Source organism: Talpa occidentalis, unplaced genomic scaffold, assembly GCF_014898055.3.
Source record: "Talpa occidentalis isolate TD23 unplaced genomic scaffold, MPIMG_talOcc4v2.1 talOcc4.10, whole genome shotgun sequence".
NCBI classification, from domain to species: Eukaryota; Metazoa; Chordata; class Mammalia; order Eulipotyphla; family Talpidae; genus Talpa; species Talpa occidentalis.
Genome location: NW_023600993.1, coordinates 95,800,873 through 95,863,029, shown reverse-complemented (window position 1 = coordinate 95,863,029; position 62,157 = coordinate 95,800,873). Strand labels below are relative to the sequence as shown.

At 47.0% G+C, this 62,157-nt stretch overlaps 3 protein-coding genes and 1 long non-coding RNA gene across 8 annotated transcripts in view; 2 read left to right on the top strand and 2 right to left on the bottom strand.

Annotated features, from left to right (window-relative positions):
- The window catches only part of SERINC3 (serine incorporator 3), a 17,065-nt gene extending 6,804 nt beyond the window's left edge, over positions 1-10,261 (top strand). Inside the window, exons 4-10 of the mRNA XM_037499185.2 lie at positions 305-384; positions 940-1,077; positions 4,083-4,252; positions 5,027-5,117; positions 5,847-6,027; positions 9,129-9,356; positions 10,013-10,261. Of these exons, the coding sequence (XP_037355082.1) occupies positions 305-384; positions 940-1,077; positions 4,083-4,252; positions 5,027-5,117; positions 5,847-6,027; positions 9,129-9,356; positions 10,013-10,151 (1,027 nt within the window). The 3' untranslated portion in view covers positions 10,152-10,261. The remainder of the gene's footprint in view (positions 1-304; positions 385-939; positions 1,078-4,082; positions 4,253-5,026; positions 5,118-5,846; positions 6,028-9,128; positions 9,357-10,012) is intronic.
- Positions 10,262-14,947: 4,686 nt separating this feature from the next.
- Positions 14,948-30,597, bottom strand: TTPAL (alpha tocopherol transfer protein like). Its single transcript, XM_037499198.2, has 5 exons — positions 30,533-30,597; positions 26,165-26,624; positions 23,194-23,387; positions 21,584-21,694; positions 14,948-19,936 (listed from the first exon to the last, which is right to left on the bottom strand). The coding sequence occupies exons 2-5, from the start codon at positions 26,607-26,609 to the stop codon at positions 19,658-19,660; spliced, it is 1,029 nt and encodes a 342-aa protein (XP_037355095.1). The 5' UTR covers positions 26,610-26,624; positions 30,533-30,597; the 3' UTR covers positions 14,948-19,657.
- Positions 30,598-34,721: 4,124 nt separating this feature from the next.
- Positions 34,722-37,299, top strand: LOC119235691 (uncharacterized). 2 transcript variants are annotated; one of them, XR_008552765.1, is made up of 4 exons: positions 34,722-34,980; positions 35,064-35,178; positions 36,017-36,102; positions 36,424-37,299. It is a non-coding gene; the product is annotated as an uncharacterized LOC119235691 (long non-coding RNA). The 2 variants fall into 2 exon arrangements; XR_008552764.1 differs by having other exon boundaries at positions 34,722-35,178.
- A 22,226-nt stretch (positions 37,300-59,525) lies between these two features.
- The window catches only part of HNF4A (hepatocyte nuclear factor 4 alpha), a 26,338-nt gene continuing 23,706 nt past the window's right edge, over positions 59,526-62,157 (bottom strand). For all 4 annotated transcript variants that reach the window (XM_037499134.2, XM_037499154.1, XM_037499144.1 and 1 more), the window contains exon 10: positions 59,526-62,157. This exon is cut by the window's right edge and continues 503 nt beyond it. The gene's annotated coding sequence lies outside the window, so the exon portion shown is untranslated.

Here is a 62,157-nt window from a genome sequence, read left to right as displayed (position 1 = left end):
TCTATTTAGCTAGTATTGCTAGTTTAGAACTCTAAATTGTAGAATTTTAGAAAAAGTCCTCTTTAATGCTAAAAGGAGAACTCTAAAGTATTTCTCTTATTATGAATGTGAATGATTTATTCTGTGTTAATGTTTGTCCTTAAATCTTATGAAATATTAAATGAAGTAGTTTTGTATCAAACGAATAATCCCAGACAGTCATTGGAAATACTGCTAGTACTTTGGTTTTGCATTTCAGAAATCATTTTTCTCAGTGTAAGAACAAAAATTAGCATTTCATAAATGTACCTTTGTTTTTCAATAGATTTTGGTTCTTCAAAATTGCTGCCATTGTTGGTATCATGGTTGGAGCTTTCTACATCCCTGGGGGCCATTTCACCACAGGTATGGCTCACTATTTGGGGGGGGTATATATAATAATATATATAAACTCTACAAACATTTGCGTAAAAGCTACATTTTCATCACTGATTTTGCATAAATGGCAACTAAGGGAAGTGGTATCCAGTTAATGACTTGCTACAATATGCTAATTGTTTGCCAATATTTTAATAGTTTACCATTTCACTTTGCAATACTCATACCTCATGTGTTCTGCTCTCTTTGTCTTAACCTGCTTCCTTAACATGCCATTGTTCCACTGTGATTTTTTTTTCTCCATGTAAAGGAAAAGGTTATGGTACCATTAGGAATGTCAGACCTAAGCTTCCCTTGGCGTAAGCTAGAACTAGTTTTAAAAGGTCTGAAACCCAACACAACTTCTCAGAGAATGCCTTTAAGTTTAGAATTGGAATACTCTTGCTGTCCTACTGGAGACAGACTGTGTCTTTACCACCTCTCTTTTGCTTGAATTGAAAGCATTTTAGAATATTTGACAGTAGTAGCATTTTGAAATATTACTTGTATGGTAAAGAATAATTTTGTTCTTTTTATTTGTAGCCTGGTTTATAATTGGTATGGTAGGGGCCTTCTTCTTCATCCTCATTCAGCTGGTGCTGTTGGTAGACTGTGCTCACTCTTGGAATGAATCATGGGTAAATCGAATGGAAGAAGGAAATCCAAGGTGCTGGTATGCTGGTAGGTATCTAAATTCACCTTCGAGAGCCATACTGCTGTATGTGAACAGAGTAAACCTGAAGATCTCCATTTCTTCAAACGTATGCGTTTTCAATGTAGAGCTGACTTTTTTTGTTGTTGTTTTTTTTTTTTTTTTAAAGATTTATTTATTTATTTATTTATACAAGCACTGGGTACAGTCAGAAGTGCGGGCGGATGAGAGAATTCACCAGAGCCAGAGAGCAGAGCAGGCAGATTGACAAAGTGACGAAGTACACTGCTGAGGGGAGCAGCGGGCGGCAGGAGAGGTCTGCGCGCCATGTGGGACCCTTGCCCCGTGGCCGGGGATCGAACCGGCGCTGCAGAGGCTGCGGGCAGCTTCGCAACCCTGCGCTCAACTGCTGTGCCACCGGGGAGGCCCTAGAGCTGACTTTTTGAAGACTGTAATTTCCCGGTTGAGTCAGTTCTGAAGTATATGCATTACTGAAACAGGCAGATGCAGGTCATATAAATCACTGGATTCTTCCAGTTCATTTATTTTTAGATTTGTAGTGTACCTATATATGTTTAGATAAAGGAAAATAGTTGTATTTCCAGATGTGGTTCTGGTTCTGATTACCTTTTTTCTATGGGCAGGAGACTCATGGTTCTACATACGGGATGTCTGCCCACATACTTCAGGCAGGTTGGGAAGTCCTCACTGCTTTATTCAGTGTGTGACTGCAAACCCCTTGTAAAGAGCACTTAATATTTCCCTGTTGGGAGTAGAATTTACAGTCTGTAATAATTTATAGTCTGTATGCCTCAGGCATACCTCATTTTTAAACATAATAGTTGTTGAGGTTCCTTGTCCCTGTTACCCCCCATTACAAAAATAATAGGTGTCGTGTGTCAAGAACTTGAAAAACCAGAAATCACAAGCACATTCTCCCATAATCCAACTCTAATTATTACTCACTGTTAACATATTAGTCTATATTTTTCCAGTCATGTATATATGTATACATGTATTTATTTTTATATAGAAAAAACAAATTATTGAAAAATACTTGTAGTATGTTTGTGTTCTATATCTTTTATAAATGTGTTATACAAGCAGTTTGTATTTTGGTTTTTTTTTAAACTTAGAAATAGCTTGTGAATATCGTTTAGTTATGCTTAATAATTTATCTTTGAGCATATTTCTGATTATTTCCTTAGAATAAATAGAAGAGTCAGAGGGTATGAATATTTTAAATACTTTCAAATTGTTCAGGTTTTTAAATCTTATTTAGCCTAAACTTTATAAATTATTTAAAAGATTAAAAATAATATGTATGGGCCTCCCCGGTGGCGCAGGGGTTGAGCGCTGGGTTGCGAAGCTGCCCGCGGCCTCTGCGGCGCCGGTTCGATCCCCGGCTGCTCCCCGGCCACCAGAGGAGGGTCCCACATGGCGCGCAGACCTCTCCTGCCGCCTGCTGCTCCCCTCAGCAGTGTACTTCGGTCCTTCTGCCTGCTCTGCTCCCCGCTCTGGCTCTGGTGAATTCTCTCACCCTCCCGCGCTTCTGACTGTACCCAGTGCATGTATTAACAAAAACAAACAAATAAATAAATAAAACATGCCTCTATTTAAAAAAAAAAAAAAAATGTACACCACAAACACTATAGTGATAGAGCTTTATAAGAAATAAAACATGCAAATCTCTACCCTCCTGCAACCCACTCTCCAGGTGTGACAGCCATTATTGGACCTGTATGTATTTATGCACATACATGTTTTTGTATTTAAACACAAACAGATTCATACTATATATTGTTTTATGAGTTGCTCTTTTCACTTAGCTGTATGTTGATATCCTTCCCTACCAATGTATATTGCTATGTCTTATTTTAAGGACGTGATGTTCCATTCTGTACAATTCCATGGTATTCTGTGACAAGGTGTACCATAATGGATTTAACCATTGCCCTATTTTTGCTCACTTAAATTGTCTGTAATAGCCCGTTATTTCAGAAAAAGATTTTTAAAATTATCCTTATTATTTACCGTTATGGGTTAGGAATACTGAAACTCTTGTTTCCTTCTGACTAATAAAAATTTGTTATTTTTTTTTTGTTTTACTGATTCACTTTTGTGATTCATTTTGGATCATTCAGCTCTAGAATAATTTAATAATGAGTTCAGATTGACCATTCTTTTGGAGTACTAAAAGTAGAGAAACTGTATATTTAGATGGAAAAAAAATTAGGATTTCTATAGTAATGTAGTAGACATTGTTTACTTTTAAACATGCAAAATCCATTGAGATTGAGATAAATAGGAACTAATTTTCTCTAAAGAGCCAGGGCTTTGAATTAAACGCAAGTTAATTGAGCTCAACATAACTACAATTGATTGAGTATATTGTATGCTGTATTTCATGTCCCTAATTTTCAGAGTTACACAACTAATTGTTGATTGTTCTTGTGAATAGAAAGGAATATTACTTTAGATATTTAAAAATATCAAATGAGGCACTTTCCCAATCATGTGGCCTTATTGTTTGTGATAGGAAATGGGCTTATGTAGCTAGCAGCTGCAAAGGAAAAGCTTTCATTAAAAAGATGCCGGTCATGTTTTCTACTAACACCATCCCTGGTGTTTAACTTGCTGTGAACTGGGCCATTTTGAGGGCCCAGGAATCTCCTAGGTCCTAAGAAAAGCATATAATACACATTATTTAGCATGTAGTTAAGAGTTTACGCTAGCTAGAATGGCCAAAAGCCTGGTTTTCCAAACCATGACAAGCTAAAGCTAACACTAGTGCTAGAGCAAATATCAAAGCTAGGAGTGAATTCAGTTGCTTGGTGAATTTTGGAAATTAATATTGACCTAACTGTTAATACAGTTGAAACATCAATCTTAGGACTTCTGTAACTTCACTGTAGATTATTGACCACCATAAAAGTCAAGTAATGCCTCTGAAATGATATATTACATGGAAATAATATATGGAGTAGACGTTTGTTGTAATTGTGGACATTCATATTGGTTTCCTTTTTTCTAGTTTTACTCTCTGTCACGAGCTTGTTTTATATCCTGTCAATCATCTTTGTTGTGCTGCTCTACACATTTTTCACCAAATCAGATGGCTGCACAGAAAACAAGTTCTTCATCAGCATTAATCTGATCCTTTGTGTTGTGGTTTCTATTATATCAATCCATCCCAAAATTCAGGTATAGTTTTCTGCTTTTTCTTGTGAAAAATTTTTGATACTAAGTTTGAAACCTAGATAATCTTTTATATGACTATATGCCCAAGTTTATCTGGTTAAAATTTTTTCCATATTATGGTAAAGTTTTCATTTTTATAACTTCATAACTATAAAATGTGCCATTGGGTGTGTCTATCATAATTAAATGAACATTTTCCCTATCTAAAAAACTAACTTGAGAATTTATAGTTCTCACAAAATTGTTTACATTGTGAGAATGAGTCTTAAAAATCACTAGCCAAGATATTTTCAGGAAATTAAACTAGAAAAAATAATTGATTTTAGTATTTAAAAACAAAACTCATACTCTTAAGTTTTATCATTTAAAATACTGCACTTTTAAAAGTTCATGGAGTTTTTTAGAGATGAAGTGAACATCTTGATACCATCTCTGTTTTTAAAAGTGAGAAAACAAGTTCCAGAGAGATGGTAGGTCGTGGGAAAGCTAGGCTTAGACTCCATTGTATCAAAGGACTAAGAAATCAGAGCCTTTGTGTGAGAGACAGGAATTTCCAGATTGTGAAATGCCTTGATAACCAATAATACATATTTCTTCTTTATTGGCTCTTTTGCATACTAACTTAAAATGAAAGGCAACTTGTTACCTTTCAGCTGTCAAAGTGGAATAGACAGTTCTCTGTTAATAACAGCTCAGTGGGTGCTAGGGACCTACAGTGAACTTTAGAAACTCAGCCCTTTCAATTCCCGTGGCATTGTTTTCTTTTTAATTCCATAGGAACACCAGCCCCGTTCTGGCCTTCTGCAGTCCTCTATCATCACCCTCTACACCATATACCTCACGTGGTCGGCCATGTCCAATGAACCTGGTAAGGGAATGTCAGTATCATATTCACTTGATGGAAAGAAAGTGGGAAATGACTCCTTTGGTGGAGCAAAAACTAGAGCTAGAGCAAATGTCCAACAAAAATTTCACTTCAGTGTTCATTGTATGTTTGCAGATGTTTTACCTTTCAAGTTCTAGTCCCCATAGCTTTTTATAAAATCCTTTTGATAATCTAAGCTTTCCCTGGACTGAATCAAACTAGATAAGGACTGAACAAGATACCATCATTTTGACCCTTTGTGTTTTAATTTACTTTGTTCTATTAGGCTATACAGAAAATAGCTATAGGAAATTTCCTTTTGTAGTTACAGATTTTTATCTCAATAGGATATTCCATGGACTCCTTTTAAATGAAAACAATCAGTGCAGACTCTCCTATGACTCAACTCGTGTTTATTGTATGCCTGTGTAATGTAAAACTTCTTGTGCTTAAAGCCTTTGCACAACTATAGAACCAAAGAGATTTGCCATTTGAACTTCAAAACCAGTAAAATCAAGATTGACATTTATGAAATAAGACAAACCTTTGTTGTTATTGTTTCTTTGTTTCTAAACCTTAGTCACTAAACTTAGTCACAACACAAATGTGTTACTGACTGCTAATTTCAAGTTCTTTTAAGTATAGAATTTCCATGTTTCACATTATCTCGAATAATCCTTTCTTGGTATAAGATGAGATATAACTGGATAATAAAACACTTCCCATTTTCAGATCGTTCCTGCAACCCTGGCCTGATAGCCATCTTTACACAAATTACTGCACCAACCTTGGCTCCTGGAAATACCACTGCTGTCGTCCCTACCGTTATTCCATCATTAAAAAATGGGCCTTCCCTGGATATAGAGAATGTTACTGGGCTGGTAGTCTTTGTTTTCTGTCTTTTGTATTCTAGGTAAGTTAAAAAGTACTTATGACAAAATTCTCATGAAGGGTAATCATAGAGTGAAGAAGCTATTTTTCTTTCAAAAAGGAGTGTGAGGAATTTAAAAAACAACTCAATTCTCTTTTTTAGTCAAAGTTTTTCACTTGCCTTAGTTACCAAGTGGTACATTTCACTTGCCTAGTTACCTAGCCATGTATATTTCTTCAAGTTCAATAAATCCTCTTCATCAAATGACTCCTTCTATCTTAACAAAAAAGATACCTTCTCTGTTGTTTAGGAAGATAAAGTGCTCCCTGACCTCTCGATCAACTGGAATAATGATTAAAAATTAGTTAGCTTACATTTTTTTCAAAAGGTCTTTATTTCCTAGTTATTATAAATATTTAAACTACTACAGAATATATATGTTGTTAAATTTTTTTGTTAATCCAAGTCTCTATAACCTGCGTTAGCAAATTACTCTCATCCTCTCACTCATTTTTATTGATATTTTCAATATAATAGTGTGTTTTACCTCCACAACTTAAAATTGAAATAATTAGTAAAAATGGGCAGGGATATATTTATAAACATACAAAATAAGTGAGGAAAGTAGAAAGTAGAAAATGTTAATCTTTTACTACTTTAGTGATTAACATTTTGATACATATTATTTAAGGCTTTTTACCTTTGCTTATACTTACTGTCAGTCTGTCTATGTAAATAGATGTAAATAATTATACATGGTTACATACATTTATACATTTATTTTGTTGTACAACTATCACCACAGTCAATTTTGTATTTCATTTCCCAAAACGTAGCCCCAAATTTATTAGCCCATAGTCCCCCCACCCTCTGCCCCACATTTTATACATAATTATACATTTGCTACATAATTTTAATAAATTGAGAACATACTATATAAGTACTGTCCTCAAATACAAATTTGTCATTATAACTTGGACATCTTTCCATAACATCGTGTGTTTTTCTTTTTAGTGACTGCTTAATGTAAGGATTGGCAAACTTTGGCTCTTGGGCTGGCTGCCAGTTTTTTAAATAAAATTTTGTTGGAACACATACTCATTTGTTTTCAGATTGTCTGTGACTATTTTGTTTGTTTTACTATTGACCCTTTTTTTTTGCAGTATGGTTTACAAACCATAAAATAGATCCTTTTAAGGGTATACAATTCAGTAGGTGTTTAGTATATTCAGAGTTGTACAACTATCACCAATTTTATATTTCATTTCCCCAAAACAAAACTCCAAATTTATTAGCCCATACTCCCTACCCACCCCACTAATCTCTTTTTTGTCTCTACATTTCCTTATTCAGACATGACATACACATGGAACCATATAATGTGTGGTCTCTGTTGATGGCCTTCTTTCACTTAGCATGTTTTCAGGGTTCATCCAGGTTGTAGCCTCAATCAGTACCTCATTCTTTTTTGTTATTAGAATATGTACATAAATCTCCACATTTTGTTCATCCATTTATCAATTGATGGACAATTGGGTTGTTTCTACTGTGAAGCTATCATGAGTAATGCTACTGTGAATATCTTGTGTGTAAGATTTTTTTGTGTGTGTGTGAATGTACATTTTCTGTTTTGTTGGATATATATGCCTAGGAATGGAATTGTTGGGTTATAGAATGGTACCTCTGTGTTGAGCTTTTTGAGGACGTGCCAGAGTATTTCCAAAATGCCTACATTACCTTACAATCTCACCAGCAATGTATGAGGGTTGCAATTTCACCACATCCTATTCATTCCAATTAAGTTGTCTGTTTGATTGCAACCATTCTAGAGAATGTAAAGAGGATTTTCATTGTGGTTTTGATGTCACTGATGATGTGTATTTTCTCGTGTGCTTATTGGCCATTTGTATATATCTTCATTGGAGAAATATACATTTAAATCTTTTGTCTTTTTGTCATTGGGATATTTGTCTTTTTTTTTTTTTTTAAGATTTATTTATTTATGCATACAAGAGCTGGGGTGTAGACCAGAGGTGCAGGGAGTGAAGGGATTCACCAGACACAGAGTGGGGAGCAGAACAGGCGGATTGACTGAAATACACTGCTGAGGGGAGCAGCAGGCGAGATAGGAGAGGTCTGCTGTGCCATGTGGGTCAACAACCTCGCCAGGGATCGAACGCCTACAAGATTGTTTATTGATTCTAATTATGTGTGCGTGTATGTGTGTGCATGCCTTACGATTTTCTATATACAAGGTCAAGTCATCTACAAATTGAGATCATTTTACTTCTTTTCCAGTCCAGATGTCTTTTCTCTTTTGCTTGCCTAGTTACTCCTATACAGTATTGACTAGAAATGGTGAGTGTGGAATATTCCCCTTGTTCCTGATCTTAGAGGTTTTGAAAGCTTTCAGTCTTTCGTGATTAGTTATGATGTTAGCTAAAGAGGGTTAATCATACATGGCGTCTATCAGTTTGAAGAAGTTCTCCTTTATTCCTAGTTTGAGTGTTTTTATCATGAGACGATATTAGATTGCGTCAACTGCTTTTTCTGTATCTGTTGAGATGATCATGTGGTTATTGTCCTTTATTTGTATGTGCTTTTTTAATCAGTCACTTAGCAAATTTTTAGTACATCTCTGCTGTGTGCTAGAAATGCATAAATGACTAAGGTTCTTGTTGCTAAGGAGTTCTTTGAGTAGTCAGAAAGATGGAAATAATTAGTACAATGGCAGGGAAGCATAAGCAGCTCTGGCTTACTGGTAGGGCGATGTCAGAGAAAGGCTCTCTAGAGGACATGACATGTAGACAGTTGAAGGATGAGTAAGTTAGCTGAGTGAAGATTGGTGGGTGGTACATTCTAAGCACAGAAGAGGCAGTTGTGAAGTCTTGGAAGCAGACCTTGACAGCTTAGTGTGTTTAGGGAAACTCCTACGTAGTTAAACCATCAAGTAGTAACTGATGAGAGTACTGTCTGTCTTGTGATGACAGGCAAGCATTAAGAACTCTAAGCAGGGACCTTCAGAAGGTTTTCAGTCCCCCACAACTAGAGCATTTCAGAAATAACCTTCATGTGTGTAGGTCCATGGCAGCTATTCAACTTCATGGCTCCTTTCTGATTTGTTTTTTGGGATTTCTTTCCAGCATCCGCACTTCCAGCAATAGTCAAGCAAATAAGCTAACCCTGTCAGGAAGTGACAGCGTCATCCTCAATGATACAGCTACCAGTGGTGCTGGTGACGAGGAAGATGGGCATCCTCGGCGGGCTCTGGACAACGAGAAAGAGGGAGTGCAGTACAGCTACTCCTTATTTCACTTCATGCTCTGTTTGGCTTCCTTGTACATCATGATGACGCTGACCAACTGGTACAGGTAGGATGCACAATCAGAACAGATGGAAGGCCACTTAGTCCCCTGGCACTGCCTGCAGAATCTCCAGGCATCGTCCTGACCTCAGAATATCCCCTTCTCTTAACCAGTATAATGAAGTCATGTTCAGTGCTGACTATTCTGAAGTACTTTTAATGTTTTCTTTTCTTGGGTTTAATCCTGAAATTCTTGCAGTGCAGATCATGGAGAAGTCTTTCAGGCCTAAGTCAGGCCCAGGTTACTTGAGAGAAGAAATCATGACATAAATAAAACCATCTGACCTGTCTTTGTTCACTAATTTTTCTGTGTATAGAGAGAGATGACCATCCGAAGTCTAAAGTATTGTCCAAAGTAAAAATGTGGTGAGGAAAGAAAGTTTCAGGCCTTTTCAGTCAAGACTTTTACCAATATCTGGAACAGCCAGATATTCCTAAAGAACTTTGCTCAAGAAATGGTCAGAGTTCTTTGTAGGCAATAAGATAAAAACCATTTGAGCTGCAAAGTCCCTTGCTATAAAAACTACAATTAACTTTCTCAAGTTCTTCTAGAACCTTGCTAGGGAGTAATGTCACCCAGTTTCACTAGAGAATTTCTTGGCTTTGGCTGGGTTGTTGCCGAATTCTGATAACAGACTCTTTCATTGACTCCTGTTCTCTTAGTCCTGATGCAAAGTTCCAGAGCATGACCAGCAAGTGGCCAGCGGTGTGGGTCAAGATCAGCTCCAGCTGGGTTTGCCTCCTCCTCTACGTCTGGACTCTTGTGGCTCCACTCGTCCTCACCAATCGAGACTTCAACTGAACCTCTAAGTGCCAAGGATACCTGTATCATTTATAAATGTTTCCTTTGCTGAAAGCCCATATCCCTTTTACTTTTGCTTTGACTAAAATAGTAAGTGAATGCTTTGCAAATTTGACTATATCCAAATTTGTGTAATAGGGCAGAATTGAATAATGCTTGGTGCAGGATCTGAACTTTTCATTTATATGATTACTATGTTTATTTGCAAGAATATAGCACAAAGGGAACATTTTTATGTTTTAAAGTGAACTACAGCTGTGCTGAAGAAAGTTCTTTATTAAGACTTGTAGGTTCCTACAACTTTAAAATGTAAGATAGAAAACTGTTGGATATTTGAGACCATTGTTAATATATTTCTATTGCAGTACCCTCTAAAAAAAGAAAGCTTTTCTGTGGCGATTTCCTCTGTGACAGTCTTGTGTGATGTAAACACTCTGTTCAGTCCTTAAACTCCTAAGAGGTGTAGCATCCTAGTACTTGGAGGAAGGAGTCTGTGTGAGGGGTCCTTCCTGAAAAGAGGGGTTGATGATATGGCTGCTGCTCTGACATCTTGAGATTTTTCATTTACTTTTTTTTAATACTACAGCATTGATGCTGCTTGATCCAAGCTTGTGCTTTACCAGAAATGTTAATTTTAGTTGCTTTATAGGTTTGGTTAAAATGAAGACTCACAAGATTCACTGGGGAAAACAGTGCAACTTTAGTCTGTGTAATTGTCTCGCTGTGAGTATGTAAATGTAAAATGCATGTGAACTTATATTTGCACTATAAAGGTATTTGATTAAAATAGAAAGACTTAAGCTTTTAAGGCCCTTTCTTTTAACAGCTTTTATGAGTTAACAGCCTTTCTATATTTTTCAGTCTTATATGGGCAGTTAGGTTTATCAAGCATGAAGCAGAATGCATCTGTTCCTTTTAAAACTTAAGGTCTGACTGGTGAAGTCTTGTATTCTTTCAAAAATTACACTCTCTCGTCTGGGTAAGACACTTGGGTAGATAGAAAAAGGAAACTTTCAGGAAGGGTAACACCAAGTACATTTAATAGAACAGTTCTTTCAGCAGAGTCACAGTGAGTATCTGATCTGTACCCTGCACTGTTCAGGTCCTGGGATACACTGAAATGTGGCAGACACTGGCTCTTGGACTTAGAGTTCAGAGGAGGATGAAAATGAGCTGACAGGTGGTACAGTGTGCTATATAATTAGTGCTGTGATTTAGGAATTGTAGAGAACTCAGAGAAAAGGGGTACTTGGGATGTGGGGCTTGAGGGTGGGGGTTTGTCATAGTAGACTTTCTAGAAAAGTAAGCCAAGAAATGTTAGGAATTAGTTAGGAAATGGGAAAGTGAGATAGCACTGTTGAAAGGTAGAAAGCACTATGTTAAAGACAGAGAGTTTTAAGAAAATGGGGGTGCTCAGTAAAACTGAAATAGAAAGATGTGGTCAGGGACTATCATGAAGGGCTTTGTAAACCACACTAAAGAGTTTGGACCTTAGGCTGAGGGCAGCACTTAGCATATGGTGACGTGAACAAATGGTGTCTGCAGCCACTGTGGTTGATATATAAAGACTGGATTTAGAGAGAAGAAACCAGGGGCAGTTCACCCAAGATTTTAAACTAGTGAAAGTGAGGTGGGGGAGGAACTGACAGCTATTTAGTAATTAAATTGATGATTGATTAGTTATGAGGGAGAGTTTGAATTGGCAATTGATTAGTTGTGGGGGATACGTGAACAAAGCTGGCGTACTTGCCTGGGTAGATGGTGGTTCCCTTTAAATGGTAAGAAACAGGAAAAGGGACAAAGTTGTGCCAGAGGAAGAATGAAGGTGGTTCCTTGAGAATGGCTAAGAGCACAGACTTGGAACTCAAACTGGACTTGCACCCAGCTGAGCCATTTTCTATCTGTAAAACTAGCTAGCTGATAGATGCTGTGCCTCATGACCTTGGGTCAGTGACAATCTGTTCTAACCTCAGTGTTTTATTTGAACAATGAGAGGTACCTGGTACTTAATGTTGTTGAAAGAGTAAGTTACTTTGTAAAGTGCTTGGCCCATTTTAAGTACTCTAGTTGTAACTGCTGATCTCTGTGTGGGCTAAAATGAGAGAGACTAGGTAGTATTCATAAGGTTCAGACAAAGTTTAAAGGCTAGATTGGAGATACCTTTACAGAATTGAACAGAACCATTTGGGACCATCTGCGGGGAGGGGTAGGGAAGTGGGACTTGATATGTATTGTTGGAACCACCACCTTTTAAACCAGTAGTTTATGTCAGGGTATAGAGATAAAGTTGCAAGGGATTTGGGCGCAGATGGGGGAGGTTTAACGCCTTCCTTTGCTAGTGTAAAGCCAGGCACTCCAATTTCCTTTACAGTAAGACCAGCCTTTTAAATGTCTTAAGCTTCAAAAATGTTATGATGTACCATCCCTTGAACCCCCGTGTAGTTTAAAATAAATACTAAATACTAAATTGTATTTGCAATGCTAATGTAAAATAAGTGTAACAAAGTCCAATAAAGTTTATATTTTTTCTCACGATAACTGATATTAATTTGAAGTAACAAATTCTTAAAATTCGGGGGCTTTGTATAGCTGTACCCTAAGAAGTTAAATTGACCTGTTGCTGGTAGACCAAGTAGTTTACTCAAGGCTCAAGTGACTTAGATACCTGAGTGCTGAGTTGCACATATGTATGAATAACGTCAGCACTATTTATTAAGCCCAGGATCTTACTGTAATGTGATTTTGAATCATCAGACCTCATGGTGTCCTATCATTCCAGATGAGTCAGCTGGTGTGAACAGGCCTGTCTGTCCCCCAGGATTGCAGATTGAGGGTCCTGGCTTTGAGGTCAGTATGCTCTAGACAGTCATCAAATGAATGGCAGCAGTGGCTGCTTCTGTTAACTGGCACAGCGGGGGAAAGCTTTTACCCCAGGCTGGATGGATGTTGACAGTTAGGGTTGATCTTGCAAGGTACTTGGTGGATTGGGATGTAAAATTTCCCCTCGACAAGCAAAGATACTTCCAAAGAGGGACCATGGCCCTAAGTTTTCAGTGTTTTGTTATTTTTGACAAAACCGTAACTCAGGTCAAATTTAAACAAGGACTGACTGGTTTTTGTCTATTACAGGCTTTGCTTGATTGTATTTTTATTTACACATTCAGGCTTAAGTGAGTATTCAGTAATAGGAGCCATGCATTTGCTCTTTGCAGGTTGATGGCAGATACCAGGCTTATGCTTATTCATGGGAGCTGCAGTCAGCTCTTTGTGTTGGTCAATCCATCCTGTTACCTCGGAGCCCAAGTCAAGCAGCCTCCTCAGTGATGTCCTAATTACCTTTGCGTGACTCAAGCCACCACGCCTATGTCCTCAGGTGAAGAGTAGTAATCACATAAATAGCTACAAATACCAAGCAGTAAACAGTGTCTGTAACCCCTTAAGGTGGTGCTTCCCATCCCCACCCACACCCCTTTAGAAATCAACTAAGAAACACCCACGACCTGACTTTCAGTTAGAGCCCACGATCTCCTGGCCCATCAGTGTGCAGGAGACAGTGTCAATTAGAGACTGCTTAGGGTGGCTCCCAACTATACTGCTAAGGAATGCTAGTAATCCCCTAAAGGCATTCACTGCTTATTCCAGTGTTACAGTATCCCCAGCCACTGGCACCTTGTCAGGTAAAAGGGTGAACATTGAGTTAAATTTTTTTTTTCCCAGAAAAGTGATATCCTAAAGGATTTCATTACCACCTTTAACTGCAGTACCATGAAACATTTGCTGCAGATCGAGGGCAGGTATTGTTTCTGCTTGTTGAGCGGAGCAGCTTTTTTGTTTGTTTGTTTGTTTTTTTGGTGGGACCCTTGCCAGCGGCTGGGGAACGAACGAAGGAACCGGCACTGCAAGAGGCTGCAGGCAGCCTCGCAGCCCAGCGCTCAACCGCTGTGCCACCAGGGGAGGCCCCTGAGCGGCTCTTAATCTATGCTCCTTTGTGTTAGTCTAGTCCTTCTGCTCTCTAGGACCCCAAATCAGGCAGCCTTACATTTACTGATGATGAGTGTCATACCAGTCCTGCATGAGCAAAAAGCATGGAGAAAAATCAAGGCATTTTAGAAAAGAAACTTGATAAAGTGCTGACCCTTAACATGGAAAATAACTCCTGTGTCTTAGAAAGCATCGCATGAATTGATCCTCGTGATACTACTATGAGTTAAAAAGGATTGGAGCCAGTAGCTCCAGTTTTTCAGATGTGAGAAACAGACTGAGCTTCAGTTCACAGCTTCCTCAGAGAAGGTTGACCTAAGGCGCTGGTGTGTTGCAGGGTAAGCAGGGTAACCTGCTGCATCATCAAGAACCAACGGTGAGTGCATGGACCTCGTGCGTGGAAGTGCTGCTCAACTGACCCGTCACCAACACACCAGACCCACCCTAGGGACCTAGCTTTTGTCTTTTCTGGGTCAGAGGGCATGCTTTATGGAAGTCAATGAACAGGAGGCAGGCGGAGAAGCAGCTAAGCACACATGGGCCAAAGCTGATTATGCCATACCCTAGTTACCTCTCAAGGAACCTGGTTTTACTTATGGGTGCTTCCAGAACAAAATGTTCATTTACAACTGGGTCTCAGAAGATAAGAACTATCCTATTTTCCAAGAAGCTAGAAAAGAAGCCAGCCTTTCAACTGACACTTTCTTAGTCTAAAAAATGTCTTCCTTTCTTTACCACTATGATCTTGTCTGGGGGCTGACAATAAGACATGCACAGCCTAGCTCCAACCATTGGAAGGAAAGAGTGGGCTCCTATCAGACTGTCTGCCTTTGCATCTTGAACCCAGCTCTGCCACTTGACCAGCTGTGTCCTTGGGCAACTCCTTTTCTGTTCTTCAGCAGTAATCCTACTTCATTAAGGTGCTTAGAGATTAAATGAGATTATGTGTGTGGAGCACTTGACTCAGTTGATGCTTGGTCTCCAATAAGCACTCAGGAATTGTTGGCTATTGCTGGACAGATTACTGGTGGAAGTACTGTGGTCCCTGAGGATTGAAAATTTGCATGTCCTCTGCACTGTGTGTGCATCTAGCGCCACCTTCCTCGCACTGCCGTCTTCCAGTTGCCTGTGATGTGCAGAGGCAGCCAGCTCTACCGAATACAGCGGCCACAGTGCCCTCATTCCTCGCTGGAGACGCTCCGCCCAGACCATCGTGAACTGTGAATAATAAAATCTTAGAACTTTATCCACATTGTCATTGTCACAGAAAAATCACACACACTCAATCTTACAGGAATTTTTATTAAGGCCCAGTCATGCATACTAAAATTACATGTTTTCACCACTTTGACTTAGAAAATGCACTAGAAAAATAAAACTTTTGGTCAAAACAAACACTGAAGTAGATGAATCCGTCACCAAGTGTCCCTACACTCAAAGTCAAACTGAATTTCAGTTTGAAGCAAGGAATGTGGCTGAAAGAGTGCTTGATCTGATCAGACTAGCCCACCCCCACCTGGGAAGAGTGCTGTCAGAGGCTCCTGGCCCAGAGGGGTTTCAAGTATTTCACTGGTAGCAGGTTCCCACCAATGCCAAGAGACAGAGGCACAGCCCCAAGAATCCTCAGGGGCAGCAGCCTTCTGTCTCACTAAACACGCTGACCAGTGAGATGAAGCCAGCTAATTGGCAAACAGTAAAACTCATCACTACCATTTCCATCCACAAATCACACAGGAAACATCCCATGAAGCAAAAATCGACTGAGTATCTGATGGTAGCTGTTACTCGCAGTTCAAGCACACCATCGTTGAGTCGTGAGAGCAGAAGGGAATTCTGATTTACAAAACAATCCCAGTGCTGAGGAGCAATCTTGGGAGAGACCTCTCTCCTAACAGTTGATAGGTTTGTCTGGTATCTCCAAATTTCCCATCCTGTTAGGAGTTAGGGCAGGAGGCAGTGCCTAGGATAATTGATGGGAAGAATCAACTCTGTCTGGGACATCAGGAAACACCTGCAGGGGCAGATGGAACAACTTAGTGCGCCTGCGTGATGAGGGCGGGGATGGCTTGACAGACACCCCTGCCCCCCAATTTTCTACCAGCTGCCAAATAAGGACCAGGACTCCCCTCTGAGCATGGACCCAGATTGATGATCCCAGAGGGGGATAGGGTGAGTGGCCCCTGCATCCCATTTAGGCAAAAATTCCCTATCCTATCAGCACAACTGTTCTGTGGACACTTCCCCCTCGGGCCCCCTCCTGAGTGCACTGTTGCTAAATAAACTGCTGCTTTGCTCAGTCTGCACATGGCTTTGAGTTCTCTGCTCGCCACAGCCAAGAACCGAGGGCCTCTCAAACCGTTAACAATGCCACAGGATGGGTATCTTTAGCTTAGCTAACACTTTACTTCCTAGATGAAAGAAGTGGTTCCAAAGGAAAACCTTAAAAGCTGAAACTTTAAAATGAGGTATTATGATAATGCCGCAATGGGACGATAGCTTTCGCCTACCCACGAGAAGCAATCCCACACGGATCTGAAAATCACATGACGTTTAAAGAAACTGCCTACCCAGGGAGAACTTTGAAATGCTCAGTAGTCCAGAGGAGTTCAGGGAAAAGGTTTCTTGCCCTGACAGGGTTTCTGGCAGAAACGTCGTCTACTGTAAGCTTGTGTTTATAAATCTCTGGGGACAGGTGGCTCCAGGTGAGAGTGGAAGGAATGAGGGAGCCAAAAGCCCCTTCACCACGAGCAAAGCAGCAACTCACGTGAACCAGGACTACACGTCCCGCTGTTTTTGTAGAGTTCTTCCCGCCTCTTCCCAGAAAGAACAGGATTCCAGGAAGAGGAAGAAGAAACACCACCCCCTCCCTCACCCCCCAGGTTACCGATTCTGACAGATTGGAAGCTTTAGGGAACAATTCATCCAGACCTAAATTTCCCAAAAAATAGATCAGGGAGGAAAAGGAAGCAGCCTCAGCTAGTACAGTACAGCCACTTAGGCACCGGGAACAGAGGACTTGGCTCTGCGTGTAGCCCCGTCACTGAGGACACAGAGGCTCCCCCAAGGCCATACAGCAACTAAGGCTGGACTTGGGTCTCCTGCTTTCTTGTTCCTTTGCCTCTCCTATACGACACAACCCTGAAATCCGGGAAAGCTTAAGTGGCAGATGTTTGTGAAACTGACCAGAACTGGCGGAAAATGGAAAATGCCCCAATCCTCCCCTCGAGCACTTGTTTGCTTTGCGGGTGTTCCCACTATTGAGTACAGCTCACTGGGTGCTCCCTTTGGTCACTGCACCCCACCCCCCCCCAGCTGGCTCCACCTGATACACAGCCTGGAGAAGCCGCAAGAGGCAGGCTTGATAGTAACCCCAGGGGTTCCTGCTTTCACAACTTGGTTCTGCATGAGGTGACACAACTATTTGATCAACTGGCATCAAAACAAAGCCCAGCGGCTCTAGGAGGCACAGAGCATGGCCCTGACTCCTTTCAAAGCAGGAGGAAACGGCTTCTTAGTCCCACTGGAAAGGCCTGGGGAGCAGGCAACATCCTGGCCTTTTAGAGAATTCTCTAGGCCAGCTCAGTCGTCTACTCTGTTCAGTCACACATACAAAGGCACCTGGCCAGGAATGCCATGGACAGCCTGGACCTCAGGAACTTGGTGGGTCTAAGCAGATTGCTCCTCTTTGTCTAGCTTTTGTACTGTTGTTTCTTAAAATCTCTTTCCCTGGGGGCCTATGAAAGCTTCTAACCAATCTCCCATCCAGGTAGCTGGGTTTGGAGCCTGCTGGTCCTGTTCAGACCCTTCAGCAGTGCGGGCCACGCCATCATGCAGGACAGAAGCAGAGGCAGCCAGGAGTGTGGCACTTGCGGCTCCTCCAGGTCCCTGGAGCACCCAGGGCCAGTATCTGGGCTGAAAGAACTCTCCTGGACTTGGCACTAATGAGGTTAAGTTCCACCACCACGTCTTCTCAGGCAATTTTAAAAGCGCTATAATGATGAGCAACAGGCTGGCTTTGGAATGTCAGAGGACAGCTCTCTTCCGTGCCGAGGTGTCTACCTCGCTTGGGGAATCTAACAGATGCACGGAGGACACACGCAACACACAGCACTTGCCACTTTTAACACCATAATCTGCGGGAATGAGTATGAAAGGAAATAGGTCAAAAGCCATCAGAGGAACTACCTACTTGGATGCTGCGGTTAAGGCTAGGTTCCTGACGGAAGGGGTCTAAAGTGCGGAAATGCAGAACTAACATTCAGTCTGGCTGCAGACACCACAGGACTTGGGAGGGCAGCGGTCCCAGAAATGACCAGCAATAACCTGCCCTTGCATTCATTTCCAGAGACCAGAATTTAACAATCCCAAATAATTTAACCATTCCCTGTCGCCAGGTTTACAAGATACCACTAGTCTTGGGGAGGGGAGGAATTCATACAAGATCCTGGTCATCTCACCTGCTCTCACAAAGTTTAACTCACATGACAGCCTTCATGTGTGTCACTGAGTCCCAGGAATACATAAACTAGTTTCTTTAAAGGCAGGGCCAGATGGTGACATGTCCTTAGAAAGGCCCAGCTGCCACAAAGTCAGAGTCCAGCCACTCGCATCCAGAGAGTGACCTTGCTTGGCAGAGAGCCATGTTGAACATTCAGTCACTAAACCTAACCCCACAACCCAGCAGCCAAAAGGGCCTGGGCATCATTTCACCCAGCCTCCTTTTACAGATGAGAAAGCTGTGGTCCAGAGTTCTGCATCTTGTCCACAGTCACGCATCTGGGGCTGAAGGCCCCTTAGTTCTTGTGCCAGATTTCTTTCACATGGGCCTGGCGTCCAGGATGTTTGGCTAAGGAAATCACATACTTCTAGGATCCTGTATGATTCTATTGAGAACCAGGGCTAAGGCTTTATGGGTTTGGGAAAACTTCAGTTTCTATTGCAAGATTCAACCAATGAATCCCAGAGGTGCTTTGAAGTCTCCGGCTCCCAGCTTTGATCGGGGAGTGCTGCTAAAATCCCGATGTTAGCCCCAATCATTAAGGTGCTTTCCGAACCCCGAAGTGGCAACTGGAGCCCGGCCTTGAATTTTCCTGATCAGCACCAGAGGTCTAGAGTTAGGGCTCATGGGACAGATACCCTCCCAAAGTCTCACGTGTGGCCACCTAGTTTGAGAGGAATGTGCTAACACATCAGAGTATTTTCTTCTGGAACGTGGGATCGACAAAACTTTGGTGCTGATTTTTTCTTGCTTTAGGATGCATAAGAACCAAATACAGTTTCCAGATTAATGGCTGCAAAGTGGGATTCCACATGTTTGCAAATCACTGGGTACGTTTTCCATGTCTCCCAAGGAGTAATCTGGTAGCTGTGGCTCACCTGGTGACCCTTCAAAGCTCAACAGGCCTTTCCTTCAAGCTGCAGTTCCATTATGAGGGGCGAGATAGACTCCATGGCACCTCAAGTTCGCCTTCTGCCTCTCCGAAGTAAAAAGGAAAGGATTCAAAGAAGATGACCCTCCCAGGGGACTAGTAGCAGGAGTACAGCTGTGATTTCACAGCCCGCATGGAGTCATCACACTGCGCCTCCGAGGCCAGCCCCTCGGGCAGCAGGGCCTGGCCCAGGATGCTGTCATAGGCAGGCATCGGCTGGCAGAACTCTCTCACAAAGTCGTCCTCCGAGGCCAACAGCACTGCGTTCCAGGAAGTGATGTCCAGTTCTCCAGCTGTGCCCCCATACTCCTTGGGGAGAATGCTTCTCGGAAGGTTCATGTGGAGAGAGTTCAGGTCAGATCCATGGAGGAAAAACTAAGGGGAAATTGGAAACACACACAGCACTGGGTGAATCACTCAGTAACTGCTTCATGGCAGATGCCGAAATAAGTATCTGTTGAATGAATAAAGTTGAGGTGACACTACCCTCCCAGTTCCTAGAAAAGCTTGTGCAGCCTTAATCCTCATTTCTCACCCTGCCCTGCTGGCTGGCCCTTCAAAATCTATCCAGAATCCAACCACATTCTGCCACCCTGCCGGTTTTTGTTCATCTACAACACACCTGTACACAGTAGTTGATCAATATTTTTGAATGAATGGATGAACCCACAAAGGAACAAATGGACAGTATCACAGGCTACACATGAAATCCTTTCACAACCATAGCAGACCTGGCCCCAAAGACTGCTTTCATAAAAAGTTCCAAATAGGATCTCCAGGAATCCACATAGGTTAAACTCCTGCCAGGAGGCTACTGATCAGCAGCCCTCACTTCTGACGGCATGAGAATCCCCACAGGAGATTTAAAAGTGCAGGTTCCTGGGCTGATGAATTCAAATCTTCAGGGAAAGGGTCTGAGACTCAGGATCTGGAATTTAGTTGCTGCTCCTGCAACCTCAAGATACTCTGTGTGTTTCCTCTTTGAAAAGAGTATATAATGCAAGGCCCAGATTCTGAAATGCGCGCCCTGCCCCTAGGCCGAGGGAAGGAGGAGAAAAATAGCACCCATCACACTTCAGCCTGGGAATGAAAGCTTCCAAGAAGCAGCTCTTCTGGGTCAGGAAGACTACCTTTTAGAGTTTTCTTCCCTTCTTAAATCAGAGTTCAGCTGAAAACTCACACAGCTCATAAACCTTGAATAATTCCACAAGCTATGCAGCGAGATGACAAATTAGGTAAAGAATTATACAGCATTTTTAAACCCCAGGAGCTGCAGGAAGAAATGACCCTAACTATCTGCCCACTACTGCCCTGTTCCTGCCCTCTTGAACACAGACCACTGGCTCATAAAGTCCAGGCCAGGAGATCATTTCAGAGCGAAGGCTCTTAGGATAAAAATCCCAGCACTGCCTGCTCTACTGGTGTAGGGAAATTGGAGTTAAATCCATTTTTTTCTGCCTTCCAGTCGCTAGCCTCTATAACAGACACCTGCAGTCTTGCATTCCTCCTCGGCTGCAGCACGATGCCAGCCAGCTTAGAGGCAAGGGTGCAGGCCTTGATCATGGACACCTGGGCCCAGAGAGCACGGGGAATGTGCACATGGAAGTGCTGACCGCTGTGGGGAGACGGGGAGGGGTACAAGGGCTCCTCAGCTCTGAGGCTGGGGGCTCAGTTGCTGTCTCCCTGGCTGGTCTGTCCCCTGACTCAGTATTAAAGGCCTGTACGATGATACCAAGGCTCCAAAATTCTCTTTTCATCTGCGAGAATCGACAATGAACCCACCCAGTCTGGAATGGTTGCACAACTGTGAACTACTATGTTGTTATTAATTTCATCTTCAGAAAAAGTTGCTCATTTATTTTTATCAGTAACCTTGTAATTTAGTAACCCAAATTAGAAGTCACAGGGTAAAAATAATAAACTGAGATAAGTATATTGATAGTGCAGTAATTCCTAGATGTCAACAAATAAATCCCGGGAGAAAAACAAAATTGAAAGTATCTTTGGAGGATCATCACTTACTCTGTTTGCTATTTTCTCCTTCAGAAACGGTTTTATGATGGCAAAAATGCCTTTAAATATCCGAGGCTCGTTCACCACATGGACTGCTTTTATCCGAATGGGGAAACCGTCCTGTGGGGGAAGGGAAGGGATGTTACAACATGGGGCGCCTCTGCAAGCTGTTGCCACAGCCGGCTGACCCCGCGCTCGCGTCCTTCGTTTTAGGCCTTATAGGGTAAAGAAAATGTCAGGCTTTTCTGCCCTCCTGCCATCAGGATAGATGATGGACCCTTACGGTCCTGAATGCATGCCTGATGGCGGGCACCTGGAGTAGGGTGTGGGCAGAGGTAGATGGGATTCACCTGGGCTGAGACTGGGCTTTTTAAGGGTGGCGTCATGGGGACGCCAGCAGAAGCCCAGAAGCCGAGAAAGAACAGAAGCCGAGAGAGAAGCAGAGAACGCGGGAGAGCCCAGATAGAGTGAAGACTTGCTGGGGGCTGGGAGGCCTGCCAGCCTCCCGGCCCCCCAGCGCCCCCGCCTGCGGTGTACCTGGTAATCCCAATAAAAGACCTGCAAAAACCACTGAGGACTCTGACTCCTCCTTCACCCGGTCTGCATGGGATCAGAAAACCTGCTCAGTGTCCAGTCCTGCCCTTACAGGCCTCCACATCAGTGGGGCCTGATTCTCGAGACCTCAAAGACTCGGCCCGGGTGGGGCCTATAGGAAGACAAGCTGAGGGCAAGAGTTTCTTGGGACTCAGAACTGGGCAAGGAGAGAGTGAGGCCAACAAATGGGGAGCTGCTGCTCTTGTGGAAACACCTGCTCTGAGCCTGGAGGACAGCGCTGCAGCCTCAGGCCTCTGGGTCAGCGTTGCCCAAAGCGTCTTTCTGGGGATGGGACTAAACGTGACGTGGAAAAGGGATCTGTGGTGTGTGAGTAAGTGGGAAATTGACTGAATACAGCAAACAGGCCTCCGTAGCTGCAGGACTGCTCAGAGCCTTTTCTAGGCAACTGCTTGCAATGGAGTCACAGGAAAGGCACAGGCTATGCCCCACTTCCTAGACTTATTTAACCCTGGAACTTCTCTCCCAGATCACCTGATAGAACTAGAAAATCACAGATCCAGCTCCATTATCCTAACATTTGAAGCTACATTGTGTTTATAGGAGGCATCAAAAAAGGAAGCTGAGGAAAGCCAGCGTATGGCTCAAAGCCATTATCAAATGGCTGAAAATGACCAAATGTGACATTTAAATAATCATCTGGGTGAACAACTGTGCAATTCAGTGACCAGCTGGATCTCTCATGCCAGCACACCCCAGAGAAGGCCCCGCAGCCTGATTCAGAACAGGGAGTCAAACCTGGTGGAGCTGTGAGACGCCCCAGCCTTGAGATGTTTCCCCCATTTAAAAAGGAAAGCTCGTTGTGGCCCTGTCTATCTCAGAGCACTCCACGAGCGAGTGGTGGGTTTGCAAGCAACACCAACCACTGTGAGACACGTCGTAAAATAACAGCACAATTTCTTCGCGAAGGTTTTTGTATTTTCCTGATGGGGGTGGGGGAGTCAATGCACAGGGCCCTGGGGAGCCCACCCACTGCACAGCAGGCACATGACAAAGAGGGGCCATACCTGGAGGATGCCGATCACCTTTTTGGCTATAAAAGGGCCAAAATGAGATGCCTTTGATAAGCTCACTCCTCTGTAGTCCGCAAGAATCACAATGCCATTCACCTGGGTTTCTTCAGCCTGAATGAGTTTTTCTAACGTCAAGTATATGGCTCGGATGTTTTCGGTAATTGGATAGCTGCTGGGTATCCATCTGTCTAAGGGGAGAGATGGACACTGTTACAGAAGGGAATATAAACAAGTAATCGGGCCGAGTTCTCGCCTTGGCTAAAACTGTTCTTTAAAAATGGCAAAGGGGCCGCCCCGGTGGCGCAGCGGTTGAGCGCTGGGTTGTGAAGCTGCCCGCGGCCTCTGCGGCGCCGGTTCGATCCCCGGCTGCTCCCCGGCCACCGGAGGAGGGTCCCACATGGCGCGCAGACCTCTCCTGCCGCCCGCTGCTCCCCTCAGCAGTGTACTTCGGTCCTTCTGCCTGCTCTGCTCCCCGCTCTGGCTCTGGTGAATTCCCTCACCCTCCCGCGCTTCTGACTGTACCCAGTGCATGTATAAACAAACAAACAAACAAATAAATAAAATACATGCCTCTTTAAAAAAAAAAAATTAAAAAAAAATACATTTAAAAAAAAAAAAAAGGCAAAGAAAGATAATCTACTGGCACGACTCTTTCTAGGTTGCTAAAGGGGATCCCTGAAGACACAGCAGCACACTCGGATAGGAAGATACAACTGAGCACTGAGGTTCAAAGCACGTACTCTGAGGTCAGACACACCTGGATCTTACTAGCTGGGTGACCTACCTTCCTTCTGAGCCTGCGTCCCCTCATAAAGAAAATGGATACTTACCTCAATGGACACCTATGCTTTTTGCCATTAAGTGTGTGGCCTTATCTTCAGAGCACCACCCTGATTTTCCTTGGAGAACCACCCCTTCCAGACTAGCATGCAATCTGGGTAGAAGTCACTTGACTCGTGGCTCTACAGTGGGCTGGCTCATCCGGCCATGACATCCTCCTGGCCAGTGTGATCCTCACCAGGTCAAGCAGAGCCAAGGGGACTCAGTTTGAGACCTTGGCCCTTCAAAAAGAGCAGCTCTCTCTTCCCCCTTGTAACGGTGGGGCTGGGAGCCTGAGACTCAGGGGCCCCATGAGGAACGAGCTGGCTGAGAATGTAGTCCGGGCTGAGGACAGCAGAGGTGGAGGACATTTAATGTGAGAGGTTGGACACTCCCTTAATCGCTCCCACATATTTGAAAAGTCTCTTCTTTTTGGAAATGAGGCAGAAATGACAACTTTTGACTACTAACAACTATTCTCAAGAAATCCCACCAAGATCCACATGTTCCTTTCTCAAACAGTTCACGACCGTCACCGGAGGGATCTAACATGAGCAGAATTTCCATGAAAGACTGTCCAAGACCTGCTAATTTGCTGTTTCATGTTGCTACCAAAGTACACCTGCTTCTACATCATTGCCGCCACCCTTTTCAGCCATAGAAATCTCAGAAGAGCTTATCAAAGGCAAAGCTAATACCCAGGTAAGAACAAAACCTTGTGTGTTCACCTAAGAAGCTGAGCTGGGGGGAGAGGTCCGGACTTGCTCCAGACATAAGGGAAAAAGTTACCTTATGAACAAAGGGTTGAAGCCACGCCACCAAAGGGGTGAGGCCAGTGTGGTAATATCTCTTTTGTAATAGTCTTATGAGTTGCACACAGGGCAGAAGAACCCACTGGTACCCTAACACCCCTGCTGCATTGCGTATTTTAAAATAAACGCTCCTAATTTTGGCAAGTGCCTACAATGGCAAGTAAAGCAGTTGACACTGTGCCGGGTACAGGGGCTGGTGCAATGGCTCGGGAGAATGGTTTGGTCTCCAAAGAGGTTTCTGGTTAAGTGACTAAAGGAAACGGTGACGTGGGGCAGCGAGGGGGTCTCCACTCCCACCCGGCTCCCTCCAGGAGGAGTTTGGCGAGCACAAACTCGGCGGCCAGCATGTTCGTTTCCTGGCTTGGCTGGAAAGGGCGATGCAGGGTTATGCTCAAATACTGTCTCAGTTCTGGTCTGAGGGAAAATGTTGCGGCTGGGGCAGAGTGAACACTTCTAAGTCCATGACATGTGTGGGGTCAGGGAAGAGAACAGGATGAAGAATGACAAGCTCAGTCCTAGCATGCCCTGGTCGTTGTGTCAAATGTGCTCCCACGCAGTTTAAAAAGCTTTTTGGAAAAAGGAGTAGGCGCTTCTTCCAACTCAAAGCTAGTGTGCCAAACAAAAGTCTCCTGACCTCGATTGTTAAGTGCCAAGATCAATAACTACAGTGACTTCTCTAGAGGCTAACACAGCCGGCGAAGGAAGGCGAGGTTGAAGGAGGCATGTGGTAACAGTCTTCCTGGCATGTGTCTCGCCTCCCCTCTTCCCCTCATACCTGCCTCACCTCACTGCTCAGGACAGGGTGCAGGTAGGGGGTGGGGTCCTGGCAGCCATGCTTGTAGCCTATGATGGGGGCAGATTTCTCAGCCCACCGGATCTTCAACTCTAGAAATCTGAACTGGCATTGAAGGAACTTAGCTGGGGGGCCAGGTATACCTGGGAGCTAGGAGTGCCAGATCTAGCCACGTGCATAGAGGCAGCAAAAGAGAAAAGGCATGAAGATAAGCAAAGGCAGCAGAAACTCATGGCCCAGAGGACCAGCCTTACAGACAGCAGCAGAGGCGGGAGAACGGCTTGGTTCCTGCTCGGGAAGGAACTGGATTCTGGTTCTTGGTTCTGGGGCTGCTGCTTCAGTTCTCCGGTGCTGTGAGATGTTCCTCCTTACACTAAATCCTCCCATTTTCTTAAGTCAGGCCAAGTAGGTTTTGTCACCTGCACTCAAAGGAGCCTTGGCTAACCAAGCAGGAGCCAATGGGAATTAGAAAACAGACACACCCCAGAGAGACAACAGGCACGCAAGCAGACACGCGCGGTCGCGCAGCCCAGGGCTCTACCTGGGCGGATGCAGAGGATGTGGCAGCCCTTGGGGTCGGTGTGGGGCAGCACTGTGAGGAACCCCGACTCCAGGACGTCCTTCAAGGCCGATGGCCGCAGGTTGTTGAAGACTTCGGGCCAGCTCCTTCTGCAGCCATGGTAGTTGAGCAGGAGCTGCAGCGCCCGGTCGTAATCAAACTTGCGGGCGCGGAGGAAACGCAGGAGGAAGGCGTCGTCGAGCGAGGTGCCCAGGTTCGGATACTCCTTCCGCACCATGTCCCGGAGGGCCTGGACATCGCGCAGCCTCCATTCCGGCTTCTCCTGCAGCTCCTCCCTGGCTTTGGTGACTAGGTCTTCCGTCAGCGAGCACACGTAGCCGGGCGGCTCGGGGGGTGGCGGCAGCTCATTTTCGGAAAGTGAGGCCGCAGAAGGGCTGGTTCTCAGAGAGTCACTTTCTTCTGACATGAGCTACCAGGGTGCCTGGCCAAACAGACCCCGAGAGAAGTTAATGAGGCCCTGCGTGGCTCATTTCAAACCCCAGGACAAGCCCAATGTAGGGAGACAGTTGTCAAGCTGTTAACTTCACAGCAGTGGTTCTCAAGCACGGCAAAGAGCTGGGTCAGAGCCACACACCCAGGCCCTCCCCAGAGTGAAGGAGGTGAGACTCTGCGCAGGCCCCAGGCACGAGTCACAAAATACAGTCATCAAACCATAACCTTGCTGACACATGCAGGAATGTGTGCTTGGCCGGCCTTGGAATTAAAGAATTAAGTAGCTTTCAAATTCAGATTGGCAGGAGTACACAACGGGCACTCTGATATGCTTGCTGTGGGTGGCAGACTAAAAAGACAAACTCTTGAGGGCGGTTTGTCAGTATCCGTCAACGTTTAGGAGCGCACCCCTCTGGCTGACATTCTATTTCTAAGACATAACACTTTATGAGAGGTCAAGTAAAATCACAAGGATCATTACAAGATTAGAACAGCAAAAGACGAGGGACACCTGAAGTGCATGCCACGGAGACCGGTTACACAGAATGCCCACAGGAAGGGGACACTGTCCGGCCATGAGGAGGAGCTAAGGTAGATCTGTATGAAGTGGTACATGAAGAAGCAGGTTGCAGAACGGTGTGCATCAAATAAGGGCATTTGTACTTTTAAAACATACATATATACGCTGTGACAAGTCTAAACTTTCTGGAAGGAGAGAAAAAATCTGTTATGAACGGTTCCCTCTAGAGAGCAGAACCGGACAACTGGGCATTTAAGGTGGGAGAGAAGCATTTCACTGTTGCTTGAATTTACCCTGTATGCATGTGAGTTATCATGGCGGCTGAGAATCAGATTGTGGGGGGGTGCAGGGGAGTATAACTGACAGCTGCTGTCCTGTCACACAGCTGCTGTCCCTCTGCTTCCACTATCCAGCAGATGCCACACTTCCCACAGACCACAGACCCGGGTCTCTTCTCACGGGCACTTCGCTGGGAGGATCCTTAGGGGTCTGGCCAAATCTTTCTTGGATCTGCACGGTAGTCCAAGACTTCCTGCCCAAAATTCCTGCACGCACCGGGCCTCACATCATCTCTAAAGATTCTGACTTGTCCAGCAACCCTCCCTCTTATGTTTCACAGGTGTTACCTCCAATACTTGCATGTTGAATCTCGAATTAGTGCCTATTTCTTGGAAGAGCTGGACTAATACACTGACTGAAGGCCAGAAACAAAGCAGTTAGCTGCTTTAGCTACTCCAGGAGTAAGGCAGGGCTGTCCGGGGTCTCTGTGCATAGGCTATCACTACTACCCTCCCTTCCCCCACCCCGCCCGTCTGAGCTCAACAAGGCAGTCGGGGACTATCTCAGAGGTCCCTGCACATAGCCAGTCTTACCCCATTCCATGAAGCCAGAGAGGCCATGTCACACCCTCTACAGCCTCACACCCACTCCATTCCTTCTGGCTCACCTCTAGCACAACCCATCTTCTTTTACTTCCTCCCAAAGGTATGTTTTCTTGTCTGTGCACATCCTATTTCCTCACACTAGCATGTTCTTCCTCCAGTTCTTCCCCTAACCAATAACCAATCACACTTAAGTCTGAATTACACACAAACTTCATACATTCAACAAATATTGAGCAATTACTATGTAGCAGACCCTCTTCCAGGGCACTGGGGGTACAGCAGTGAACAAGACAGTCCACCTTCACTGAGCTTAAATTCTAGTTGGGGAGACAGACTACTAGCAAAACAAATTATATAATCGACTAAACGTGTTATGGAGATAAAGTAGGGAAGGGGGCTGGATGTACCTGGAGATGAGCTGCAGTTTTATATAGGGTGGTCAGGGAAGGCTCTCATCCAATGACATTTAAGCAAAGATGAAACAGATAAGGGAGGGCTTCCCTGGTGGCACAAGGGATTAAGACGCAACCTATGGAGCTGTCCGCAGCCACTGCAGCACAAGTTCGATCCCCAGCCGACCAGGGAGCAACCCACATGGCGAGGCAGACCTCTCCTGTCTCGCCCGCTGCTCCCCTCAGCAGTGTACTTTGGTCAATCTGCCTGTTCTGTTCCCCACTCTGTCTCTGGTGAATCCTCTCACCTCCCACACCTCTGGCCTGTACCCCAGTTCTTGTATGCATAAATAAATTTAAAAAAAGGGGGGGCAAATCCTGCAGATATCTGGAGGAAGAACAAAGTTGAAAACCTGAAGCAGGAACATCTGAAGAGGCCAGGGTGGGTGGAGTCAGGTGAGCAAGGCTGAGAACACTCGCAGATGACCGGAGAGGGAGACTGCGGGCTCTGATGCTGGGCTTATTGCAGGCTAGTAAGAACTTCTGTAGGCTATTTTGTAGAACTATTGTTGGCTAGTAAGACTTTTACTGACGTAGGAGGAAAGCAGAGGATTTTGAGAAGACGTAATATGATTTATATTTAAAAGGATCACTTGGATGTCTTGAGCATGGCCTATAAGGGGATGAGGATTCAAACAATGATGCAGAGGCTAATGTGCTAATCCAGGTGAGATGCTGGTGTCTGAAGCAGGAAGCTTTCTCTGACTCCAGGTCAGGCGCCCCCTACAGGAACTCTTTGGCACAGCACTCTTCCTACTCAAAATTGTCTCTCAGCAACTTGTAGGCAACATCATCTGTCTTGCTCATCACTGAAACCCAGCACCTAACAGGATTAGAAACACAGCCTACACCCCATAAATACTTGGTGCATGAGTTTAATATGCCTGGTGGAGGTACGCTGAGGAGGTACAGAATGATGATCAGGTGTTCACAGGATCCACTCTGGCTCTGTTTCTGTGGGACTCACCAACACATGCCTATAATCCCAACCCAGTGCTCACCTGGAAGACACACCTCTCCCCCTCTCAGTGCACATTAAATGCTAACCCAAACAAATTAATAACCCATCACTGTCAGAGCACCTCATGCATTTGATACCTCTGTCTGGCACTTCCTCTCCTTATTTGTTCCCAACCAAACAACTCTTCCCTCCCAGGCCCACCTGCAATATCACCTCCTCCGTGAAGCTTTCTCTGAGCCCCCCTGGGTGATTTCCTCCAGTTTTCCATGGCACTGGCCTCCTATCTCCCTTTCAGATATTGCAGACCAGTGTCATGCCCGTTTACACGAAACGCCTCAGTTTCACCACCTATTCATTCATTCAAATCACCGCTGACAAGGTGCAGGGGGCTGTGCTCTCGGGTGCTGGGTGTATGTCAGCCAACATTCTAATTCTTTGCTTTATGCAGTTTCAGCCATAGAATGATTTAAGAGAGACCACGCCATCGGCTTTACCATGCATCAAGCACAGCGATGAGCACTTTCCATCTGTTTCTCATTTAATTTCCACAATATCTGGCGAGACCACGATTACTGTGCCCCTTTGACAAAGGGGGACCCTTCCTGTCACCTTCACCGCCATCGAGCGCCTTGCACGGGGCGGTGCTCATTCAAGACGCGTGAGCCTCAGGTGGTGAGGTGATGCGCCCAAGGGCACCCACCTAGCGCGGCGGGGAAGCCAGTGCCCGGCCCGCAGCGGGCTCTGCCTGGGACTGCCCGGTCTCCAGGCCCAGGAGTGTCCAGCACAGGTGGGCGGGCGCAGGGCGGGCGCAGACACCACCTGTCCGTGCGCAGCCGGGGATCCTCCTCACCCGGCCCCCATCATTCTGTGAGCATCACCGTCCTCCCCACTCCGCCCCACCCGGGAGAGTCAGAAAGTCACCCCAGGAACCCGCGGCCCCCCATTTCCGGTTATCACCCCTTCCCCAGGTGCCCCCATTTCCTGGGGTCTCGGATCCCCCACTTCCGGTTATCCTTCCCTCTCGGGGGTCCCCCTCTCCCCCGGGCCCGCAGGTCACACGGGCGCCCGGCGGGCACTCACCGGCCCGGCCACAGGGCGGAGCGCGGGTGCTCGGCGGCGGGAGCCTCGTCCGGCAGCGCGCGCAGAACCGCCCCGCACTCCCCGCCCGGCCGGCCGGGCCCCTCGCGCCGGAAGTGACGCGCGGGGCGGGGGGACGCGGGGCGCCGCCTGTGAGTGCGCATGTGCGAGAGCCCGCCGCTTGCCGCCTCTGGCGCCACCTGGCGGCTGGACTCAGCGCTGCGGGACCGGCTTGGGGACCGGCTAGGGGAGCCGCGAGCGCGAGCGCGAGCAGGTGCTCGCTCAGGGGCCTCGTTCGGAGTCAGGTAAAGAAGGTAGGGAAAGCCCCAGAGACGGAAGGAAAGAAACTGCCGGTTTTCGAGAACGTACTGCCAGGCACCATCGTCTCATTTGATCCTCATATGTATGGAGTTCTAGTTCATGAAAGGGAAATTGGCAATCAATGAAGTAAAGGGTTCGACCCCAGACCTCGGGATCAGCCTTCTAGGATCCTGCCCAGCCACACCTGTCCTGGGAAGAAGCGTTGACTTTGGCTTCCAAAGGGAGAGTCCAGTCCAGGCCACATCTTCTAGAGTTAGCAGAGTGACCGTGGGCACATCCCCACTCTCCTCGGGCCTCAGTTTCCTCATCTGTAACATGATTCTCGCTCTGGAATCTGGGCTCAGTGACTGTCTTCCTGTTTGGGGTTGGTGAACTTCCTTTGAAGCCACAGCCTGAAAAAGTTTTTACCAGCACCAGCACCATCCCCCCGCATATTTTGTGCAAGCACAACTTTGAAACAAATCTGGGTCCTTCTTTCAGACAGAGTAAAGACACTAAGTATTTCTAGAGAGACTACTTGGTGGGGGAGGCTCAGAGCCCAAAGCAGTATCCCCAAGATGGCCTTACTCATCTCTTCCTTCCCTACACCACGGGGGGAATCCCCACGGGGGGAAATGACCCTCCAGGGCCACATGAATGTGGAAGTTTCTGCCAGATGGTAGATGAGGGGTGGGGCACGATGAGGATGGGGAGCCAGGCATTTTGACTTTTGCCCTTACTCAATGACTTCTAGAGCTGACAGATAAAATACAGAATACTCAGTTACCTTTTTTTTTTTTTACTCAGTTAATTTTGAATTCCTGAGAAACATTATACCCTTTTAAAATATAGGTATACCTGCTCCATACATATGGGACATAGGCGACAAATTTGTTATCTACTTGAAATTCAAATTTAACTAGGTATCCTGTTTTTTTTCCTATCATTTCCTTTTTTTTTGTAAATATACGAATTAGTCTCCTATTGCTGTGCTTACTATCAACAGTGGTTTGAAATATAACAAATTTATTCTCTTACAGTTGTGCTAGGTCAGAAATCTAAAATCAAGGAGTTGGCAGGGATGCATTCTCTCTTGGGATCTGAGGGGGTACTCGATTCCGTTGCCTGTCTCAGCTCTGGAGCCCCCTGCCGTCTGTAGCTCATACCCTCTTCCTCCAGTCACTTCAACCCCTTGCTTCTGTTGTCTCAGCTACTACTGACTCTGTGTCTCCTGCATCACTCTTTAAATCTTCTTTTTTTAAATTGTCCTCTGCTAAGTTAGATCTATCCTCTTCCAAAACCTGAAAGTGCACCATACATTATTGTTGACTATAGGTATAGTGTGTCCTGTAACATAGTTTTTGCGCTGGAATCCTATTTCGATAATTACTTATTTTCTGCCTCAGGGTTCTTAGAAGGACTTACAATGGATCTTGGGATTACACTGGACCCACCTACATCCCATCTCATAATCCTTAGTTTGATCACATAGCTGCATTTTCTTTTATCAAAAGCTGAATTCATAGTTTCCCTAGATGAGGACTAGGACAACTTTGGGGCCAGTCACTCAAACTTCCAGAGCATCTAGTTCCTCATGGGCAAAATGCGTTCATAAGAGGGAATGCCTTCCCCGGCAAACACTAAATGTCCTACAAGTGGAAGCTTTGGTGGCAAATGGTGAAGGGTAACCCTGTCCAAACGTTGCTGTTCCAGGCATCGGGATACACACCTCCTCTCAACCCAGACACCAGACCCACGGGTGGTACCTGGAGTTCAGGTTGCAGTTCCGGATGCTGCCAGCAGGGGGAGCGGAACGTCGGTCAAAAACCTGAAACCTGGTCTCGGGCAGGGCCGATTTGGGATTCAGAGGTGCCTGGATGTGCCTCCCCCATCCCTCAGTTGAGGGTCATTATTTTTGGTTCCTCCTGGTGTTAACATTTTATTTTATTTTAAAAAAGGTTTATTTTGTTTATTTATGCACACAAGAGCTGGGGTGCAGGCCAGAGGTGGGAGTAGTGGTGAGAGGATTCACCAGAGACAGAGCAGGATGCAGAACAGGCAGATCCACTGCAATAAACTGCTGAGGGGAGCAGCGGGGAGTCAGGAGAGGTCTGATGCGCCATGTGGGTATCTCCCCAGCTGGCTGGGATCAAACCCATGCTGCAGAGACTATGGACAGCCTCACAGTGCTGTGCTCAACCACCTGTGCCACCAGGGAGGCCCCCCATGTGCTTTCAGTTATGCCTTACTACACCCCATGAACAGCAAGCCAGGCTCATCCCATTTCAGATGAGGAAACTGAGCCCTAGAGAGGGAAAGTCACTTGCCTAAGGACTCAAGATAATCAGTGAAAGAAATGGATTTGATCCCAAGTCTCCATGACATCACTACCCCACGTTTTACTTGGCCTGAGAGGTCACGTAGTCTTGCCTCTTTGTTCTCACAGGCTGGGAACCAGGCTCACAGAAGGACAAGACATCAGTCCCAGGATGACTCTGGTTGAGCCGGGACTTGAACTGTCATCTTGGACATGCAGAAGTACCATTCTGAACTTCCCCTCAGAAAAGATCAGTTTCCTCATGTGGAAAATGAGGGACAGTGCCCCTTGGTTGGGGTGCCCTAGGAAGGTCCAGTGGGACAACCCATGTGGAGTTCTGGTACATTGCACCATGAAGTGTCGGTTGATTGGTTGGGCACACCCCACCTGAGAGTCAAAAGATTGCCAGAGGGGTGGCCACTTGCCCCCCATCTTGGTCTGGAGGGTCCCAAATGCCCTGCCCTCCTAGCTTCATGTAGTCTCTGGAGAAAGAACTCTGGGCACTGGGGACATGCTGCAGGATGCCAGTAATGACAACTGTCTCAATCTAAGGCACGTGATCCTGAGCCAGACAATCTTCTAAAACCAGCTTCTGTCTGGATTCAGAGGTAAGACTTACTTAGCACAGCAGTATGGTAGAGGGCAGCTTCTCCGCCTCAGCACTGTCACATTTGGGGCCGGAGAAGTCTTTGTTGGGGATGGCTTGGGCTGTTCTGGACATTGCAGGATGTTTAATAGCCTCCCTAACCTCTAAGTGACAGTGACACCCCACACTCTCAGTGGTGAAGCCCAGAAATATCTCCAGACATCGCCAAATATGCTTTGGGAAACAGAAGTTCCTTCAATTGAGAAGCACCGACAGAGGAGAAGGACAGTTGGCTTCTGGTCAGAAGACAGACATTCATGGGCAGAGATGGGGCGACGGGAGACACCGTGGTCTGCGGCTGCCTGGAAGGTGGCAGGGCAGCCTGGCGTTGGCCCAGGCCGTCTCGCTCCCCTGTCCATCCTCTTCCCCACAGACTAAGTAACTCCCCGAGGCGAGTACCCGCCAGTGTGTGACAGCCCCTAAGCGCATTACCCAGATCTCACAAGGGCCCCGGGGGAGGTGGCTAATCTGCATTTGACAGAGGGAATGTGCCCCAACTCACTCAGTGCCAAAGTCACTGGCAGTGTGGGGGTTTGAATTTACACGGGGAGGCTTCCTATTCTTTGGCCCTCAGCATTCTAAAGAACAAAATGTTCCATCCTCTCAAACGATGCTCGTTGGATGGTACTGACCCAGCCTGAGGTCACGGGCTGCCCAGCCAGCCGGCCAGAGCCTGACTTGGCTTGAGAAGTGTCCAGAGCAGGGAGGGGAGGAGTCGGGGCTTTGGCCAGCACTAGACATGCCAGGCCCCAATGGAAGGGTCGTGTGAAGCTTGTGACCCCTGGGCCTCAAGGAGCCGCGTCTTCGGTTCCTCTGGGCGCCAGCCTCGGACTCAGGAGCAGAATATCACCGGCCACCGATCTAAGCGCGGGATAAAGACGTGCCTGGGCCGGGCTGTGCGGATTTCCCAGAAGTGGTGAGAGCCCAACTGTGTTTTTCTGGTCACACATTGATTTTCTGACCTGAGTCAGCATGACTGCTGGTGGTACAGGCTGTCCTCTCTGTTCCCGGGGGCCCTAGGTCCCCAGCCAGACTGAAGCATTTCCAAAACATTCTCCTGGAACGGTGGGGGCCAAGAGGCGTGGAGACGCCCCACCCCCGGCCCCACCAGTACCAGCTGAAGGACCTACCCAGTCCACCCTCCGTTGTAGACTAACACCCAGCGAGACGACTTCTCGGCACTTCTAAGTATTCACTCACTGTGGGGCGGGGGCCCTGGGGGGCGTGGGCAGGGCAGAGTGCAGACCCAGAGAAGCAAAATCTCTTGTAAGAGTCACACAGAGATGAAGCTGCAGGTGTGAGCTCGTGGGAGCCTTGAGTGTCAGATCTGGCAACGCTCTGGAGATTCCCGAAGTCCCTCAGTCCTCACAACAACCCGCTGGGTAGGTATTGTCAGAAAACAGGTTCAAAGAGGTGGACGTGGCTTGTATAATGTTACTGGAAAGTTCTACTGTGACAGTCAGCTCACTTCTCAGGAGTACAGTCCAAAGCCCCCTATATGGAGGGGAGAGGGATCAAGGAATCCATTGGTGGAATGCGGGGAAATGGGGGGCACTATTTGGAAGCCCTTATGTGGGTGTCATTGTCTTGATGTGCTCAAATTTTTCCCATGGGTGAGCCTGGGCAGAGAGTCTGTGAGGGGTCCATGTGGACCGTGGGGCCTCCTGAGGGGCAGAGAGGTGACAGCAGCAAGAATCTCAGAGCTGGTTGCCAGATTCCTAAGGTGGAGGAAGGAGTTGCAAGAAACCCCCAGGAAGAGAGGAGCATCCATCAAGGTCAAGGGTAACAGGGGTTTGTGTCAATGGCCGCCGCCAAGACACCCAATACTGCCCACAAAGCTCGAGGTCTTGGGATGGTGACAGGCCAAGTGAGACCCTTCCCTTCCCCCCAACATTGCTACCCACCCACCTGGCCCGGCCTGTGCAGACATAGAGAAAAAGCCCAGCACATCTTCTCCCCACTGCCAGGCTGTGCCAGGGGAGGTTAAAACCCAAGTCAAGCTGGGAGGGTTGATTGACCAAGTGTTCTAATTTCTCAAATGATATTGTGTTTGGGACCTAAAGTGACCATGGAATCGTACGTTTCTTGGGAGTGAGCAGAAAGGGGGGTATGTCGGGGATGCATTTACACCCAGTGGCAGGGAAGCTATTTCTCCACTGAACACCCCTTCAAAGGAACATTGGGGGACAAAAATAAAGCTATGTTTTTATTATGTCACAGGTAGGTTTGTTCAACATTCTGGCTGCAGTGAGATGGAGGATTCTTCCAGACAATCCTGGGATGTAAACTTAGAACTCGGTCATGCGGCAGGTAAGGTATGTGGGTACCTCTAGGGACATCATGAGTCCTTGATGGGGCCAGCACAGCTATTATCCCAGACGCCTCAGTTGTTGACATTGGCTCACTGTTTCCTCTTTTTCTGGGGACTGTGACTTCAGAAGTCATCTTACCTAGGAGGTTATCCCCCCTCACCCCTTCACCCATAGGGTGGCCCACAGTCAATGACAAGCTAGTACAGAGGCACACAAGGTCAGTCCTCTGGCAAGATTTTACCTGTGATCACATCCTTGCTTGCTTTCTTTCCTGCCCTGGTTCCTCCCTTCTTGACAGGTTTCTCTTAATAAATCACAGGCACACAATCCCCGGCTCAGGCTCTGCTTCCAAGGAACTGACTAAAGACACCGCTGGGCCCTAGGAGATGCTTTTCTGACTACACTCTTTTGCTAGTTCTGAGCCAGGTACTCATTAACAAGACTTCTGGACCCCAAATCAGACTGTCTTAGCTTCACATCTCATCACATCAAATCTCACTGCTGTGAGCCCCTGGCTAACAACTGGTTATGACACTTCTCATCTGTCAAATGGAAGAAAAACAACCCCCACCCTCTGCCACCACTGCTAGGACTTTGGCAGAATCAGAGATATGCAAGGACCTAGCATGGTGCCTGGCTCCATCTGTGGTGCTAGTGTCCTTCCTCCAGGCTAACAGCACCCACTCTACACACAGGAAGCCACTTTCTTCATCTGCTTGAAGATGCTGCATCCTGGGGAAAGTCCCCAGAGCACCGGATGACTGGGATTCAATTGTAGCAAAATAGCTGCCACCTATGAAACTCCTATGACATGCCAGTCCCTACACATATGTGCTGGTTCACTGTGTCTTCCCAGCTGGTTGAAGCTCATGTGAGTATCTCCTCTATGTGACCACAGAAACTGAGAAAGCCAAGATACCATCTCTGGGGTCCACAGGTTAAAAAATCATGTGTCTAGAGCCTCTCTGGTGTCTCAAGGTGTGAAGTCTCAGCACTAGGAAGCTATCCGCAGCCACTACATCATGCGTTCAATCCCTGGCTAGGGAGCTACCCACAGGGTGCAGCAGACCTCTCCTGACTTGCCTGCTGCTCCCCTCAGCAGTGTATTTCAGTCAATCCATCCACCTGTTCTGCTCCCCACTCTGTCTCTGATGAATCCTCTCACCTACCTACCCCCTGCTACACCCCAGCTCTTGTATGCATAAATAAATAAATCTTCTTTAAAAAATCATGTGTCTAGAATGGCTAAAATGAAAGAGATTCATGCTAGCAATAGGAACTCTCATTTCCCGGGCTGGGCGGGACTCTAGGATGGTACAACTACTTTGAAAAATTGTTTGCAGCAGTTTCTTTAAAAGTTAAGGACTACGTGACCTAGAAATCATACTCCTAGCTCTTGACCCAAGAGGAATGAAAGCATTTGTGCATTAGAAGACACTTCCATGAATATTCTTAGCAGCTCCATTTATAGTAGCCAGAGGCTGGGAAAAAGATATCTTTAGCGTGGTGCCACCCACAGGGGAATGGGGTGAGCAAGCTGTGAAATATGTTTTATATATATACATACACATATATAATAACTTAGCAAAGGAACAAGCTATTGATACTTGCAACAACATGGATTAATCTCAAATTATGCCAAATGAAAGCAAGCAGACCAAAAAAAAGTGTGAATTTATGATTCCCTTTCTATATAATTCCAGAAAATTTAAAGCAATCTATAGTGAAAGAAGTAATCTGTAGTGACCATGATTACCTGGGAATGGGGTCAGGGTATAAAGGGGCCGAAGGAAATTTGGGGCTGATGGAAATGTTAATTATCTTGATTATGGTGATGGACTCATGGGTCTGTCCATATGTTAAGGTTCATCAAATTATGCAATTTTTAAAATATTCATTTATTTATATATATTTTACATCTTTGTTCATTTTTGTACACTGCTAGCTTTCTCCTCTCAGGTGTTGTCCCCATGGGATTCCCACCACCCATTCGCCCATGCACCATCACCTGAGTCCCTGGTGCTCCTCCCTCCCCTGTTTTGATCCCGCCCCCCAGCAGAATGTCTCTGATTTATAGTTGCCTGTTAATTTTTTTATTTATTGTTATTATTTTTTCTCTGAGCCCTTATTTGTTTCCCCTATATTCCTCCAATAAGTGAAACCATCCAATATTTTTCTTTCTCCTTCTGACTTATTTCACTGAGCATACTCCCTTCCATCTCCATCCAAATTATGCCATTTAAATAGGTGCCAGTTCTTACACACCAACTATATCTCAATAATGGCTTTTTTAAAAAACAAGCAGTGAGTGGCACAAACAGGATTTGAACCCACATGTCTGATGTGAAGCTGTTCAGAAGCTGGTGAGTTTTTTTTTTTTTTAAGATTTATTTATTTATGCATACAAGAACTGGGGCACAGGCCAGAGTTGTGGGGGGTGAGAGGATTCACCAGAGACAGAGTGGGGAACAGAACAGGCAGATGAACTGAAATACACTGCTGAGGGGAGCAGTGGGCCAGTCAGGAGATGTCTGCTGCGCCCTGTGGGTAGCTCCCTGGCTGAGGATCGAACTCGTGCTTCAGTGGCTGCAGACAGCTTCATAGGTTGCATCTTAACCCCTTGCTCCACTAGGGTGAACCCAGAAGCTGGTGAGTTATTAAAAGACCTTTTTTCTTTGCTGGGAATATCAAGTCCATAGAAATGACACCACCTCCAGGAAGCCTTCTTGTCCCCTCCACAGAGTACTGTGGCTTTCTAGAAACTGCCTCTCCTTTAGCCTCAGCTAACACTGCCCTCCTGCCTGCATTCATAATTTGTCCACTTAGGGACCTTGGCTTATGCCTTCCCCATATTGTCCTCCAAATATACTGGTAGAGAGCCAGGGGCCAGAATCAGAACTGAATGACTCTGCCATTGACACCGTCTGACCTTGGGGGGGTGCCTGTGCCTCTTAGAGCTTCAGATTCCTCATCTGAATAATAATAGAAGCTACCTCAAGATTGCCTCAAGGATCAAATGAGAGATAGTTGATGTTAAACAATTAGAATGGAGCCTGGTGTGTAATAAAGCACTCAATAAATGTTAACTATTATTGATCTTCACCTGGGCAGTGGCCGCTGACTGTTTAAATTTCTCAGCCTTTGAATCAAGTACTTACCGCCCAAGTTATATTTATTGACATGGAAAGATGCCCAAAGCCTACTGTTGAGGGGGGGAATACAGCTTCAAAACAATAGATACCTCATGGAGGTTTTGAGGATGAAAGGGGAAAAATGGATATATATCTCTGAGTGTGGTTGGTGCCTGGCACACAGGACGTCCTTGCTGAAAACTAGCAGCGATTACTAATGTGGAAACATTTTGAAGCCTGTTCAGTGACACTTGCAAATAGTATCACGTGACTTCCTGTGAAAAAAGATGTTTGCCATTTTGCTTCAACAGTGAATCAGCAAAGATTATAGGGTACCCACCCCAGGGTGGGCAGGCTCATGGTTGATTTGGGCATATGAAAGAATCTTGGTGTCTTCGGTAGACCTGACAGGTCTTTAACCCAGGAGCAGGGAACCAGATGCACTAGCAGACAAGCAGGCAGGGAGGCATGCAGGGAGGCAGGCAGACACTGGGCCTCCCAGCCCTTGCGGCCTCTGTGCTTTCTCTCTACCGTCTCTTGCCCTTATTGATCCTTGGCCTGGCATCTATACTTATAGGTATGTGTGCCCTGGGGTTTCCAGCTCCTTGGGCCCAGTGCCTGTAATTACAGACGCGTGTGCCCTGTGCTCGCATTCCCAAGCACTTTTTGCAATAGCACGTTATCACCTGTGGGTAATGAGTCCCAGGAGGAAAACAAGGCCACAGGTGGCAGCCATAAAGGCTGGCGGCAGGAAGTAGAAAAAAGGTCCCAGTCACTCCATTTCCCTTACGGAAGTAGACCTGCATGTCCCCTTCTGACACGCGAGGGCTGTCGCAGGTAGGTCTGATGTGGATTCCTGAACTTTTTTCTGTGGTTCTGGAGCAAAAGCAAAGCAAAGCTTTGTCCTTTGGCTTTGAGACTCCGAGCTTGTATAAAAGGGGTTCTGTGCATAACTGGGGTGTTTGCAGAAACTGTAGACACGTGAGGGCGCTCTAGGCAGTCTGCAGTAGAGCCTGATGAAAGAATCCAAATGTTACTTCAATTTAAAAAAAATTTCAATTAAAAAAAAATCTAGAGAAAATCCCAGAAGGGTTTGATGCAAATACTGGTAATCTGAGTTAACAGTGTTTTCCTTTTATTAAATTCTCACTATAAGCTCCTAAAATGAGCCCATGGACTTGCAAACTTTACCTCATTACTCAGATCAAGATATGAACCTTTCCTAATACCTTTTCTGCTCACCCTAACCCCACCCAAGACAACAGCTGTCTTGATTTCTACCACAATTTATCTGTTTTGCTTGTTCTTGTTCTTCATATAAATGGAATCATACAGATCTAATATTTAGGGTTGCTGGGTTTATCACATAATGCAGAAGGCTGGTTAAATTTGAATTCTCCCTGAGACATATTTATACTAAAAGACAAAACACTGGATATGTGAAATTCAAATTAACCTGAACATTCTGACATTTATCTGGCAACTCTGGTAGTCTTTGGTCCCTGGCTCCTTTCAATATAATTGTGAGATTCACCGAAGTCATTGGGGTTATTGGTATTTTACTCATTTTCATTACTGTGTAGTATTCCACTGTATGACTATACCTCAAGATATTTATCCTGTATACTGTTGATGGGGACAGAAGAGTGACTCGCAAAAAAACATAGAGGTAATATAATCAGATACACTATGGTGTCAGAGGTCTGGAAGATTTAAATCCTGGCTCCATCTCTTAACTTCTCACGAGACCTTAGCCAAGTGACTTGACCTCCCTGTGCCTCAGCTGGTTTGACTTTAACACTGGTTAATAATAGTTCCTCAAAAGCTGTTGTAAGGTTTAAAGGAGTTATTATATATAAACCACCTGGAATTGGGCCCAGCACAGAGTTAGAACTCAACAACTGTTTTAAGTGTCATCATACCCACCTGTTAGACCTAAGAGAAAACGAAAAGTTCAGAGGCGAAAAAGGCTTACACAGAGTCACTACCTAGTAAGGTCTAAATTAGAGTCATTCATTTAACAATTTTTTTTGGAGCACCTGCTCTCTGTCGGGCATTGTTTAGACCTTGTAGTTACACAATGAGCTAAAATCCAAAACCCTGACTTTATGAAATACTCATCCCAGGGGAGCTAACCTCACTGTTTGCCTGCTCAGTGCTTTACTTGTGCTTCTCATTAGTTAAATATTGGCTGAAAGGCAAGCTCTTGGGGGGTAGCTTTTAGGTACTGTGTGACACGGCGTGTATCAGTGGTCCCATTTTACAGAGGGGAACACTGAGACTTGGGGTGGGGGATGGACCAGTCGGAGGGGACACAGCTAGTGCCCGTGGGACAGGGATTCAGGCCTGTCTGCCTGACTCCACACCCTCTCAGCTTCCTGGGTGCTTCATTTCAGTCCTGACAGCAGGCTGTCACAGCTGGGGATTCACTTCTGCTTCTGGAGTCCAGATGTCTGAGTCCCAGCCCTTGCTTTGTGACCTTGGTCAAGTTACTTGCCATCTGTGAGACTGGAGGTTCTCAGGGTTGCCTGAGGGATCTTGGAATATCTTGGAGTAGATACCAGAGACAATTAAGAAGCCAGTAAAGGGGCACCAGTGTGGATCTGCCTTGTTGCGGAGGGGGGTGTCCCAAATGTGTAAGCTGTTCAGCCCTTCAGTCACGACCTTTCTTGCAGACATGTGTTTATGGACATAGAAAGATGCTGGGGTGTCTCGTTGAGCATATTTAACAAGAGAATCGAGAGAATCGAATTGTAAGAAGGTCTAGTGCACAGACAGAAACACTCACCCGAGTGCACATCCTCTGTGCAGGCATGTCCAAAATACTTGGTAAGCCCCCGCCTCAGCCAGTGCTCCTCACAGCCCTGTGTGGCAGGCGCTGCCATTAGATTATGTTGCAGGCGGAGAAACAGGCGGGGCAGTGTTAACAGTGTCAGTGCCTACAGGTAGCTTTTGAGACACTTTGGCCCCAGTGCCTGTGCTCTTGACCCCTTAGCTCTAGAATTCCGCTGCCCCTGTAAAGGGTGATTTTTCTCTGGGTAGTACAGTTTTAGTGTTTTGAACTTCCTCTTCCACATTATTTGAGTTTCTTTTTTTTTTTAAGATTTTATTTATGTATACAAGCACTGGGTACAGTCAGAAGCGCCGGAGGGTGAGAGAATTCACCAGAGCCAGAGCGGGGAGGGAGAGGTCTGGGACCTTCGCTGGCAGCCAGGGATCGAACCGGCGCTGCAGAGGCTGCGGGCAGCTTCACAGCCTAGCGCTCAACCGCTGCGCCACCAGGGAAGGCCCCTATTTGAGCTTTTTTGACAGAGAGGTTCTGTTCTCTTAAGAGCAACTGTAGGGCTGGAGGGGCCTCTGGGGGCTTTTGATGGCAGTGAATTAGCAGTGAACACTTTGGGTGGGAGCACTTGACTCCAGTCTTCTTTGTGATGGTGAGATCAAGGTTCTTGGAGGTGGGAACCCAGGGTCAGCCCCGAGGCTCTCCCACCCCTGGGCTCTCTGTGACCCTGAGGGAGTCGATGTCCAGTCACTCCCTTCCTCCCAGCAAGGCCGCTGGCAGGGGTAGGCCCTCAGCAAACATCAGTGGCACAGGCAGGAAGGATCATGTGCCCTCTGGATCTTGCTCTATTTCCACCCCCAAAATCTGCTCCCTGACTTCTCCTGGGGCTCTAAGAATTAATGGATGAATCAATATGTAAAGTGCTACTAGTTTACGGGTTTTCAGAAAGGCAAGGGGTAAGGAGCACACGACCTGGATGACTAAAGCCGGCGCATTGTGTAGGGAGCTGGCCTGCTGAGAACCCCAGAATCGCTGCCCAGGCCCGTAGGAGAGGGGCTCAGCTCTCACCCCAGGAAGGGGCTGCTGGGAGTCTGCCCATGACCCCACTTGTGACCTCAGCTTCTATCACCCCCACCTCAAAAAGGCTGGGCCTGCAGGGCCATAAATTCCTGCTATCATTAGTCAGTATCTCTACAGTTCAGGCCGTTTGCCAGCAGCCCTACAATTATTTTTATCACTTAGGACTCCTATAATTATTTTTTATCATTTTTTTCTCACAGCGGCCTTGCAAGGAGGCCTGGTTTTGCTCTCTTTCAGTTTGGGGCTGGCGAACCCGGGCCCTGGAGAATTTCAGGGAATTTCCTGCATTTGCCCAAAGCACCCGCGAGGGCCAGGGTTTGAGCTGGCAGCCCTCCAGGGTTCAGCATGGGGCCTTGTGTGAGGTCAGAGGTGGGAGGATTGGGAGGTGGAAATTGGGAGCCACTGGGAGCCAGGGAAGGAAATTGGGCTGTGTTACGACCTAGGCAGGGGACCTGGGGCAGGTCGCTCAATGCCTCTGCCACAGCTTCTTTATCAGTCAAATGAGGAAGCTGCAACAGCGCCCACCGCGTGAGTTAGAACATATAGGTGCTCGATAATTGAGAGGTTCCGGCTCACCTTGAGTTGGCTCTGGATCCTAAATTCAGACCCTGGCCTGCTGGATAACTTGGCAAGTGTCATGCCCCTTTCAGCCCAGATTCCTCATCTGTAAAATGGGCATAATCTTGCCTGCCCCAGACCCCGCTGTCTTGTCTCCAGTCCTTTCAGCCCGACCTCTTCAGTCCTCAAACTGCCAGCCATTCCCTCCGGCTCTGGGATGTGCCTCTTAGCTCTCCATTATTATCTCCGACTTCCTGCCCGCCTCCCTTTATTTCTTCACTCAGTCAATAAATTCTTAACTGAGTACCTACTGTGTGCTAGGTGGTTGATAAGACAGGCAAAGTCCCTCTCCTCCTGAAGGGGAGATAGACAATAAACTTAAAAAAACAGAAGGTTGATAAAACAAACAAGGCAATTACATACTGTATTAAGCACTTCTTGAAGGAAAGAAATCTTAAGAGGAAGTAACTGGGGAAATTTGCTTTCCAGAAAGACTTCCCCACATTACTAATTCTGTTTTATTAGTAATTATCAATTCTGTTTGAATTAATTTGAATAAGGACATGGTGCAAAATTCTAGCCAAGCAACATTACCCAATCAAAAGTGCCTTTCCCTGCCCCCCTCCTTTGTATTCCTCCTCCCAACAGGCCACCACGTTGCCCATATCTTGGAGGGGTAGTTGGCCCTGGTGTTGACATCTGAACCTCCAGAAGCAGCAGTTCTTGGGAGATGTGGAAAGAGAGGATTCCAGATAAAGGGGTTGGGAAGAGTGAAGTCCTGGGACAGTGCCAACCCCAGGGGAGAGAGGGGGTGCAGAGGCGATCAGGGCTGCCCACGTGGGGCGGTGGGAAGGCATCTGGGGTCACTCGAGGTGGCCTAGGTATGTGTCACTTTCCAGCCAGGGGTAGGTGGGGGTGAGCGTCTTCTGATTGGTTTTATAAAAACACCGCAGAGAATGGATTTAGGGCCAGAGAGGAGTTGTTGGGGATGGGGCAGAGGAGGGTCCCAATGGAGAAGTAGGGGTGGGGAGATATTGGATTGTCTGGAAGGCGGGTTGGAGACCAATGAGGGGCCCCTATATGCGCTCAAGACACCGTGCCACTGTTACCAGTTCCGTCTTTGTGATTAGTGGATTAACCTGCATCCCTGTAACCTGGCACCAAGTGAGCCCCAGGGAACTGTTTGCTGAAGAGATGACTGAAGGATGAAAAGGCCCTTTGTAAATGGAGACACGCCTTTCAGAAGCGGCTGCAGGGGCCACCTGCCCCCTCCCCTCGCACATGCACACTCCCTCCCACACAATCACCCCCATTCCATCCTACCATCGGAACCTGCTACTGATAGAATCGCAGAACCTCAAAGGTCTCATATTTTCTTAGTGTGAAACCCCATTTCCAATGAAAGCCTTTATGTCAAATATACAATACACAGAGTCAGATTATAACTTCAAATTCTTAAGGACGGGAGAAGGAAGTGGACAAAACAGACACCATTCTCAATACATGTTACTGTATAAAGCCACCATCGAGCAAAGAAAAGAGGCAGGTTGTTTCATTTAACGCCACAAGTTCAAATCGGGGTATACCTGACAACTCCATTCTTTTCTTTCATCCAACCAAGAGACAGCTGATACTTCCTTCAAGGAAATGCCTCGCAATCGAGTGATCCCAGCATTGGTTCCCTTTACGTGCTTCCCTCTAAGGAAGCACAATCCTGCTTCCTTAGAGAAATATTTCCAGACAGTCGTGTGTATGTATGCTTCAATGTTTAAAATAGAATCTTAAAATATGGGAGGCCTCCCTGGTGGTGCAAGGGGTTAAGCACTGCACTATGAAGCAATCTGCAGCCTCTGCAGTGCAGGTTCGATTTCCGGCTGGCCAGGGAGCTACCCACATGGCGCGGCAGACCTCTCCTGGCTCACCTGCTGCTCCCCTCAGCAGTGTACCTAGGTCAATCTGCCTGTTCTGTTCCCCACTCTGTCTCTGGTGAGTCCTCTCACCCCCCCACACCTCTGGCCTGTACCCCAGCTCTTGTATGCATAAATAAATAAATCTTTAAAAAAAAAAGAATCTTAAAATATGACATAAATCCCCCCTTCCCCCAAATGCCCCAAGCCTAGTGGACATCTCAGAATCACTGAGGAAGACCACATCCCACTTCATTGGCAATGGGGTGAGGAACTTGAACCTGGTCAGTGCCCCCCACCCCCCTCCTCTGTGCTCCCTTCCAGTCAATCACTACTTATCCCTCTGCAGGGTGACCACAGTCCTGATCCTAATACTGTAGATTAGTATTGTCTGTTGTTGAACTTCATAGAAATGGAATGCACAGGCTGTGTTCATTTGTGTCTGGCCCATCTACCTGAGGTTCTGTTCATTCATTCTCAGCCCTGTGCCATTAGATGGATATACCATCTTTTAAAATAGTGATTAAAAAAAACCAAAACTGCTTGCCAGATAACCTGAGCAGTCATTTGATTGCGGAAGGGCAAGATTGGTTTGGAAAGATAATTTTTTTTCAGCACCTAGTGTTTTTTGTTTTGTTTTCACTGAATTAATTGCTGTTAAAGATGAATGTCTGGCTTCTCTCAGAAGACCTACCACTGCTGGGCCTGCAAGACCAAGTTCCTAGAGTTGAATCTGGCTGCCCCTTCTCTGCAAGTGCATTCCATTCTCAATATGTCGCAATGCCCACCGCTCCCTGTTGCTGATAGCCAGACCCACCTCACTCACCAATATTGCCCACCTGGTCCTATAAACATTTCAGTTTCCACTCCAGTTTTAATTCAGCTGACGTGGCCCCAAAGACTTCATTTTGAGGTCTACACAACAATGGATAATTTAGAATACAAATTAAGCTCAAGAATTTTATTATAATTAACATTTCAACAAATGTTTTAAACTATATTTCCATTAACAGCATTATTATCATCATCATCATTGTTATTTCAAAGAATGTCTTAAACTATATTCAAATGTAAGGTAGAGGTCCCGATTAAATACAGGAGCTCTGGATCCATATGGCCTGGAGTCACATCCTGCCTGGGATGTGTGTGACAGAGGCAATTTCAGAACCTTCCCAAGCTGCCACCAAAGGGGGATGCTGATAATATCTACTTCACTGGGTTCTTATGAAGATTAAATTAACTAATACTTTCAAAAAGCACCTGATACATATACGTATTCAACCTATGTTGGTTGTTTATTTTCCTTAAAATTATGTGGGCAGATTGCCATCTGACCTGCTGGGTAAAAAGCCATCTCACTTTGCCCAAGACTGAAGGGGTTTCAGGACATGGAACTTTACTAAAACTAGAAAAATCTTGGGAAAAGGGGGGATTGAATTGGTCACCCTAAGCCTGCTTGATGTAATAGCTCACCGTCACTTAACAGACTGCCTCTTATTAAATTATAAATTTGATTTTAAAAGCAATATTTGAATCCCATGTTGTGGAATCCCTGAAGTGTCCCTATGACATCATTTCTGCAGCGCACTCATCTTGCCTACATTTTTCCAGTTCTACAGACTGGGAAATGGAAGCTAGGCATGCAAATCAACCTGTTAGCAGACAAGGCTCTTCCCCAGCCCCTGTTTTGATGCTTCTCCTCCCTCAGATAGCTGATGGGTGGTTTATTTATTTATTTTTTGCTAACCAGGTTGTAGGTAACACACTAAGTGCTTCCAGGAATTTTCTTTCACACAATAACATTAGGCAGTGGGTTTTACTATGATACCAATTTAAGAAATGAGATGCCTTCTTGCTCTCTAGCCTTCTAATCTGCCCCCCCATGCATGTCCTCAGGACTAGTGCTCCTTATTCATGCGTCCTGTACTTATCTGCCTGACTGTGGTTTCCTTGGAACTTCTGTCACAGCAAAAATCACTCAGGTTCCTTGGCTGCTGCTTAGACACAGGGTCTAGTCTCTTATCTTCTGCCACCCATTTTAAATCATTGTTGAAGGATTTTTGGCTCAATCAGCAAGCGTCTGCTGATTTCCTGCTGCTGGGGTTATGTTGTGAATGACGCGGTCTGGTGGAGGACCCACCTCACCAAGCTCTCCTTGCTCCTGCATTCTGGGTGCAAGGGGCAAAGACTGGGTGTAAAGGAAGCCAACAGCAGCCAGTAAGTGAGCAGCTTATGCCATAGCAGGGTGAGGGCGGTGACAATCAGAAACCAAGGCTATGAGCAGCCAGGGTCCAGGCAGGGAGCAGTTGGCATCTCAGAGGCTCCAGTCAACTAAGATGACAGTGGGGGCTGAAGAGCATTCTGTGGCGGAGGCTATCCTTTGCATGGAAGCTTTGGCAGCACCCAGGCCTCCAGCCCTAGATACTGGTAGCATGCCCACACCTGATGCAATAGAATGTCTTAAATGGTGGCCCATACCAAGGCCAGCAACAATGTCTCCAGACTTTGCCAAATATCTCTTGAGGGATAAAATCCTGCAGGCTGGGAACCCCTGGCTTAACTGAAGTGAAATTAATGAAGGAAGTATTTGCAGAGCACAGGCAGGGTGAGGGAAATGCTGAGGAAGGATGATGTACCCTGGGACCAAAAACAGTGGGGATCTATGATCACCCCCAGGCCTAAAGGGGTGGGAGAGGACAGTGTTACTGCTCCTGGACATGCTACAGCCATGGAAGTGAAGCCAAGACACGAGCTGAGGCCATGGAAAAAAGCAGACCTGCCAAGATGGCGGCCGACGTGGGGAGGTGTCACAAACACCCTCGCATCCCCCTCACCCTGCCCTTCCATCTTCTGCCGACTCCTTCCTTGGCTGGCTGGATGGCAGTCAGGAGACATGGTGACCCCTGGGAGCACAAGCAGGTGGAGGTGATGGGCCAACAGAGAAAACCAGTGCAGGGAAGTGGCACCCGGCCCCAGACCCAGACCCTGGAGCCCAGTCTTGAAAGGTGCATAGGCATTTTCCTGTCCTGGAAAATGGAAAACTGCGCAAGTGTTTTTTCCTCGGAGGGAACAGCATGTACAAAGGCATGGAGTTATAAAAGAGCCTGGCCAGCTTCATTGTTTATTTCATCGTGTTTATTTGATTGATTGACTCTTCTACAGGCACTTGGTAAAAATAAAGCTTTCAAAAGGTACAAAAGGGCATCCCATGAAAACTAGGTCTTTCTCCCCTGACCAGCTAGCTACTCAATCACCTCCCCACAGATGACCTTTCGCTCCGTTCTCTTATCACCTTCTAGAAATAATCAATGCTAAGCTTAGCTGGTATGTACGAACATAAATGATGTGTCACTTAGCCTTTTAATTTGACTTAATTTCACTGATGTGTGTGTGAAGAACAGGCTGAGAGACCAGACTCCCAGCTCTTCACTGAACACCATAGTTTTAGGGGCACTACTTTCAGCTTGCCAAGCGAGGTGGGTCCTGCCATCTCCATGAGGCTTGCCCATCGTGTTGGGGTTCAGTCTTTGTTTTGTGGATTGAACTGAATTAAAGTAGAAGCACTGGAAAGAAGCAGGTTGCCACACATGAGCACATAGAGCCTTGGGTGTGGTTCTGAAGACCACACCTTGTCGACGCAGGGAGACAGAGGTTTCTGTCTGCAAAGTCCTGCTCTTGTCTGATTCAGTAGAATAGTTGCCTCAGAAGGGAGTAACTGCTGTGTAGTCTCAGGGTGGGCTGGGGCAGGAGCAGGTTGGATGGGACTTGGCCTGGCTCCAACCTGCCCAGGGAAGACCAGATCCTGCCTGTTACCCCCGTCTTGTGTCTGCAGCCCTTGGGGAGGTTAAGGCCAGAAGGAGGATGTGGGAGGGCCAGCAGATGACTGATGTTGGGGGCCCTACAACAATTTGCAAACTTGCCAGTGTTTCTGGAAGCAAACAACCAAATCTGGGCCAGATATTCAGCCAGCAGCCCAGAGGCTGGAGCCACCCAGGTCACTGGGAGCAGATGAGAACAGGCCCCTTCTTTGCTTTTCTGCTCTGCCATTCTGATCCACCTAGTTCTTTCAGGGTCCAGCTCTTTACTGACCTGCATGTGGGTCAACATTTAGAGCCACATGGGGCAACTGCTTCCCGCAGCTCACCCCTCAACTTTCATCCCCAAGGCTGCTCTGCACGGAAGTGTTGAGATCCCTACTTTGCAAACCAAGGAAACTAAGGCTCAGAAAAGCAGGTGAAGGGCAGTGTGAGGTCAGGGGTTGTAAATGTATATGATATCAAGCGGCATTTTGTGTTGACTTATGGAGAAACCAGAAGCCCATGAGGCCTGGACTCACAGGCTCCTAGTATAATTTATACCCACCACCCCCACCACCGTTTCGCCACCCCATTGGTGAAACAGCTCTCTTAGGCCCATCTCTCATCCATTCGGGACTCTTCTCTCACCTGGGGTCTTGTTCCAGCTTCCCCTCTGGTCACTCCTTCTTCCAAATCTTCCCACAACAGCCAGAGGCATCTTTCCAATCTCGAAGCTGACTGTGTCACTCTTCCCCTTAAAACCCTCCCTTGGCTCCGCTTTGCCCTCAGGATAAAGTTCAAACTCCTTGACAGTTCACCAGATTCTCTGTCATCTGGTCATAGTCTCGCCACTCTGCCTCTATCTGGAACCCCACCCCAGCTCTATACCAGCGTGAACCGATCTGGTGTGTTAGTGCAACGGATAGGCCGAGCGCTCTCTCTCCCCCGACCCCTGGCCCTTTGCATTTGTCATTCCCTCTGCTTGGAACACAGCAGTTACCAGGGCCGCCTCCCTGGTTGGAATCCTCTGTCTTCCTGGCTCCTCTGGGGAGTTGTTGCTATTCACGCCTTTCAGAATGTTGAGTTAGCGCCTCCTCCTTCCGCTTCACCCATCCCCCAGCTTCTGTGTTTATCCACGAAACGGAGCCCATGTGATGCGCTTGTCTGTGTCCCCACCTTAGAAGCTCAAGAAGCTTCTAATCAAGAAGCTCAGGAGTTCTGCACTCACAGGTCCACACAGCTCATGAGCCACAGGGAGGGCAGAAAATGGGGGTGTCTTTTCTCTATGAAGTACTATCTCCTGGCACCGTACCTGGCAGAGAAGTGCTGCTAAACAAAACATCTATTGACAAATGAATGATATGTTAGAATCACAACATTTCAGAATGTTGATGCAAGAGAAGCCTAAAATTGTACTTTAGAATTCCCAAGATTACAAAAATAAAGACAATGCCTGTGGCCTATCCATGCCCCCAGGGTCCGAGGGCCGTGTTGTTAATGACACTGGCTCATCAGCAAGGTTGTCTGGAGGTGGCGCAGTTTACAGGGAACTCTTCAAGGGTCTCTTACACATGGGGCTGGAGGTTGCAGTCAGAGGGTCTTATTTCTTCTTGGTGCCCAGGAGAAGGGAATCTGACTGCAGCAGCACCCCTGATGCTCACTCTGGGTTTTGAGTTGGCAAGAGAAGGTGGAAATGGGGCTGTGTTTAGAATTTGAGGTTCTTAATGGGAAGCCACTGATTTCCATCCTGTTGAATGGAAGCTGCCACCCACCCCAAGTTCACTGTGAGTGGCACTAGCATTTTGTGCACGACTCAGAAAGAAAATACACTGACAATTAAAATGATGTCTGAATGTTTTCTTAACACTTAGAATTTTTTTATATTTATTATCTCTGAGATTTACTGATTACATTGATTTTAAAATCCTATGTAGGGTCTCCCTGGTGGTGCAGGGATTAAAATCTCAACACTGTCAAGCTATCACCAGCCACTTGGGCATGAGTTCAATCCCTGGCCAGGGAGCTAACCCACATGGCACAGCAGACCTCTCCTGTCTCGCCTGCTGCTCCCCTCAGCAGCGTATTTCAGTTAATCTGCCTGTTTTGCTCCCCATTCTCTCTCTGGTGAGTCCTCTCACCCCCTGTACCTCTGGTCTATACCCCAGTTCTTGTATGCATAAAAAAATAAAAATAAATCTTTAGAAATAAAACAAAATCATGTTACCTTTGCCCATAAATACAAAGGGAGCTATAAGGCAAATAAATTAATTTTTTGAAAGATCTTATTTATTTATACATGGAAGAACTGGGGTATAGGCTAGAAGTGCGGAGGATGAGAGGACTCACCAGAGACAGAGCAGGGAACAGAACAGGCAGACTGACTGAAATACACTGCTGAGGGGAGCAGCGGGCGAGACAGGAGAGGTCTGCTGTGCCATGGGTATCACCTCCCTGGCTGGGGATCGAACTCAGGCCACAGCGATGCTAGCACTGAGTTATCCTATGCTACCAGGGAGGCCCTCAAATAAATTAAGGAACCCCTAAAATCTCTCTAGTCTCTCAGTTCCTCCAGATTGATTTCCACTCAGAATCTTCACTGTCATTCTTTTCATGCTTGTTGCAGACCAACCCCCCCACCCCCCGCCCACTGAGTTAGAAGCTTTGATGACCCGCACATCTGGAAAGAATGCTCCTCTGTGGCCCGGGATTTCCCCCTAACCCCTTTACACCTGCGGGTTTGACACTGGTGCTTTCTTGCTCTTATTGGAAGGTGTCAACAGAAGGTTTTTCAGGAAACAACCAGGACTCCTGTCCCTTCCACAAACAATCCTTAAGTCACTTCTGATGAGAGACACCATCCAGTGAGGAACCAAGCAGCTCCTACCACAGCCTGCCCGACCAACAGTGATTGTAGGAAACTATTGATTTCAAGACACATCCTGACTTTAGAATTACCATCATGTGAAAAAGGGTGTGTCATGGATTTTTAAAATATCGTAACTGCCTCCTCTGGGGATTTAGACAAGGATGAAACGCGATAAGTCCGTGGCCACAGCCCTGAAATCCAGGGCTGAGCAGTGGCCTCTCCTTGGCATTGCTCAACCATCCTGGCTCCCCAGGCCTGGGCCCTTGCTAGTTTATGGCAACAATCGCTGCCCCTGCCAGACATGATCTCAAAGTCATAAAGACTTTTACAGTTTCACTCTCCCCCTGAGATAAGCCTGGGGAGCCCTTCCCAAGGCCGGGGAGCAATTTCAGAGTGGCCAGGGGGAGGGGCTGGGCATTGCACAAGTAGGGAAATGGAACAAGTTTTATGGCTCCAACTTCTCTAAAAATGCCACGTTCTCATATCCTCAGGTTGAACCTGCTGGTGAAAATCAGCACCTGGAGCACAGTGCTAGTCATTCAACCATTTGTTCATTCATTCGCTCATTTGTTTATCCAGCAGCCAGTCAACAAACGGGGAATACAGCGCAGGGCCCAGCAGTCGGATTTGGTTGCGATTGTGGTCTGTGTGGACCTTGCGGCAAGCCACACCTGTCACCTGTGAAACAGGTACCATGGCACCTGCTTCCCTACCTCACACAGGCAGCTACATGAGACACATGCCTGCACACTTAGCCATAGTAGGCCTGCAACAAATGTCACTCCAGACCCTTTCCCCTACCATCAAATCCCTCTTATTTTTTCTTGATTCCTCTTCCTCTTTCCATCGTCAAGGGTGGAGCCAGCTGCCCGGCCTCACTTACGTCTCTCTGCTGGCTGCACACCCTCTTTAAATAAGCTCAAGCAATGTTTTGGCTTTCTTTCTTTTTTTATTAAGAGATCATTTCCAGACACACAACTCACCCTCTTGTGTATGGCTGTGCAAGTTTTGGCAAGTGTATGCCGTCCCGGAGCCAACACCTAAAAGCACAGAGCATTTCCATCATCAGCCCAGCCTCCTCCTACCCCAGCCCCAGTCCTGGCCCCTGGCAACCCATGGATCTGTCCCTAGAGTTTTGCCTTTTCCAGAACATCATATAGAAGAAATCATCTGATGCGTAGCTTCTGTGGTCTGACTTTTGCTCAGAATGATGCATGGGAGATGCGTATTGCTCTCATTAGTAGTTTTTTGTTGTTTTTTTTTTTTTCTGCTGAACAAAATTCCCATTTGCCTTTTAAGTTATAGCTACACTTCTGATTTGGACTTTTTCTCTCTAGCCCAACTTTTCTCTGAGCTGCAATGATTCCTTGGCTATTTAACTAGCACCCCAAACAAATAACCCAATAGAACTCTGTTTTCTGATCTAAACCTGTAGCTTCTGTCATCTTCCTCATCTCAGCCATCATCACCACCACTTCAACCTTCATCACCACCACCTCACCCTCACCCCCTCCACCACAGCCCTCACCACCACCTCACCCTCACCCCCTCCACCTCAGCCCTCACCACCACCTCACCCTCACCCCCTCCACCTCAGCCCTCACCACTACCTCAGCCCTCACCCCTCCACCTCAGCCCTCACCACTACCTCAGCCTCACCCCCTTCACCTCAGCCCTCACCACTACCTCAGCCTCACCCCTTCACCTCAGCCCTCACCCCCTCACCTCAGCCTCACCCCCTCCACCTCAGCCCTCACCACCACCTCAGCCCTCACCCCTCACCTCAGCCCTCACCCCCTTCACCTCAGCCCTCACCACTTCCACCTCAGCCCTCACCACCTCCACCTCAGCCCTCACCACTACCTCAGCCTCACCCCCTTCACCTCAGCCCTCACCACCACCTCACCCTCACCCCCTCCACCTCAGCCCTCACCACTACCTCAGCCTCACCCCCTTCACCTCAGCCCTCACCACCACCTCAGCCCTCACCCCCTTCACCTCAGCCCTCACCACCACCTCAGCCCTCACCCCCTTCACCTCAGCCCTCACCACCACCTCAGCCCTCACCACCACCTCAGCCCTCACCACCCCTCACCTCCCTTCACTTCAGCCCTCACCCCCACCTCAGCCCTCACCACCACCTCAGCCCTCACCACCACCTCACTTTCACCCCCTCCACCTCAGCCCTCACCACCAACAACAACTCAGCTCTCAGTATCACCAGCCCCACAAGTACTTCTCTTATTTCCCTCACACATTTAAACTGTTAACAAATTCTTGACAATGCTTCTCCCAAACTAGCTCAATCTGACCACCTCTCGAACCCTCACTTGTGTTCATTTTCTACGCTGCCTAACAAGTTGCCCCACCTCAGCAACATAAAACAACACCCAGCAGTCATCTCAAGTGTCTGCTCAGAAGCCCAGAGAGTGAGTGACAGGCTTTCTGCCAGGGCCTCACAATGTTCACGTCAGGGTGTTGGCTGTGCTGTGTTCTCCCTGAAGGACCTTTTCCCTTCAGGTTGTTACCTGAATTCAGCTCAGTTCCTCAGGGTTGTAGAACCAAGTTCAACATTTTTTGGCTGACTGTGAGCTGGGGTACCTCTCCACCCACATTCCTGACCATGTGACCCCTTCATCTTCAAAGCAGCCATGGAGAATCTTCCTCATTTTGAATCCCTCTCAAGCTCCTACCCTTTGAGGGGCTCATGTGGTTAGGGCAGGCCCACCAGGGCTAATCTCCCTAGCACTCTGTCAGCTGCTTTGGGATGTTCATTACATGCTCAGGCGATATCCACAGCAGCACCCAGATTCATGTGTGATTGAATCATTGAAAAGAGGCCTATACAGACCAGGGGCAGGAGTCTTGGAGTCACTTAGAATTCAGCCTTCCCCCCTCTCTGGTCCAAGCGGTGTTCTCTCTCCTGACCACAGCAGGGACCACGCTGGGGCTCTCTGCATGCTCTTGTTCCTTGCAGCCCCTTCTCCACCCAGCAGGGCGTGACTGTTAAGGACAAGAATCAGACCGCGTCACCTCCCTATTAAACCCCTAAGAGCTTCTCAGTGCACCTAAAATACAATCCAAAGTCTTCTTCTGGCTTGGAAGCTACCCTCCCTGGTCCTCCCCGCCCCCCATCTCCCAGACTCCATCTCCTTCCACCCACCTCTTTGCTCGTCATCCAATACCCTCACCTTGTCTCCTCCTGGCAGTATGACATGTGCTGTTCCTTCTACCTGAGAACTTTTTCCTGAGCTTCTCACCCTCTAGACCTCCGCCAGGTTCACTCCTGAGAGACTCCCTCCCCCAACCCCAGTTCTTTCAAAGTACCCACCTTTCTTTTCATTTCACGTTCACACCTTCACAATACCTTGTTTCATTTGTGAAGCACTTGACAAGTTGCTTGACAGACTGATGTCTTGACTATTTGAAAATGCCTTTGTTGATTTATTACTCTGCCTGACTGCCCCTTCTAGAAGGCAGACTTCAGGAAGTCAGAGACTTTATCTGTCCTGCTCACCTGTGTGTCCAGGTGCCTAGGAAGGTGCCCAGCATTGTCAGCACACACTAAATAATTGTTGAAAGAGTGAAGGAATGATGTATGTCTTTAGGATGAGTCCCCTCCTCTATATCATTACACCCCCCTTCTTGATGCATACATCACCGTCTCTCACTGGGCAAACCCATGAGCATCTTTCTGATCTCCCTGCTTCACTCACACCCTCTTCAATCCATCCTCCTCAAAGTTGCCAGAATGATCTTCCAAAGATACTAATTTGACCAAGCCTTGCCTCCATCTCTAGCCTCCAAAGTGATTTCCCCAGAAGAAACTCTAGTTGCTCAGTGTTTGAGGCTCCCAGCACCTGGCCCAAACCTGTCACCAGATGTGTTGCTTCCAGATGTGGGTGAGGACTCCAGGGGCAGGTGCATCATCCATAGGTGGCACTGTCCCCTCAGCCGGTCTCTTGCAGTTCTTACTTCCTTCTGAAAACTTTGGGGAGAAAGTCCCGATTGGGTAGCGTGTGCCTTTACTGGTTCTCTAAATACTTGTCGATTTCCTGTTTGAAAAGGAGAGCAGAGTATTCCCTGGGCAATCTTCTCTGGCTGTCCCTGAAGAACACTGTTTCCTTCTCACCTGAATTTTGCAATCATCTCCTGTTCATGGCAAATGGCGCTGGGTTCCCACCGATGTCAGTGATCAGTGTAAAGAGAAGGGTTATGAAAAATCTGAAGTCAGAAAGGGACCATGTACTTAGGTGGAGGTGGGGACCACTGGCCTCCATCCTGCCTCCCATCTCCAGGCTGCACTTGCAGCTGCCAGCCCCACAAGCTGTTAATTCTCCCTCCTCAACCTCCAGTGCTCTTCCGTCTTCTCTCTGCTTCACGACTGCCTCTGAATCCTTCTGCAGATGCATACCATCTTGTCCTTTCTTCCTCCCTCAAACTACCACCTCACAGTTATCACTTTCTCTCCTTTGGCTCTTCAAACCATGTTAATACTTTTAATCATATGCTACCTAACGAAGGGGATGTGTTCTAAGAAATGTATCATTGGTGATTTCACTGTTGTGCAAAGGTTGCAGAGTGTATCCACATAAACCTTGGTGATCCTGCCTCCCATGCACCTGGGCAGTGTGACACAGCCTACTGGGACCGTGATAGGTGTGGTCGGTCATTGACCTAAATGTTAAGTGACACGTGTATCCAGCCACTTGCTATTTTTCCCTCTGTGAGTGTAAATTGTAAGCTCTGAGTGGTAGGCACCTCTGGTATTGCTTCTTCAGATCTCCAGGGAACTTATGCATAAGGCTTTGCCCCATGACCTTTGACAATTGATGTTTTGTACGGTTCTCACACCTTCTGTGCCCACCAGGCCATGACTGCTGTGGTCACTGGTTTCCAATTCCATCTTGGTGGCCCCTGGAGTCTCAGTTGTCGCACCAGCTCTGGACCTTGGGCCAGTGCCTTCCTCTTTCTGAGCGTCAGTCTCCTCATTTGTAAAAAAAGAACAAGAATACCCAACTCAGAGGGTTGTTGTGAGGCTTAAAGGTTTGACAAAGAAGAGGTCAATAAACGTCCTTGGCCTCAAGACCCATCACCATCAGCTGTCCAGGATCCTGCGCATTGGGTCTCTGAAATCACATCTTGGAATTTACAAATGACAACTGATCAGAGAAATGTAGATCAAAGGTGATCCACATCCTACGAAAGAGGAAGTGGGACAATCCCACCAACATGGGGTGACATGTCATTCACCCTGCATGGAATTTCCTCTGGCTCTTCAGGCAACCTATGACCCGGGGTCCCTTCCCTGCTCTTTGAGCACTGGGACGCCATTTAGAATAATGGGTGGGAAGCCTCTAGTATCAAGGCTGGGGAACCACCTTTGTGGGGACTAAATGACCAATTCTTAGTGAGACCACACCATTGGGAGAAGCAGCCTGGATTCAACTCCTGACTCAACTGCCCACTGGCTGTGTGCCTTGGACAAAGCCCTCACCTCTCTGAACCTTGGTTTCATCAGCTCTAAAATGGGGATAATGGGATTTGCTGTTCGTTACCCAAACGGATGCTGTTTTGCAACGAACATGGAAACCAAACTTGAAGCTCTAACGCCCACGCTGGGATCTGAGATTAACTGGGGCAAAGGGCTGAAGTGGTGGAGGAGCCAAGGCCAGAGGAATTTATGGCAGCCCAGAGTTTATGGTTTTGATATGGATTTATTAAGCTTGCTCTAGGACTGCAATAGCCTCCTCTGGCTCCCACCCCTATGTCCACGCTGTCAGCAACGTGCATGAGACCTTCATTGCAACATCATGGAAAATATTCCCTAGTGCTCGTGAGTAGAAGGAAGGGGAGGGGACAGGCAGGGTGGCCTGGGGTCAGGTGAACAGCAAATGGGTGCTCTCAAGGCTGGAGAACTTAATGGTTAGCCTCTGACTAGCTGCGGGTAAAGAGTTGGCATTCTCTGAATCCTTGTGGCTGGTGGCTGGTCCTCTGTACACTTCGCCCACTGCAGCTCTCGTGGTAACCATGATCTCATTCAATTCAATCTTGACAACACCCTGGAGGGACGTATTATTCCCAGCTTACAGATAAGGCTTGATGAGGTGGAATGACCTGACCAAATTTACATTAATCATTAAGAGGTGTACCCTTCCAGATCAGAACTGTTGTGCCCTCCCTTTGGGAAATCCTGAAAGAGCCACCCTCATCCACCTATCAGAGGATGTTGTGGTGTTCGGAGAGTGCAACTTCCGGCCCTGGGGGTGAGGGGTAGCATTTGCTAGTTCTCCTGGTGTGCGTGCCCCCACCACTGTCAACATGGCATTGCTGAACCCAGAGCTGGGAGAAGCATGTGAGAGGCAGCTCTGGCATGCCCGAGTGAAAGCGAGGCTGGGGTGTGTGGGGGTTGCACACCTGCTTACCAGGGAAAGCACACGGTGACCGCAGACCCTGCTGGAAATTCTCAAGTGCTTCCCTCACTTTATTCGTTGCTAAAATGACACTTGCTTTGATGAAATTTCCCTGTGCCAACTCATCCTTTATTGCTGGTAGGTTGACTCAGATCCCCTGAAGTGATCCAGAGCAGGGTTTCATCTTGGATCCTCATGGTAGATGACAGACACTTAGACCCTCTTGCCATCTTTCCAGATCTTTCCACCAACCCCTTCCTTCTCCCTTCCTCTTCCTGATGAAGGATAGGCCTTCACTCTCTTTACATACCGAATACTGTGTACTCATATATAATAATGAATCAAGAGACTGGAGTCAGATTCCTACCTCTGCCTCCCAAGGAAAACCACTTTCCCTGAGGCTGTTTTTTCTCTGCCAAGTATAGGATATGAATGGAGGGTAAAATGTAGGGTATGAATTAGGTCTAATCTCAGAAGATTAAAAAACTAATGAAGGACCTCCCTGGTGGCACAAGGGGTTAAGCGTCAGTACCATGAAGCAATCCATAGCTACTGCAGCATGAGTTCGATCCCCGGCCAGGGAGGTGACCCACATGGCGCAGCAGACCTCTCCTGTCTCCCCGCTGCTCCCCTCAGCAGTGGATTTCAGTAGATCCACCTGTTCTGCTCCCCACTCTCCCTGGTGAATCCTCTCTCCCCCCACCATCCCCCACACTTCTGGCCTACACCCCAGGTCTTGTATGCATAAATAAATAAATCTTTAAAAAATAAAAAATGAATGTGAACACCTTTCGCACACTGTAAAGAAATATACGACTGCTTGTTTCAAGTATTAATACTTCAAAGGAAGAAAAAACACCCATCCGAGGACTTAGAAAACATACGTGCCATTTATTTGGTTTTATAAACTTTTGTTAAAACACACAAGAGTAAGAAAGGTTTTTTGCTTCTTTGCCCCATTGGGCAGCAGTGATGGGAGCGAGCAGGGGGAGGTTGGAAGGACTCAGGGGCCAGCACAGGAGCTGATCATGTCCACACCCACAGGAGGTGCTGGGCCTTCTGGCAGGACACAGCCCACTTGCGGAACAACTTGCGGAATAATTCATCCCAATCAGGGAAAATCACAGAGCAATTTGGCAAAAGCACTTGGCTTGGTCATAAGAAATCTAGGCGCATCCATTTCCAACCCTCTCCTGGTCTCTGTCCACTCTCACAAGAGTCATGTACATCCTGGAAGCCTTTGAGAGTTGCCTAGGGAAGGCATTGTCTCAGTGGAGGAATTTGGGGTCCAGGTTTGCACTCCCAACCCCTTTTTAGCCCATCAGATTTTGTTTTAGGGCCACAACCCAGGTAGTGGGGGGAGAACACTTCTCCTGGATGGTGTCCTCGGTTTACTATCAGAAAAGTAAACTTCTTGATGTTTTGTGTTTCCTCCATGTCACTAAAATTATTAAAGCAGAACAGCTTCCTCCTCCAGGAACGGACTGACCTCAGACCCAGAAGATGGCTGCCATCTTAGGCAACCCTGAGCTTGCTCTGTCCCAGGGGATCCTTATCTCAGCTTCCCTCCTATGACAGAGGCCTGAGCAGCACAGGGCTGGAGGAGAGTGGCAACGACCGAGGCCACCACCAGGACTCCAACTGCCCCACCTTGCCTTGGCCAGTCTGAACCCCTAACTGGGACTTTTGGGGAACCCAAGGGAGAGGTGGTGGAGGAAAGTGTGAGCAGTGGACAGTCTCTCCTGGGACCGAGGACCTGGCTTAGTGGAGAGGGACAGGCCCATCCTGACCTCACCGGAAAAGCAGGGATTTCTCTTGGACATTCGGCCCCAACACCCTTCATGCCCCTTTTGCAAAGAGGAACAACCACCCCTGCTGGAATTTCTGGCACTGGGGTATCACCCCATCCACTTAGAGGGGTCAGCAGTCAATCTACCTCTTGCTCTTCACTCAAGCACAGCTCCAGTCCCAGGGCATGTGTCTTTGATATCCACCCGCCAGTGGCAGTTTCCAGAATTTTCCAGGCATCAAGATTCTGCACGGATGAATGCTGGCTGCCCCATCCTGGGGTGTAATGTTTCCAGAATGTCCCTCAAGTGATGCTCCCCAGAGCAGGTCTCAAACCCAGACTAACCCCATCCTCTGCCCCAACCAAACCAGGCCACAGACCTCTGACATCCTTCACCTCCTTGGGGAGCAAAGAGAGAAGAGGGGCCCAAGAGTTAGAAATTTTCCTTGTGTATCAATAAACAGACTTCTGGACAACGACTGGACTTGACTATAGCTTCAGGCCTTTCCTAGTCCCAGATGTGGGCAGGCCAGAGTTTCTGGGCCAGAGAGATACTGTAGCTTCTGTGGCAGGGGAGGATCTTCCTACCTGAGGGGCTGGGCCAGTGAGGACAGAGGGGCCTTTGCGGAGAACTCATTCTGCCACTGCGGTTCAGGATCCTGTTCTACCCAGGCAGACCTGGGACCAGGTCCTGACCCAGCTATGTATGAGTAGCTGTGCGAGTTCCGGGAAAATCACTAACCTCTTAGATTTCAATTTCATCTTCCAAAATGATCTCTGGGCAACAGGGAGGATGAAAAGAGCAGGTGCGTGTCAGGTGCCTTAGGACAGAGCCTGGACTAAGGGAAAAGTTGAGACAGGCCCTGTGGGGGCCTGGTGGTATCATCCTTGATACCACCCTGTGCTGAGGGGGCACCCACTGAGGTTTCCACCTCTAAGCCTCAACCCCCTCACCTGAATCTCACCACCATCCCCCCTTGAACACCACTCGCCCCACCTTCTCATTCTCTGGGCAGCTGTATTCATCAGAAGGCTCGGTTCTGCCCATCTCAACCCGTGACAGGGCACAGGAGCCGTGGCTACCTCCTTGGTCTGGCATTTGAGGCCCCCGTTGTCCAGCAGGGCCCCTCTGTTCCTGACAGTGGTCTTCTCATTTCCTCCCTCCCACGCCCTTCTTCTGACCTCCAGGCCTTGTCCTGCCCTTCCTTGGAAAGTCCTGTCTCCCCTGATCCACCAACCAAGTCCCACCCTACCTTAAAGACCTCATGCATCCTCCCCCTCCTTCCGATGCTTTCTCCGACCTCCCAGACCTTCCTCTAAGTTCCTGTGGCTGTTGTCCCCTGGGATTGTTCTCTTGTCATTGAAAGCCTGTAGGGCTCATCACCCTGACCCCCAGGGCCCACCCAATGCCCGGAAGAAGAGATGGCTGTGGGCTGGAGGAAGGCTGATGTCTTCCTTCTGCACAGTCTCCTACACTGGGCCTACCCCAGTCAGTGCTTTAAATATGTTCATGAGGTAATGGGGGAGGGGTTATTTCCAAGTCCTCCTCAGCTTTTGAGGGGGACAGTTTTGGAGACACTAGACTGGCTGAGGCCGGTGACAGGGGGGATGGATGAGCACTGGATGTCGGGGCAGCAAAATGGGGGAGAGGGCTAGGTGGCATGACCTGACCCCGCCTCAGAGGGCTCTGCATCTGGACTCTGTGACTGTATCGAGATGGAAGAAGTACC

Excerpts from the sequence above, each read along its gene's own strand:
- TTPAL (XM_037499198.2), bottom strand. The coding sequence starts at position 26,609 with ATGTCAGAAGAAAGTGACTCTCTGAGAACCAGCCCTTCTGCGGCCTCA. Across the intron at positions 23,388-26,164 it reads CATCCTCTGCATCCGCCCAG|ACAGATGGATACCCAGCAGC; the intron begins GTAGAGCCCTGG and ends CTCTCCCCTTAG. Across the intron at positions 21,695-23,193 it reads AGGTGATCGGCATCCTCCAG|GACGGTTTCCCCATTCGGAT; the intron begins GTATGGCCCCTC and ends CTTCCCCCACAG.